This window comes from Manacus candei, unplaced genomic scaffold (assembly GCF_025592945.1).
Source record: "Manacus candei isolate 608988 ecotype Guabito, Panama unplaced genomic scaffold, ASM2559294v1 h1tg000018l, whole genome shotgun sequence".
Classification (NCBI taxonomy): domain Eukaryota; kingdom Metazoa; phylum Chordata; class Aves; order Passeriformes; family Pipridae; genus Manacus; species Manacus candei.
This window is the reverse complement of record NW_026138066.1, coordinates 22259447-22331535: the sequence shown is the minus strand read 5'-3', so window position 1 is coordinate 22331535 and position 72089 is coordinate 22259447. Positions and strand designations below refer to the sequence as shown.

The 72089-nt window shown below is 39.3% G+C and overlaps 1 protein-coding gene across 1 annotated transcript; it reads right to left on the bottom strand.

Moving 5' to 3' along the window:
- Positions 1–31936: 31936 nt before the first annotated feature.
- Positions 31937–65264, bottom strand: SLC15A5 (solute carrier family 15 member 5). Its single transcript, XM_051784470.1, has 9 exons — positions 64895–65264; positions 63016–63238; positions 58379–58548; positions 54326–54546; positions 51644–51833; positions 46721–46909; positions 42224–42355; positions 34183–34291; positions 31937–32420 (listed from the first exon to the last, which is right to left on the bottom strand). The coding sequence occupies exons 1-9, from the start codon at positions 65262–65264 to the stop codon at positions 32276–32278; spliced, it is 1749 nt and encodes a 582-aa protein (XP_051640430.1). The 3' UTR covers positions 31937–32275.
- Positions 65265–72089: the final 6825 nt, after the last annotated feature.

Below are 72089 nucleotides of genomic sequence, written 5' to 3'. Positions count from 1 at the left end.
ACTTGCACTGTTGTGATTTAAATCACAGTCCTGTAGGGTAAAATTTGGCTCATGATGCCCTGTACTAATTTAAGAGGAAAAGAGGGGCCTCACTCATGAGATATTTCAGGTATAATCAAGAAATTGTGGTTACAGATGCAATCCAGGAGCATTTTGGGTTGGTAACCAAGGCAACACTTCTTGCTTCAAGACACACTTTTCTGTTGATAATCTATTGTAATGCCAGTAATTGCAGCTGACAAGGCTCTGTTTGTTGTGAGAGATAATTAGCACTTGAAATAAAGTAACAGATTTAAATAAATTGGGGGGAACTGAGTGGTGTGACCTGATCGCTTTAGAAACAAACGAGAGCTTTGGGGGCCTGCACACTGTGTGATGTTAGTGGTAGCTCCATAGTGACTGAACAATACCAACATTTATTAGGAGTTGTTTAATTGGGAATTACAGTTGCTTTTGTGATGAAAACAATTTTTCTCTTTGTCATCCAGATTATATTTACATTATAATACATGTTTAAAAAAACCCACACACAAACCCCTCTGCCTACCTTACCAAACAAAACTGCTGATGTTTTCAAGTGCTTGTTATTTTGCCTAGAATTTTATTTTAAAGCCGATGTTTTAAAATAAGTAAGTGTTTTAGACAATTGCACAGTTCGAAGAACCCAGAGTGACTCTGCCCAAGGATGTGGAGGGAGTGCTTTTCATTCAGCATGTACCAGGTCTGTCCCTAGGGTCAGCTTCACTTTGCTGCCAGTTTATTCAAGCCCTGTATTCTTGGCTTGGATTGTTAACGTGGCCCCTTTGTTGATGTCTGTCTTCCTGTGTTGTATCTAGAGCAAACTAGGGCTGCTGCCTGATGTCACCAGGGATCCTGTGTCCTGCAGAGGATGTATGAAGTGAGGGTCAGAAGCCACAGCAAATCCCATGGACTCCACTACAAAAGCCAGATTAGATATTATTATTTTCATTCTGTAATTGTGATACACAACTACTTATGGATAGCAAGAAGAGGAATACAGCCCTAATAAACTTTTCTACCATGGGAATGGAAGTATTTTACATAAACTTGTAGCTGTTGAAGTGAGGATGCTTCTGGAATGGAGTGACACAACCACATGGCTTCATGCAGCCAACACTAACCTAAGTAGTGTGATCCCCTTTTCCACAGCACCTGAGCATCATTTCCACAGTTAAAGAGAAAATGAGATTTTCTAACAATATGAAATCAGCTTGTTTACAAAACAGGAATGAAGGCTCAGGTTACACAGCCTTGTCCAGGCTCACAGGCAGACGTGTGGCAGGTTTACTGTGAGGGTGGTGAGGTGCTAGCACAGGTTTGTCCAAAGAAGTTGTGGATGCCCCGTCCCTGGAAATGTTCAAGGCCAGGTTGGACAGGGCTTTGAGCAACCGGAGCAAATGAAATGTGTCCATGCCCATGGCAGAGGGGTTGAAGCTAGATAATCTTTAAGGTTCCTCCCAAACCAAGCCATTCTATGATTCTGTGATCAGTGAACTCTCACAAAGTCAACAGTAGCAGCTGAACCTGGAGGCCACACTTCTCTTCTGAAAGTCAGGCTGGTTTTGGGCTGGAATGGTTCATCGTCTTCACAGAATCTCACCAAATCTGTGAAACCTCCTGGCCAGGACATGATATCATATCTAGTGTCAAAACAGAGACTGTCATACAAATGCATTCATCTCAGGGCTGGCCAGAAGGCAAAATCAGTCCCTCTGGAGTTTTAGTCATTTAATGTTCTGAGGTATTAAATGCCTAACTCTGGCTAGTAATACCATTTCTTTCTTTAATACTTCATGAAAAAGACATCTCTGTTATCCTCAAGACAACAGCCACATTATTTCTTCAGCAAACATTAATCACAGTTCACATCAGAATCACACATCTATTGTGCATTACTATTCACAGCCCGTGTAAGACAGGATAGTAATATCCTCAGGAGTCCAAAATTGCAGTATTGCTTTATTTCTACAAGTGAGGTCAGTGGCTAAAGATACCTGAATTGAGTTGCCTGCTGTTTGCTAAACTCTGCTGAAGTTACAAAAGTGTCTAGCAGAGGAGACCAAACTGAGGCCCAAGGGACTTCATACTTTCAAAGCCAGTGGTCAGGCTGTCCCACACCTGCTGCCCCATGCCCTGTTTTCCATACAAGTTCTCCAGAAGTAATCAAAGGAAGTTGCTGCATTAAAACCACAGGCTCAGCCCATGGATTACAATCGCCTTCTTTTTTTTAGTAATCAGGAATTTAGTTCCACCAGGCAATGTTTCTGCCTTCTAAATGCTTCGAAACATGCAAAAGTGTTGCATTTATAAGTTATTTAAAAACCCACAATAAATAATGATCTGCAGTAGTTCCCCAGGAATTCAAAATTGTTTACAATTTGCAGTGCATGCAGGACGTTACCGCAAATCACGTCCCACCCCAGTTCTAAGCAGCTCATAAAAATGGCCTGTTTATTTTCTAAAACGATCTGCATAAAAAGATTAAACTTATTTATTGTAAAAATTAACGTCTTGCTGAAACAGTAATGACTATATCATCGAGGAATGTTCTTCCCCTGAATGCCTCCCTCGGCAGTGCTGTGTGAGGAGACCCGCATTTATAGTCTCCTAGAATAAAGTTAATGCTCATAAAACTCTGCTCTTGTACGCCTACAGCTAAATCATGGTATCTAGCAGATGGTGTATGTGTGTTTCCTAATGCAGTGCCTTGTATGTGTGTAGTTGTCATAATTAAATAATAACTCCCTACACCGCCTCATGTAACAGGAGAGCCACAGCCATGTTTCCCGCTGGAGTGAAGCTGTCAAACCCAGCTGGTGGGTAGATGAAGTAGGCTATGAGGAAACCAATACACAAAGCACCCCATCACCTCCTCTCAGGGATAAAACAAGTTCTGCTGCACGTGGCCAGCCCTTTTTAAAAGGTGAGTAAAAAAAAGCCTCTCCGTCCCAAAATTGGGAGATGATAGGGTCCCAACACACCTGATGTTAAGTAATCTATTATTTTGGGAGAGGAGTCTGACCTTATATATTTGGGATTTTCCCTGCTTATCACAGTCATCATCTTGGTGGAGGAATTATGGGCATCTGCAGGAGAAGTGCCTGTGATACCAGCCAATTTACAGCTATCGTCTTCTTAGGATAAATGCAACAGCTGCTTGTTATATTCCTTTATGGGTGGAAGACAGAATGATAGGTCTCTGCAGATATTCATTCTTTCCTTGGCTTAGGGAGAGAATTAAGTTGTTGATTACGCCCAGCAAGAAACATCACTGTTCAAACTGAGGACAAATGTAACTTATTTTAAGGGACACGAGTTTAACAATTCCAGTATTACCCTTCACTTTGCTGTAAAAAAATCCTTTTGCTAAGGATACTATAAATGACTTGAACAGATGAAAGGCATTTAGCCTTTATTTCATACTAAAAATTAGAATTTGAAATCCAGAAAAGCATCTTTCAAAGTTGAGTGCACAAGTTAAACAGGAGGTAGTAGGAGCTACTTACCTCTTTTGTGTGGGAAAAATACAAGGAAGCTTTGGCTCCGGTTTCCCGTGGCCAGGCAGAGCTCTGTCCCTCCTCCTCTTGCCCCAGCAGGTCACACCTACTATTAAACAGGCTATTTGTAGGGAGTGGAGGAGCCATTTGCAACACCTTCCTGCATCTTCCTCTTCTGTAAGAAAGCACAGCAATAGTTGATCATCTTTTCATCCCCCTCTCCTTCAGCTTCAGAGAACTGAAAGTTAAAACCAGGAGTCAGTTCTAAATTTTGCAAAGGGCCTCCATTTTTTAACAAATAAGTCACTCCTCCTCTACCTTCAGGGTGCTTTTTTATGGCTTGAAAAAGGGAAGGCATAATTGTCTAGAGCATAAGAATGACTAACTCAGTATTTTATTTCATACTATGATCATTTTGCTACACATGTGTGAGAAAAAAAGAAAAATTCCACCTTTAAATTTTGCATCATATCCTCTAGTTAAAAGTCAAGGTGAGCTCTTGCCACAGGAAGCACATAAATACAACTAACTCACTTTCTAAATTTTTTTTTCCCAAAGTTTAAATTATCATAAATATTCAAGCCATACTCACTTCACAGTGTAACTGCTAGAGAATACACTGTAATCTGTTTAAGAAGTACATGAATCAGACTGATAAAAATAATTGGTTGGATTTTTCTTTTAATTTTTTTTTAATGTTTTAAATAAAGCTGTCAAAGGTTCCCGTGGTAATGAAGAGCTTTGTTGTTATGACAACTGCTTATTCCTTTTCCTTTGAAGAAGTCTGCAATTTGATAGGCAAAAACACCAGGAATAATTAAAAAAAAAAAAAAAGGTAAGTGAAGAAAAACATCTGCTAGGAAAAATCCCCACCCGAAATCTTAACAATCATCTAATTAGTGAAGTGACAAACTTCAGGTGGAGTATCTTCACATCAGCAAGCACAGGGATGTTCAGCAGCTGCCGGGGGTTCAGGTAACCTTACGTCAGAAAGCTCATCTTTTTGTAAGGGGCACACATGTTATTCATGTGACTCCTCCTCTTCCTCTCCAAAGTCTACCATTATCAAAGAAGAGTCCTTTCAGAAATTAACTACTTATTCTAATAATTTATTCTGCTCATCCATTTCAAAAGTGGCCATCGTTTGAAACACGGCCCCCAAGCATTTGGCAAACTGTGCTGGTGTTTCCTGCAACAAGTCCCCCCTCTCCCTGTAGGACAGGGAATGGTGATTTCTGGGCAAACTGGTGTGAATTGACAGGTCTTTGGGCAGGGCTTCCCTTTGGAATTGAAGGTGGATGCGGGTAAAAGTCTTCTAGTGAAGATGGAGCAATGCTCAGAGCACTGGCTGGGACCATACTGAAGGTCTTCATGGCTTTGAGGTCCCCTCGTATGAGCAGCTGGGCATGTCCACAGTGGACAACACGAGCAGGCAGCTGTGGTGTTGACAGCCACACACACACAATGGACCTTGAGATGCATCAATCAGAAGTGTTTGTGCAGCCTGGGATTTCTGTTGGGCGCTGGGGGAAATCACACCATCGGCAACCACTGAAAATTTGGGAGAGTTTTTCCCAAAGTGATTTTCTTCCCTACATTCATATGTCATGGGCTGTCCTTCCCAGGAGACATGTGACTGTCAGATTTTAGTAATTTCTTATGTATGATAATTAGTCTGCTCCACTTTACAAGCTGTGAGGCTTAACCCCATAGCTGTAGTATGACAGAAGGGATACAAACACACACTCCTGGCTCTACAATGCTAATAAATCCAGTGATTTGCAATAAGTTATGATGATACATGCCTCTCCAAGACTGGAATTGGGAGTGCCAACATTCCTGCTGTGCATTTGACTTCATGAGAAATAGGGCACTTTGTAATAATTTCGGTTGCTTTACACGCCAGTTTGTATTGCCAGGCACACCATGGTCTCATTTTGCTGTTCTTTGTGGCACACTCTGCTTTCCATTTCTCCATCCTCTTGGAAATAATTCAGTACTCTTAAGCAGAAAAATTTTAACCACTGTTTTGCCTTGCCACCAGCATTGAAGAACCTGCATTTTTCATGAAGTCCCTTCTTAATACCTCTGAGCTCCTCATTCATTCAGCCAAGATACCCTTACTGAAAGTGAAAATTTCAACATCCCTATCAAGAAGGGTTCTTGCTTGCTGCTCTTTTCTGTGCAGAGAGATTTCAGACATCCAAGAGAAGACAATCACGCTAAGAAATGACAGGATTTGGAAATAAAAGCATTATTTCAGATGTTACAACCGTGGACTTTTAGGAAGGTACTGTTGGATTCTACATTAGCTTAAAAAAACCACCACCACCAAAAAACCCCAAACCTGACCTTTATTTTCCTCTTTTCCTGCAAATGGCTGCAATTCTGCTAATGACATCTGAATTGCAAGGCTGGACACTAGGTGGTGCTAGGACAGTGGTTTGTCGGGAAATTTAGTAGGAAAATTCTGGGTGGAAGAGCACTGTAGGTTATAAATGGTTACTTGCCGATAAAACATTTGCTCTGGTACAGCTAATCCATTACTATCTGTCTTTGTTAAACTAACCCACATGACTGGACACCATTAGCTGCCAGCAGGAACACCTAACGCTGCCTTTTGCCAACCTTGTTTCCCATACATTTGTAAGCTGTCAGAGGTATAGTGCTCCTTTCACCAATCTGTCACTCTTCCCCTCCCTCTCCCATCCCCTCATGGGAGAACAGCAGCCTGGCTGCCTCTGGATTGCAGAGATAAAGGTGGTCAAAAAGTTTTCTTGAGCTAGCCCTGATGCTTAGTTTGGAGGGAGGCAAGTGAGCTGGACTGTTATGGGACCAACTCTGCAGCTCCTGGCTTCTCCCATGCCCGTAAGAGCTGTTTGGGTGGTTGTGCAGCTGGCCAGGCCAGGGAGCTGATTTGATTTTAAAACAACTGTTTCCCACCATGTCCCAATGTTGGTTGTTTTTCAGCTGGACTGGGCACCCCCCAGTCCAGCATGGAGCCAGCTCTTGCTTGCTGCAACTGCAGCGCTGCTGCCACTGGCCAGGAACACGCAGCCAGAGTCACCTTGGCCATCTCTCCTGGTAGTGAAGGCACCAGAAACCACAGAATCATAGAATAATTTGGGTTGGAACAGATCTTTAAAAGTCATCTAGTCCAACCCTCCTGCCATGGGCACAGACAGCTTCAACTAGATCAGATTTCTCAGAGACACACCCAACCCGACCTCGAATGTTTCCAGGGATGAGGCAAACTCTGACAGAGAGCTGTCTGCTGGGAGTGGACAGGAGGGCTCAGCTCTGCTCCCTGCTGAGTGATCCCCCACTGCAGGGGAGCAAAGCTTAGTGGCCCCCGAGGTCCCCACTGCCCAAGGAGCCCTGGTTCCGTCACAGACGTGGCACACATCCCACTGCATCTGCCTGAGGGGGGTACGGTACCCCAAAGCTTACGGCAGCTGCCACACACCTCGGACCGTGACAACGTGCGAAGAAACCCGACGAAGCCACACTCAGGAGTGCTGTGCTACCAGAGGTGTGAGTGGATCTGGTGACAAGAGGAATAAATAGCGCTTAGAAACCAATTAGTGGGAAAGGCTTGCTTCCTCTGAGCTGGTTTTGACACCCGACTAAAGTGTTTCTCCTCACTTACGTGGTGCTACGCGGGTGAGAGACCCGTCATCACAACATCCCCTCTCCCCCAGCCTCCAGGCAAACTGCACCCCCATATTTATAGACAGCAAATCAGGTTAATTCCCGGGGGTCAGGTCAGTCAGGTGCAAACTGGATGTAGCTTGGCCTTTTAATAAATGTATTCAGAGAAAAAGAAGAGATTGAAAGAATAAATCGTGTAGTCTTATGATGTGCTATATATATACTTAATGGATTGGCAGAAACTAAAAAACTCAAGGGCCAATCTGTTTATCACATGTAAAATTACTTCCAAACTACAACAATTAGGCTGACCCTGCTTCAGCCTAAATCCTTTTACCCAAAACATTAGGAATAACAAAGTAAAGGGGCCCCAGAGATCCTGTACTTTGTGCTTTCTATTGTCAGAGAGCACTATTTGGAAAATCAGGACCAGTTCAAGACAAATTTAAAAAAAACCCTCTCACCACCAAACAAAGAAAGCAAACCTTAAAGGATAAAATACAATTTCAGAATAACTAACAGCACACAGCAAATAAACATTCCTACAAGAGGTGCATTAAACCTAGAGCTGATACCTGGCTTAACAATGTAAAAGGCCTGTTCCCAGAAATAAGAAATACATTACAGTACACAATACAAGGAGTTGGTTATTGTCTTCTTCTTTTTCTTTTTTTTTTTTTTAAAGACAAAGCACCACTTCATGGCAACCAGAAAGGTTTGGATAAGAATGCTCTAATTTCTATATTTATCTGAAATGAAATAACTAGTCTGGAGCAAGCAAGAAAAGATTTGAAACTGCATTTCTAGGTAAGTGTCCAAGGGGTGTAAACATAAGACTGCTCTGGACACACTTTTGAGTCAAAAGATTTTCCTCAAAACATTTTCTAAGCAGCCTACAGATGTCTTGGGACAGGGTGGAAAGAGATCTGAAACCTCAGGATTGCAGAATAATGCTCTCACCCGGGAAAGGCAAACAATAAATTTAGCATTTTGATCTTTCGGTGCTTGTGTTATGCACAACATGACACCAATCACATCCTCATCCATCAGGTACCTGCAGCAAGACAAACATCCTTCAGCAGATGGGAGAGGCACCGGGGCTTGTGTCCATCCTGTCGCGGTTAACCAGTAACTGAGTGTGTCTGGGGGCTTTGTAATGGCTCCCTCAGAGGCAGATACTGTTGGCATCTGGGCCTGCCCTCACCCAGCCAGCACTCTGTAAGCAGAAAGACCTGGATGGCCTGGAAGTGAAGCCTGGGAAGTTGTGAGGAACATCAGATGACTCAGCCGGCAAAAAAGGTCGACCCTCCTTGCAAAATCACGGCGTCCTCTGCACAGGTGCTTGTGTTGGGAAAGAGGTTCTTCCATTTCCTCATTTCCTAAATTAAACTAAATAGAAAAGTACTCTTAATAGCCAAGAAGACCATTTGCACAGGGGGAAATTCAAACTAGCTATTGTGACTTATATCTGTGTCTTGGTTGGTCAAATTGGCTTTTGTGGATAGGCAAGGCTGTGATGGAACCAGGGAAAGTATCAAATCAAATAGCTTTACAAAGTCATTAATTACTAAAGGTCACAACAATATTACATAAATCTTAAAGTATTCTTTAATGGAATACTTGTTACAGCCTATTACAGCCAGACTATGAGCAGCTTTCTATGGATTTCTTGCCTTTCCCTACTCCACTCTTGCTCTGTATTCAGGGATCTTTCAAGACAACAGTTAATACGCATTAAAAGCGAATTTAAAAAAAAACCACAACCATGACTTGGTGGCTATTATCTAAATGAGCAGTCCCTGATGACCATCTTGTTAATGCAAACTATAAAATATATTATCCCTGCTTGGTGGATGTAAAATTAACACAAAGATTTGTGGGTTCTGACAGTTCCTTCTTACTCAGCAATGCTCATGCATCTTGTCACAAATATAAAATGCAGAATTTTTTTGTATAAATATATAAATATTTCCAGCTTGGCAAAGTGATTAAAGACAGAGTATATCCATCTTCAACTATCCAACTGTATAAAAATGAAAAAGGGAAAATATTAACAATAATTCACAAGGGGATGGGTCAGAAGACCCAGACATGATTATGGTTTTTAGTCTTTGGAAAAAAAATGTGACTAGCCTGACAGGAACTGGTGACCTGGGGCTTCAGGAACATGTATTAAGGACCCTGTCCTCTTCTGGCAGTGAAGCCTTTTGCTCTAAGTGCACTCTCAGCTGAAGAACGTGAGGATGGCCATGTCCCATGGAGCAGCTGCCACCTCTCTGCTGCCCAGCCCTGTCCCACCAGCCAAGGAGCTCCATGCTGTGGTCCAGCAAACCAGTAGTCACGGGGCCACTGCTTGCTGCATAGAGACACAGATTCTGAGAGCTTGTGCAAAGACCAAAGTGCTGCAGAAGTACTGATGGCTACCCAGTGCCCTCCAGGATGCTGTGCTGCAGGACTTCCAAGCCAGCAGCTCCTGATGGAGAAGGATGAACAACCCTCATGTACTGGCAGGGAAACAGAACACACGCTCAGGAGCTGGCTGTTGTTTCAGGATGGATGAAAGTGCTGCTGTGAGGGGTACACCACTGTATAATCCCTCAAATTAGTCCAAGAGAGAGAACAAAGATAATTACACGAAGCATTAATAAGATTTGAAATCCTGTTGGTAATAACCAGTGAAATCAGTGCAACCACAGCTGATGAGCATTGACAGAGAGCTGCTGAGCAAAACTTCAGGGCATGAGGCATGGACCCTCTGGCCTAAAATGAGTCCCTGAAAGTGGACTCACTGATGATACCCAGCCTGCTCTGTGCATTTACTGCAAAGTGTGTGCTGGCAGCAGGTGACTCTGGCCTTAAAGTGAAAGGAAAATAGTGTCCCTGAACAACTCCTTGTAGAGCCTCTCCTAAATGCCTGCAATTCCTGCCTGTTCTATGGCTTCCCTTTCAGTGAAAGAGCATAACTGTGCTGTCATTATGTGCTCCCCGGGGATATTTATTAGACAACGGGCAGCAAATCACCTTCATTACTGCAGCCAAATGCAAAGCCTCCGATGATGCAAAGATCTTTCAAGTTTACTGGTGGCACTTTCAAAGAAAGAGAAAGTGAGTGTGAATTTAGTTTTGTTCTTTGCATCCTGTCATCCCCCAACATCCAAGAGCTTCAGGCTTGCTGCAGTCGGACTGTTGAGGACCCTCACGGATTAACATGAAACCAGGAGACGGTAAGAGATGATCAGACGGCAAACGCAGAAGCAGATGCTTAAAGGATCTTTTCATTTCACCAGGTGACAGACCCAATATGCTAATTGAAATAATGTCTGTGTTTGCTCGTGCCGTTTCAAACCACTAAAGCTCTGTTTTCAACACAGGCATGACAAAAATAAAGTCCTCTTCAAAAGAGTATCAGTGACCTCGTTCAGACACACTCGTTTTCATGAGAGGTAAATGTGGCAGACAAAGTTTGTGATGTTAGCAGTTTGTTCCTGGGAAGAGAGGAAGGGAGGGGGAAGAAAAACCATCACATAGTTTGTCTTTCCACTGGGCCGATTTCCTTTAGCAGCCTGAATAAGCAATTGGCCACTAGCCAGCTGTGGTGAATTTGTCCCATGTTTGCAAGATCAGTCAGTGAGCAAAGCTGTTTTCAGTTAATAAATATTTGATTTACAAGGTACAGTAAGTAATAAAAAGGGAAGGGAGTTTAGCTGCTGGGAGATTTGTTTAGCACTTTAGTGGGGATAACTAACAACCAGCTTTGGTTATTTTTCCTCCTTCGCATGGCCAGTGGGCAACCAACTTTATCAGTCTTGCTGCATTACACCTCGTAGTGAGCAGAACTAACACACTGAGCAAAACAGAGGTGGACTGGGACGTACACCGTGCCTTGACAGAAACACAGCTGAAGGGAACACTCTTAGATTCTCCTTTCTTCTTCTCTGCAAGTAACCTGTGATAAATATTGCATTTCTCAGTATCATTGGGAAAAATCAAAACTGTTTGATCCTTTCCATATGATATAGGTAGCTATATATGAGAGGGGGAAGGATATAAAGTAGCAGGTACAGAACAGCCAGCAGCATTGTATCAAAGGAGAAAAGACCCCAGAAGACACCAATCAGCCGACTACACAGTTCTGGGTATTTTGGATAGAGCTGGAAAACAAAGTGGGCATGCACACACAGAGAAAGAAAAGAAATAAATAAAAGGGATGTGCTTAAAAAAAAAAAAACACAACACAACAAAAAACCACAGGTATGATAGAAAAGGTAGATTTTTTTTTTTTTTTCCTTTTTACATTTTAATTTCTTCCTGGAGTACTGAGCCTCTAGGTGGGGATGTGGTAATGTGGGCGAGGCAGGGAACGGCGCACCGGGAGACCTGTAGTGCAGCGCCGAGCACAGGTGAGCGCGCTCCGCATGCCGAAGGAGCCGACACTTCTGTTCTCGGTCTCCGGCGCACAACAGACCTCCCGTGTGACGGCGGGCACATCTCCTAGTCTTTCAGATCTCCGGTTCCCCCGCTTGTAAAAACACTGACTATCCTACTCACTGCTCAGATACATCGGGATGTTTCATGCAGGCTCTGTAAAGGAGTTTTGAGTTGCGTAGCAGTAACGAGAAAAGTGCAGAATATTATTGTTGGAGCTGCGGCTGTTCTTTGTGGATCGAGGACTCCACCAGAAGAGTAATAGCCTCCTTCTAGAGGCTCAGAACAGCAGTAAGGATGTCCATACAGCCAGAGCTACTGATTTCTAGGATGCTGTCAGTAATTTCTTCCCAGTAACTACCAGTATTTTCTCTGTCAAGTACAAAATTCTTTTAACTCCTCAGTTAAAATTCTTTTAACTCCACAGTTCTATACTGCTTTGCATTTGACCCTGGAGTTATTCCAGGTGTTTGCCCAGTGAGATCACAAGGCCAGCCCTGGACAGCCTGCAGAAAAGGAGCAGATCGCAAGTGTTTCAAAGCAGACTCTGGAAAATTGCCCTCTTCCCCACTCCCTGCCCACCAAGAGGTCTCAGCGTCTGAAGGGGACAGCAAAAAGCATCCCTGGATAACAGCACGCTGTTGTGGAGGACACAGGAGCTCTGGCAGGAGCTGAACAGCCCAGCTGGGTGACCCAGGCCCCCTCACAGCCACAGAGGAAGGTCCGTGTTCACTTTTCTGCAAGCACAGAAAATCTGTCTTTAAATTCTGTTCCACGCTTCAGGAAAACTTCATGCCAGGAGTTTCATCAAAGCATATGCTTCTGCAAAAGAGCTTTAATGAATCAATGTTTCCTGACAAAAAATAGCTTTTGCCAGAAATCCTGTCCAGCTCCCCTATTCAGTTATCTATCTCTGAAGACCACAGTCCTCCATCTGCAAAACTAGGATAAGAATTTTACCTTCTTTTTATGAAGCCTGTTAGGATCTATGGGTGAGCAGCTCACAAAATAAAGAGCTATTAAAAGCTGGTGCTGCTTTCACAAACAAATCTGACAGCTGCCACACTAATATTGAACAATAGTATTCAAAGGGGCCAGACAAAGCAGCAATTTTGGCATGAACAAACCCACATTACATTATTTTAAGATATGCAGTCATTCTGCTGCAATTGGAGCCCAAGGGTGATGCCAAGTGCTTTGGGGAAAGCAGGGAGCAGGAGGAGGCTGTATTTCTTTCATATACTCTTTACTTTTTAATAGCTGTTGGGATACCTGTTAAACTAAACTGCAATAGCTGTTTATTGTAATAACAGCAATGTTGTAAAAGTGATCAGCCCCATCCTTCAGAAACAGGCTGTGCCTCTGTTTGTTTTTCTGTTGAGGAGGGACGTGTCCCAGAGGATCTCCCTTTGGGAACCCCTGTCTCGGCATGAAATGAGTAACACGATTTATGTAGACACTGCCAGCTTCTTTCCCTTCTCAGACAGAAAATGGCTTTATCTAGTCAGATAATGTCACAATAAAGTAGTACAGTAGAAATTTCATCACTGAATGGTCTAAAAGAGACAGATCACCCAATCTATATTTCCACAGGCTTTTTAAACAACGTGCTGCGCTCAACCTGCAGCAAGCAGCACAAAGGGGGGGGAGAGGGAACCAAACAACCACAATACCAAACTACTGATGCTAAACCACAGATTTTAAGCTAAATATTTTCATGAGGGACTGATGATAGCATTATCAAAGTGGGATAAAGAGGGACGAGGACGATGCAATGCACCGATCAGATTTAGAGAACCTATTAGACTTGCTTTTGGTGATTTTTTCAAAACAATTCTTGATTTATCATCTGTTTAACCATGTGGGATTTGAGTGCAGAGGATGGGCTCTGAGAGGTCTGACAATCCCCTGCCAACAGCATTCAGCATGATGTTAACACCTGCCCAGCACATCTGCACCCATCCTACCTTTCCTTTTAAATAAAGAGGGAAATGCAGCAGATTGAGTTTTTTCTTCTACAATATTTCAGCTTCTTGTTTTAATCACATTTTCCCTGAATCTTCTTCCTGAATCTAGCCTAGTGGTGGGTACAAAGCTCCCTGCCCAGGTAATGTGCAGCAGTGTCCCTAGTAATCATCACTTGCACGTAACTTGGCACAGCTCTCAGATTAAATAAAATATGTCATTGATGTTTCCTTGGTTTTGAATACCTGAATAAAAAGCTTTAAAAAAAACAACCAACAGCCACATTAAGTACATAATGCTACTGTCACATCAGTGTCTAGAAGCTCCACTCATGATTTCAGCATAACAACGTTTCTCAGTTTGTGAAAAGTCCCAGTGGGTGCAGTTTTAAAGAACAGAATGCCATGTATGATGCAGTTGGCTTGAGCCACTTTTGCTCTGTCAAGAAAAGACCAATTAGTGCCTCAGAAAAATAAGTTCCTTCCAAAAAACCCAGACTTGCAGCTCATATTGGTAACTCTGTACCACAGTGCCAAAGAGAGATTGGAATGCAGGATTGGTGATGGGATTTAGTAAGCAAAGGTAAAGGAGGTGTGTCACCACCTACTGAGATTTTTATTTACTTTCAAAGGTGTGAGTGTTTACAAGCTCCCTTCCCTCAAAAGTGAAAGCAGATCTAAAACAAAACTGTGTAAGTCACTACAGTCTCAACTGACTTAGACAGCTGTTGTTGCTGATGGTATTTTTGCTTCTCGACATTCATGAATAAATTCCTTCATCTTAAACCTTATAAACATATAAGTTCATGAAAGAACCCACATGGCTCCTTTTATTTTTAGGAGACTGAATAAAATATTTATATCCCTCTGTGTCCCAAATATCAATTACTTCCTTCACCGAAAAAGTACATATGCAATGTGATTAAAAATTTACCCTACTACAAAACAATATACAATTGACTCACACATTTCCAGCTTTCCTTGACAGACATGTACTGTGTGCATCCACATCCATCCCGTTTAAACCACATAACCCATCAATTCATCCTTTCAAATTTGACAGGTAAGTAAAAAATACAGCTATTATCAGACAATGCATCCACATGATCTCCTGACAGCTACAAACACACGCAGCAGTTACCACTGGAAGAAGTCAGCATCTCCTAATGTGTGTTGGATACCAGTTTGATTTTCCTAGATTATAAGATTCCTGAAGTACTTTAGCTTCAGAATTAATTTTTAGAGAAGTTTAGACAAATACAGAATCTGAAATTTTTAATTTTTTTTTTCAAGTTTGAAATTCCATGCAATCTATTTTCTTCTTTCTTACGGCAACTTCCGTCTTCCAAGAAAGAATATCCAGCAAAAACCCTAAAAACTTTATCCCAGTAAAGCTTTCTTTTTTCTTTTTCTTCTGGAATAGAGAACATGAAATTCAATAACAACATTTGCTTTCATCACTCCAGTTTACATGGGAGATACGAGGAAATTAAAATTTTACTTAGAATTAATAAATAGTAAATGCCTAGAGTAATACACCCTCTGCAAAAGTCTTGCAATAACATAGCCATGAAAATTAATGGTATTAAAAAAAATGCACGATAAAATAACTAGCTACAAAACCCCCAATCCAATCAACAAATCCAACCAGGAAACCAATGCTCACAAAGCCAAAGCAGCACTGCAGAGCTGTGTTGGATTTTTTTACACAACGCCATCTTCAAAATGTTTCCTTTTAGAAAGTATCCTGAATATCTGTAGAAATTAACTTTAGTGATATGTTAATATTCAGACCTCAGGAGCTGAGAAAGACTGAGAAAACGATACACGAAATATGTACTGAGATGCTGTTTGTGAAGAACAGATCCTGTAGCAAGATATGATGGCTAAAGAAAATTTGATTTCTGGCACAGAAAGCTAAGGGGTTATTTACTTATTTTTAAAATTAAATAGCTGTGATGCAATTAAACATCAACTGGTCACAGGCAAATCAGCATAAACTAATGTAGATTTTCTTCCAGGGAAAAACCCTCTATAGCAGAAGTTATTTTTGTACCTATGAGGAAAGGGATCCTGCTGCTTTCATGTAAGACATATTGAAAGAGGTAAACATTTCGTTTTCAAATAGTGCTCCGAGTTCATAAAAGTAAAGTTTGTTTGTTTGTTTATTTGTTTTTCAGGTACTTAGTGACTTCACCTCACCAAGCAGATCCTCCAGGAAAGCCCCCACACTGCTTCTGTTGCTTCTCCTGCCCCCTCAGGTATAATTTTCACAATTACTATGGGCTCAGATCAACCTTAGAGGAACCAAAGGGTTCTCAAGCAGAGGGAAGCAGAAAGAATGAGGCGAAAGGAGGAAAGAACTTTTGAGAAACAAACTCCCCAAATCTGTCTGTTTACCTGCATCCCTACAACCTCATTCACCAACACAGTGTTGTGGATTTAGTTTCTGAGTTTTCTTAGCTGTGGATCTGCTGTGGCCATCATTTCCAAGATGAGAGGAAGGCCTGACCTGTGTATATGCTCCCTTACAATAGAGAAAATAAACATTAAAATGTGTTGTGGCTCGGGGACGAGGCTCAGAGTAACATGACCCTACCCATATATCTGAGCTCCTGCTGAAGTCAGAAATAAGTAAAACTTAAGTGCTCATGGGTGTTTGATTACATTCCTCTTGTGTTCAGTTTTGGAAGATCTCAAGGCTGTCTCCACTTCCCTATTTTTGGCTTCCTACAGCCTCTGCTAAATAAAATAGAAGGACTTCCCATCTGGATGGGTCTTCTGACAAGCAATAACAACATACGACTCGATGATTTCCAGCAGGAGCACAGAAGAATGCACAGTGGAAAAATGTGTCTTCGGATTCATCATTTTGGAACTTATTTTCATTCTCATTCTATGAAAAATTCATTTGTGCTATTAAAAACTGTTATGGCGGAAACCCAAAAATCCAAGCCAATTTCATAATGGAAGGCAATTAAGTTGATTGCTGAATGATAAACACCACATCTTTTTTCAATGGGGATACTGTTTTTGAGTAAGCAAACTGCTTTTCTGCTCATGATTTTGAAAAAATGCATCATAAGTCTCTCCCTCTCAAAAGTTCAATGGAAAGCAAGCATTCATTAGAGTGCTCTTTAAAGTCTCAACCAATTAAAGAGCTTATATACCAACAATATGCCAACAATGGAGGCAGAATAAAAGCAAATTTACTCTTACGCAAAAATATTAGGATTAGAAAACATGCTTCTGTGAATCCTGACCTATATTTTTGCTTTCCAGGTGTTTATTCATTTTCAGAATGGCTTCTGCTGGAATCTGTAGGTTGATTTAAGACTGGAATAAGAGAGGTACTATGAAAGACACAGTTATTGCCTTGCACATAGTTAAATGGCAGTTTATTTCTCAAGCAGGACCACAAAAATGCAACAGCATTTTGTTGATTTATTCCCTTGGTCCAGACTAGGTGAACTATACAGGTTAAGTTCCTTTACTGTGAAAACTAAACCAACCCGGTCAAGAATTGACTATACCAACCTAGAAGTTCATACAGAACTTGGGTAGAGAAATTTAGTGCTGGGCAAACCCTGAGAAGAAAAATATAAAGTTAAATCTGCAGAAGAGATCAGTTTTGAAAGTAAAGTCAGGTAAGAGTCGGGGGCAATAATTTGCAGATTCCTAGACTTCAGGATTTTTCTTCAGCAGCAAAATCAATGACAAAATGCCACACCTTACCATGGTTTGATCACAAAAATCTGGATTTTGTTCTTATCTTCTCCAAACCATATACATTACAGACAAAATGTAGGAAATGTAAAAAAACCCAAACCCAATAACAACAATAAAAAACTCTTATAACAATTTTAGGCCTTTATGGTTGAAAAATCCCATAGGTCAGGCCACAAATTCAGATCCTCAAAAAAACCTTAATATCAAGCCAGGTAGCAGAATGAAACCAGATATTAAATCCTGAAAAAGAGCCCACTCGTGATTCTTATGATCTAGAACTGACAGTATTCACCAACAGCTGAGATGAAACTCAAATAACATGAAATGATGTTATCAAATGACATTAGCTGAAGAAAAATTTTAATTGCTTGGAATACCTGATATTTCTCTCTTGTTTCTCAGAATTCTGTTTTTATTGTTTCATAAGGCTCCGACAAGTTCCTGAGGTTAGAGACATTCCATCTGTTGTATTTGAACAATATATAGAGAAGCAAACCCTGAATGTAATCTGAATCTTTGGACACACACTAAGGAAAGTAACAATGACAATAAAAAAAAGTGAAAATTCTTAGCCAGCTACTCCTCCCTTCAACTCTCTTCTGTACAGATGAGGCTAAGATTTGGCTACAAATAATACAGTATTAAAAAAAGTGGCACTTTATATTTTCTTCTGGAAAACACAATGTTTTTGGTGCTTTGTATTGTCAAGAGACAGGAGAAGCTCTTTGAATTATGTCTTTAAAAGGAGATTAAATAAGAAATATTTTGTAAAGCCATAAATGTGGACAAAATGGGGAAAACAGTGAATAGTGCAAGCTACAGTAACCACTATCAGAACGGCTGTAATGTACAGAAATCCTGGATGATTAGACACAGCAGATTGCAAGGAAGGTATTCCAACTCAGGAGCCCAAAAGCCAACATGAGGATAGGATAAATTTTAATGCCAAACTATCTCAAAATGTTTTGTGGGAAATGCTGGCTTATAATATGCTGACAAATGGGATCTGGGTGCTCAAGATGATATTTCAGCGAAGCTCAATTTTCAAAGGGTGCTCATGGCCCTTGTAGATCACACCCCTTAAAGGGCAGCCAAAATGGGCATTTTAAATTGGAAGGCACTGCTGGAGCCATAGAAGTGACCCCAGACCTTTCCCCCTCTTTGCAGCAGTCAGCTGGCTGCAGGGCATTTGAGAACCTTCAGCAGTCCTGCTCAAGGTTCAAACTCAGCCTTTGAGATCTCTCTTTCAAGAGACATGCTTCAACTGCATTTATTTTAACCAGCTGCAATCCCCTGCAAGCTGCAGCTCCCTCATCAGGTTTCTGTTTGAGCAAAGACTAGCTGGTGAAGCTCTTAAAAGACATACACTGTCAGATAATAAAAAAAAAATAAAAATTAACATGGCAGCCTGGCATGACTCAGCAGTCAAATATTTTCATTCAGAGCTATTTAGCATGAAAATTCAAATAGACTCAGGTGCCATTAGTTATTTATGAGGGAAAGAATCTCAAGCAAGTATTCTTGATTTTTTCAGAATTTCAGTTACAATGAAGCTTTTGTTTCCTTTTAATTGCAAGGAAACAATATTATTAGTACTCAAGGCAGACGAAACAGCAGTGTTATCATTATTCATTTAACATTATTACTAAAAAGTACAAGAAAAAGCAACAGAAGCCCCCAACCTCAATCTCTTCCTCCACCCCTCAAGATATCCTTTCTAATCCTATAAAAGCATCTGTCTTTGATTTCAAGTGGAGTACCTGCTGTGCAGGATGCAATGCCAATCCAATTTGTGTGCAACAAAACCAAATGGGTTGAGATGAACTCTGCATTTTAAAGATGTTTTTGTTTAATCATTACCGTCACTCCTCTCTAATGAATACATTAATCAAGCGAAACTTCACGCAAAAATGGAAAGGCTCATCTCAAGAAATGAAAAAACAAACAGAGCACCCCCCCACCATCGTCGTGATATCCGCTACTACTGTCAAACACCGTTACACTTTTCCTTTGGCAGAACTTCAAATGCATATTACTGTAGGTTGTTTGGAGACATCAGGTAGAAGCAGCAGCTCCCTCCAGAAAGAAGAGGAGGAGGAAACAGGTGAGCTGCCACATTAGCCTCAGCTCTGCTGCTGAGCTGATTAATGGCCTGCTACGCAGGATGTGCAGCCCTGATCTTTCCTGAGCACCCCCTCAAACGTCCAAAAATTCCGTTTTGTTTTAAGGAAATAATAACCGTCACTGCTGCTTTGTCAGCAGCGTGAAAGAGCCATGTGCATAACATTTATTCAGACCTTTGAAATGCGTTTATTTCAAAACTCAGTATCAGTAGGAACGAATCACTACTCGGAAGATTTCCACCAAAGGGCACAGGGCTGGCCTAAAGAGAAAATTGTTTTAAAAATTAGGCTATGTAAATGCTCACTTCTATCATAAATTCAGTCACACCCATTAGTTAGCTTATGGTATTTATCCATATTTTTGAAGCGGAGATTGAAAATGAATTTGTACGGGAAAATAGCAGCAGAGAAGAACAGAAAGTGAGAGAACACAGCAGCTTTTCCAATCTCACATTCCCACCATCTCTATCACCCAGGCAAAATTAAGGAGTTGTTGAAATTTAACCATCTTGGTACACTGGAATAAGCCAGATATCATTTCACAAATAAAGTGGAGATAATTCAGTATAACTTTGTCAGATGACAAATGCATTTTAGTTAAGTGTTTCTCTATATAAGTGTTTTTCTTGTTGAAATTGTCATACTCTTTCATCAGGGTAATATTTAAAACCCATTACTTTTCTCTTATTTCGTTTGTATGCCATATTTTTTCCAGATGTTTAAAGCATTTTGGCTGGTCACTGCCACCACAGTACCACATGTAAACCCAGGGAAAAGAGTTGCTGTACCAAAGTTTGCAGTGTTTCTTTGAAAGGCTTTATTACAGAGCTAGATCTTTTCCAGGAGGAATTGTCCAATAGTACTCCATTAAAGGATCATAAAACTTTTTAAAGACATTTTATCATTAGGCCAGTGACCTTTACTAGAATTTCTCCCATGTCTTCCACAAATTTTATCTCAATGTGGAAACAGAAAACAGCAGAGGAACAATCATATTGTTTAAATTAATTTGTTATTTAACAACAAACAAAAAAAGGCAGTATTTCCAGTATCTGATGGACTAAGAGAAATATAATATTACATAAAATTATAAGAAACTAATTAAAAAAAGGAATTTAGACTTTTATGTGCTGTCTCAATCCCCAGAGGGTTCGTACTCTTTTTTAATATTTCTGAACTAAAATAGAGAGCAAAGTTGACTATGCTGATGCACAGCAGACAGACATTTTTACTGCTCTGATGCTACAAACCAGAAGATCAGCTTGTGCCATTTCTGGAGCTACTGGGTGGGCAGAGGACAGTTGGCTCCTCTGCACAATTATACAACAAGCAGCCTTTAAACAGGGCAGGGGAAGAAGCATATTCCATCCTCTGATGTAAAGGACTGGAATTCACTGTTGTGCTGTGTTATGACAACCACAGAACAAGCCTATTTTTATTTGTATACTTTGAAATCTATCCTGTTCAGAATAATTCCAGAAAAAAAACCATTCAGTCGGGAAAATGGGAGGCTCTTCTTCCGTGACAAGCAGAGACTGCCAGACTCAGGAAAGGGAAGGAGACGGCTCCTAAGCCTCATTACAGACTCCAGATGAACCAAGGCACGCATGAATTATGCATGAGGTAATTTGAAAAAGTGGTATGAAAAGTTTAAGTTGTGATTATTTGTCATCGCTTTCAAAACAAACAAACAAAAAAATAAAATTCCCCAGCACCACTAGCATTAACATTTATTTACCAGTTATTTCAGTGTTACGCATTCAAAAGAATAGCTCACATTTTCTTTACTCTTTCTTCCAAATCCTCAATTTGAAAAGCAATTAAAAGATATCCCCAGATATTTGTCTGTGAGAGACTCAACTTCCTGATTTCTGCTGTTGATAGATACGAAACAACATCACATAGGGGGGGAGAAAAAGAAAAAACACGAGAAAACAAGTCATCCCAACCTTCTGTCAGGCACTTTACAGCATAATGAGCTATGATGAAAAACAAGTCAAACACTGAGAAAACAAGAAAGCTTGGAAATTTGATCTCCCTGACGGGATCGGGAGTAATTAATTATAACCCATGTGACCACTGGATGTCCCCAGCGTTCCTCGAATGCAGCGCTGACACCGATTGCGTGGCAGATACAAAACCAGAGTATCTGACAAAGAGTAAGGAGTGTGCAAGGACACGGGTAGTGACGATTCCCACAGAAAAATTCCCAACGCACGCAGATGCACCTGTGGGAGCGAACCAGAGACCAGGGGAACAGCGGATCACACACCGAGAGAAAAACACTCTTTGAATACAGTTTCCACCAAGTTCACTTGGTGTCTACTCAATGCTTAATAATGCAACACTGAGTGAGGCTGGGTGACAGATCCTCGGAGGGAGCCAGGAAAGCAGAATTACTTCTGAGGAGATGTGAAGGAAACCTGGATTAGAGCCTGACGTGTCACAGGGCAGATAAAAAAGACCCTTGTGCCGTAACAGGTGAGAGGAAAGGTGAGCAGGAGCAGGGATGCCAGCACAAGGCCACTGAGAAGCTGCCAGTCAAAAGCAAGCGTAAGAGCTGACATAACAACAGAACATCTGTAACACCATGGGGTGCTCTTCAGATCAAAGCTCTGAGGGCACTGGTGGGATGAAAGCTGGAGAAGGCAAAGGAAAACAAAATCAAACCCAAAAATACACCAGGAAGACTACTTCTACACATCCCTCTTTGGGGTCAGGTCATCTGAGAGGTTGAAGTTCACGTGAAGGTGTAGGAAGCTGAGGCGTTAGCATCAACTCAGTTTTATTTATTTTCCCACGTGACAAAAAGCCAGGTCTGATTCTGCCATCAAGGAAGACCCGAGTGCCTTGCTTACTATGATAAAAAGGAAAGAGATCATCCTGTTTTTGATGGAAGGAATTTCTTATGAATAGATTCTAAAGCAAACTTCAAATCAACGGTGTGTCTATTTTGGGGACTTAGAAAGCTCATGCTCTGATAGCTTATGAGTTATTTTATTCTTGTAATGAGAGGTTACACCACAAAAAGCACCAGATCTGTCCCCATCTCCTTTCATTAGCACAGCTCCCTGATGTTAGATGTTGGACTACAAAGCTATGGGAAGGGCAGCAGTGGCTCATACAAAATAATATTTGAAGAGTGTGCACTCTGTGAAGGTGATACATGAGTTTATTCTCTCTTCTCCATCCGAAATCCCCTTCCTACTACTTGTAGAAGCCTGATCAGTGAAGTCTCTGGCCCACAGCTGACTTCACCTTGGACTTCAAAAGGCAAGGCATAAAAAAACCCAAGAGCAAAAGCACTGACAGAAAGATACTAAAAACAAATATAAACTGAAAACAAGTACCTGAATCTCACATTAAACTGAAACATGCCAAACTGTCAATTAGTATGATGTTTAGTTATTATTTGTATTCTCATTAGTTACAGAAGCTACTGGGACAAACAGGAACATAGAACTAAAGGTAACTCCTTCAGCCTGGAAAACTGGAAAGGTTTACTAGAAGGGTTTTGTTTTGTTCTTTATTTTTCTCCCTCAGACACCCATAGAAGGATGACTGGTCTGACACACTGTGGATATTCTTTTGTTCAGATTTCAGATGTTCACAAAACAGAGCTGCACTGAAAAGGCAGTGTTTTTTAGGAGGAGAGCCCTTGGGGAGGGAAATGCATGAATATATTTGAATAATAAACTAATTTGAGAATTTCATGGTTTGCAATTAAATTAATTAGGCACTCTGAATTACTGGACAGTGACTCTTCAAGCTTGTTCTACTCATTTTGAAGTGATGTATATACACGAATGTGCCAGAAAACCTAGATGGCTTTTGTTCCTTGCCCTTGATCTCATTTGTACTTTCAGATCAGCAGCTGACCATAACACATACATTTGGTATGAAGAATAAAATGGATAAACTGATTTGCTGAGATTCCACAATAATAAAAAAGAAAAATATTGCTACCTGCTAGGCTGACTTCTGGTAGTCACCACTTTCTTTTGCAGCATGTTGCCTGACAGACAGAATTCATTGTGTACACCTCAGCCTTCCAAAAAGTAGAGTTACTATCGTGGCTCTTCATCCAAAGATCTGAGATTGCTAAAAATGTCAGGGATGCTTTATGACAGCTGTTCAAATTCTGAGCAGTTTCTTTATAGCTTTTGGCTCTAAAAAGAGGATAAGTAACATATCTAATCCCGAGACCTGATTACTTTCTCAGGTTTGAAATGGAGACTGTGCACTCTTATTTTCAGCCTTGTTGTTGGAGAGCTTGTTCTCATTCTCAGAACATTACATCTGCACTTGACTCCAAGTTGAAGTCAAGTAAGAGGGCTCTGCACTCTCCAGTGCTCAGCTTTTTGCATCTTAATCAGGTGCTACAATTACATAGTCCTTATTATGACTAACTTGTGAATTTAGGAGAAAATAATAGAAAAAAATACCAAGAAACAATTAAAATGCCTTGAGCCAAACATTTTGGGACCCAAAATTTCAAGATTCCATTCAGCCTCTTGGCCCTACAGCCCAGAGAAGGAAGGGTTTAACCTACAGTGTTAGGCTGTGATAGTAAGATAGACCCTTCAGAATCAGCCAGGTTCCTCCAATTTTATTATTATCAGTGTTTGAAAATTATATGGCCTGCTGTGGAGTCATTTAAATTAATCCTTAGCTATTAAAGATACAACTAAGTCCCATTAGTGTTTACCAAGATTTATCAGACTTTAGGAATGATAGTTATGTAAACAGAACAAGAACTATTGAGCCATTGCTAAGGGTCCTTCCCAGCACCTCCACAGAAAAGGGTTTGCCAGTGCAAGCCAAAGATTATTGAATGGAGAAGTATTAAAAGGTGTCCACAGAAGAAAATAAAGACTTTGGCCAAGTTTGCTCACACCTTTCTTCTGTGTCATTTTTTCCTTATCAGTCGTTAATTTAAGAGAGAAAAAAAAATTGCCCAGAGTTTCTACATTTATCTCTGATTAAGTTTCAGCCAATCATGTGTAAAATGTAAAATCCATGTCTGAAATGGCTGTGTAGTTTGGCCTGAAACCCTCACACTGCCTCGACTGAGCCCTTTAAGGATGATAAACCAGAACAAGACTAAACAGTAAATCCCGTCTTGCACTAAGGGGTCTCACAAATTCAGTTTTAATTTTTATAAACAGATTGCTTCGTGAGTTGTTATTATTAGTGTGAGCTGGACAGCTTGAATTAGAGAATAATTTATTCCCTGTGCATTTCTAATTACAGAAAAGAGGTTCACTCACTGACACACTTGTCCGTCTTGTTCTTTCCTGTCTTTCAGGCATGGCTGATTGCAGTTAAATAGACAGACCAGCACAAACTGCATGAGAAACACAACTCTGTCAAAAAAGGACTGAAGTGTTACCATTAATTATTCTGGACCATGTGCTCATTTACAACAGATCTAACATGAGAAATATTCTCAGAGGTGTCAAACAGCCTCAGTTTCATAGGTGCATGGGGGTAGCACTGACTAAATGTTTGAGTGACTGGTAGGATGTGACCTGCCAGAGACCCTTGAAGCTTGGGGATTTCATGTGCAATTTGTGTTTCAGCATTCAATAGATAATTTAAATTGGGCCACTGTTTCTGAGCATTTCTGAAGGATCTACATGCCTAAGCCTGTGTCGGAACTGCACAAGTATCTAAAAAAAAAACCAAAACAACAAACCAACAAAACCCCAAAACCAAACAAACAGAAAAGAAACCCCACCCCAAAACATTCATGAAAACCTTGCAAGTGGTTATTTGGAACTCACTGTATCTTAAAAAGGCTTGAAGAAAGTGAAAATGCCATTTACTAAAGAATGTAGGAAGGTAGGCGCAACAGTCCTTGCATGCATAGGAAGAGAGCTTGAAAATGCTAACAGGGAGGAAGAACAAAACCAAAATCACCATGATTTAGTTAACCCTTGCTACAACAGAGGCTGCTGTTTCAAATAATTGGGCAGAGAATAGTCCATTTTAGCCATTAATCAGATGAACAAACAAGGCAAGAATCAACTGACTGGTAATTCAGATTGAAACTGAAAAGAGAAGCAGCACTGGATTTACTAAGTTATATCCTTCAGCTATTTAAGCCAGAACCAGAAGAGTCCCCTTTTCTACTAATTTCTTTTTAAATACAAGAAATAGGTACTTTAACTGTGCCTTCACTGCCACTGTATTTAGTCTTTTTAACATCTGTGCAATCTAACAGACAAGACTTACATCCACTCTCACATATTCTAAAAAACATTAATTTCCTTCCCCAAGCAAGGAAAGGCAATCAAAACTGCAAGGAATGAAGCCTACCATGATGAAGCAACACTATTTTCAAATAGCTCATAATCACCTCCCTCCCTCCCCTCCTTGTACAGTTGCTGCTCTCTGTTGTTGAAACTCTTTGCTTGTTTTGGCATGACCTGCATAATTTCCGTACTTGGATCTCTGCAGTGAAGTTTCTTCCTTAAAGTTCTAGACATTCCCTAGCTCCTTTTCACTGAATATGTAAGGCTGCATAATATTTCTGCTGCTTAAGGTTTAATGTAATATTCTCAGTATTAAAGTATAGTTTACAAACAGCTTAAGTTTGAAGAGCGTTTCCACTAAATGACAGCCCTTTATAAACAGTGACAAAGCTTGTTGAGGGGGTTATCACCTGATATTAAAACCTCTCAGGTTTTTCACCTGACTATTTTAAAAAGGAACAATTTCAAGACAACAGCAGAACTGTTTTGGCTGAAAAAGGCCAAGGTAAAGAAATTCAGAATTGCGTGTAATGCTGGATTCAGCTTCAAGCAGCATCTTCTCGCAACCTTTGCTTTACTATTCAACATTAGTTTTGAAATTATGTTTTGTATGAAAGACTGCTTCTTTCTGCCAGCTAAATAGACAGTATCTTCATATTATATTCATTGACCAAGCAAAAAAACTCCTGAGATAACTTGCTGTGCCTTTTACTAAGTGCTACTATAACTACTACCCCCAACCTCATCAGCAATCTTGCTTCTGAAGTTTGCATGACATGACAATGAAAGCTCTCGGGATCTGGTTTCAAAAGATGCTTTTTAGCAGGCTACAAAGCAGGTAGGACAAATGTCAACTGCTTTAAGGTTTGTTTTTCTGTTGGTGTACCCCCACCTCCTCAGTGATTGGGTTTTTCGGATTGTTTGTTGAGTGTTTCAGCTTTCAAAACATTTCTTCTGATCTGAAAGGAAAAAGAATATATATATATTTAAATAATGAAAGGAGAATCCAGAAAATATGCACACCTGCATTCAGCTCCATCCTGTCAGCACACTCTGCTGGGAATTCAAGACTCAGTTTCAAAACCTCTGTTCAAAGCTAAAGCTGTTCCAGATGTGATAGCACAACCACTTAAACAAGAATTTCCCAGATTAACAGGAAAGAAGCCTAACCCTCGAAAATATACAGCTAATATCTGCAATATTTTCTAGACTTGTGTATTTTCTCAGAAGTGAGTTAGAGAATAGCAACAAGAATATTTGGCTCTTCATAAAATCCTGATATTTGCAAAGATGGTGGACTACTCCCCAGTCAAATGCAGATGTACATACTCCAATTTCTTTACTTAATCTGGAGGGAAATAATGAAAAAAAAACCAAACAACTAACCCCCAAACAAAGTAAGCAAACAATTCCCCACCATCAAGCAAACAAAAAACCCCAAAGCTGGAAAAGATGCTGGTCTTACAGTATTTTAAAAAAAAGCTTCTGCTAATTTTATTTTTGAGAGCAGGTAACCCCCAACAAAATATGTAGACTGTATTTACAATTTGGCAGTCTTAGGGTGCAATATCCAGTACTCTGTAGAGATGAAATATCTTCAAAACACTGAAAAATCACTGTCAAAGCAGTTCCTTTCATTCTTTTTACCACTGAGTACTAGAACTGATTAACTAACTTTAAAGAGTCAGCACCAATACTAGTAGATTGCATGAGGTTCCGATGTCAACATTCTCTGAATCAAGGAAACCTATATTTAAAATTACAGACAAGACTGAAACTAGAATGATTTAAAGTACTAGACTAACAGTATATGACTTTGGTGAGACTCGCTAGGGACCAGGTAGAAAGGAAAAGGAAATTTTTATTGTATTCAGAACACGAGGAGACTTGTGAATTTTTTTATTTTTTTTTTTAATCAAGATGAAATAAAAGCAGACTTTTAAAACATCCTCTAGAAGGTAGCTGCATTTGCCCTTGCCAAGGCAGTACATGTTAGAGCAAACAGACACCAAGCTTAAGTCTGAAAGCTTTAGTTCTGTGCAACTCTGCTCTAGAGCCACAAGGAAGGTAGGTGTTCTCCTACCTCATCTTTATAGCTCAGAGTTTCCAGAGGAACTGAGTAAGATTGATTTTGATAACTAGTGGGTCATGGACCACTTCCTACCATCACTGTGAGAAAGCAGGTGTTTCTAGAAAATTTACAAGAACTTTCAAGGTGCAAGAGTAGCTTCAACCAAAAGAAGGGGAGGGAAATCCAGCACAGGCCTAGATAGTTTAATGCCCTAAAATTATCTCCAGAGTTTTTTAATCAGACAAACTCAGGGTTCTTTACTGAAAAAAAAAAAAAGAATTCTGAATGTTATTCTTCCTTTCATACCTAGGGAATCTGATTGAAACAAATTAAATAACTTGCACGAGGACACTCAAAGTCTATGTAATGTCTGATCTGGGTTCTACCTTCTGACTACTACTGCTGAATCTTAACAACTCCCTCTTTCCTCCACAAAGCTGCAGGCTTCAGCAAACAAAGCATTCCTTATAGCTAATTGGTATTACACAGAAACTCAACTGCTCTTATTTACAAAACTACAGATTTATGTCAGGCAAAGCCAATTATGCTTAATGTTTAAACTATTGCAGGTGCTCAGTGACATTGTTGCTAGGCAGTAGAAGTGAAATTGCTCTTTTAATGCATCTTGTTCCAACTGGGAGCATGTGTTTTATCATCAGTGCAAACTTAACAGATGGAGATCTTAATCCTCTCCAGTGAGTTTTCTTCCCTCTCCCGTACTCAAAATGGTGTCCCATCCATTTAGGCTTAACTGAGGTGCTCAGTGAACTGTCTGGGACAGAACTTGAATTTTTGTGTGTGTGTGTGTGTACATGAATACAGTATAAAAGACACATTTAACCACATTAAAAAGAAACCCCCAAACTGTACCAGCAGTAACCAGCAATACACCTGGCTATTCAAGGCTAGTGATGACCTCTGCAGAGCACAGCACCTACTCAAATAGTTATAAACCAGAGTTGCACAAAAGCAACTTCTTCCAAAGTCAAGGCTGAATCTAGAGTCCTTTATATTAATTTCACTCTGTGCTGAGAGATTTAGAAAATTTAGGCAGCATTCAAATAGAAAACTGAACTGGGATGTTTCTGGTTCCTAACCTCACTCAGGAGGCCACTTTTTCCACAATACATTTCAAAATTAATCTTTTATGTTGGGAATTAAAACATTCATATCTTGGATTTGCTTGGTGCAAAGCCATACAGAACATCAACAGGTGACTTCAAATACAAGCAATCAGACCTGAGTGTTTTGTTATCTCCCTTGAAAACTGCCAAATATCTGAAATGCTGAACAACAGAAGGCTATCCTAACATTTTCCACCTGCTTATTATATCATTTCATATGTGCACACATCTCCTTATTTTTTTCTGTCCTCTAATTTTTTCTACTGTATTAAACCACGTGAAAAGCAGCTTCTTCCAAAGTCAAGACCAAACCTATAGAGTCCTTTATACTGATTTCACTGTGTGCCGGTGCAAGATTTATAAAATTTCGGCAGTGCTCTGAACGTACAAAGGATTCCACCAGCTTTGTATTGGAGTCCCAGATGCTGCACTTTGAGAAGCATCCCTGTCTGTTGGTTTTAACTGCTAAATTGCCCTGTCATAACAGCAAGCATGATTGATAGACTTTTGCATGTAGCTTCCTCTGCACCAGCAACCGAAATAAGTCAAAATCCAGCGATCAGTGCCTCCTTTTCTTTTTACCATCCATCTAGAAGGCCAAATTCTTTATTAAATCTGATAGAAAAAGCATCCCTCTAGTCTCTGTGAAGAAGGCAGAGAGCTGTATTTATCCCAAAGCCCATTCTGATCCCTACCTTCCAGAGTACCTCTTTATGAAGGCTGCCCAACTGCTTCCTTCATTGCTGAAAGCCTTTCTTGCATGATTGCATGCCAGACAAGTCCTATCCAGGGAGTTAACTAATCCTCTTTTTCTTGCAGAATGATCTTCATCAAACAATTCAACTGCAGTAGCTGCATTCTATTATCTGCTTTCATCTATTCTTGCATTTTGATTTCTGAGTTAAAAAAAAAAAAAAAAAGAAAAACTGATCTTAGGAAGTTTGAGGTCGTTTGGCCTGAGAATGCATCAGGGGGTACACTATCTTGAAATAAGGTTAGATTTCTCGTTCTCCTGTTCTCAATGTGAATGGTTCCACACTGCTGTTATTTTTGCTGTTAAAAAAAATAAAATTATCATTAGGTGTTAAAAGCATTTCCAGCCCAATTATATCCACTGGCCCAAATCTTAGATTTTACTCTTTCATTACATAGTTCTTCTCCTCTTGTGTATAACTCTCGAATGCATTGGCAGCAACCACATACCTCCTGTCAGTAGACTCCAGACAGTATTTTTGTAACTCTTCTGTGCCAACACAAAGGTCAAGTCAAGTATTCAAGAATTTCTCATGGAAGACACTATGAATTTTCATGGCTTAAATAATTATTGCAATGCAAATACATTTTAGAAAATAATACCTTACAAGCAAACAACTCTCAAGCGTGGCCGGTAAATTTACTCAAATATGTGGAAATTAGTCTGTCCCCCACTTTGTGGTGCCCTCAGAGAATAGATCCTTCAGCCTCTCCTCTCACAGCCCCAGCTCCAGCCCAGCTTGTGCAGCCACTTCTGGAGGAAGAGTCTGTCCCTTGCTGGCAAGAGCCAGGGCAAGGCAAGCAGGCAGCCTTGTTTCCCCCACCCCACTTCTTACAGGGCAAACAGGGAGTTGTACACTCAGCTCTGCCATCAGGGCACGACATCCCCCACTCAGTCAGAAAGCAGATCTTTGACAGGCATGATCATTTCAGATAAAACTCGTAGAAAGATATACTTACTTCTTCCATCTCCACCGGCGCTTCCCAGGATTCTTTTTTTTTTTTTTTACCACAAAGATATTAAACAAGTTCCACAAAAATCTCACTTCCAGATGGGTACTTCTTTCTACAGTATCTGTTGCCAGCTGGGCTTTAATGGGTCCCTCAGCCACCTCGTAGCTCTCCTGCTGACCCTGATCTCCATCTTCACAAGTTATTTCCCATGGGACATATGTCAAATGCTTTACTGAAATCAATGTACATCATCTCTACTATGTTTTGTTTAGAAAATGAGCTCTCATTACACGGACATTAAGGTAATCTGTCAAATCTACCTTTGATACATCTGCATTGCATTTGAACCATTTTTTTTTAAATCTCATGACTAGAAATATATTTTTTTAAATAATTAAATACTAGTGAGATCAAACTAAGAGTTCCTTGCTGCCTTCCTTCCTACTTCTTAGGTGTATTTACTACATCTTGCTCCCACTTCCACAATGGCCAACCCAAAGTTACAGCATAAAATATGGTCAATGGTGGAGAAGTGATTTCTTTTACCAGCTCTTTTATAGTTTCAGCTCACAAACTGCCCTGTATCACTTAATTACATTCTTTTAATGTAGTTTCTCTTGTGATAGAGCATTCCTCATATCTAGCAAGCATTAGACTTAACTACCAGTTCCATTATGTACATCTTGATATCAAAGTGCTCCTTTAGTTTATGAGTTTGATATGTTTCCTTATGACCTAAATACTCCACTTCAATTCTCACTCTTTTTAGTAATATGACTTTTAAAAAGAAATGTTAAGTGCTAGATTAGCATCTCTCACAATAACATAATCAGCCAATCAACAAAGATTTTTTTGTAGATCTTTAAACTAGAATGCATTTTACTAATAATTTTTTCACCCCATTTCCAACTGCATCTACCCTTTCCCAATCTTTTTTCCTAATTAAATTCAACTCCTGAAACTGGGCTACAATTCATAATTTTGATGTAAATAAATTCTAGTCTCCAGTTCTCCTCCTATCATTTTTCTTTATGTCATCCTTCATGGATGGCAAATCTCACAGTGCTTCTGCCAGATAAGACTGGATGCCTCAGCATTAATTTTTCATGGCACAGTTTATGGACTGATGCCTGGTATACAGTATCTAGTACATTTTTGGTAGATCTCCAGGCAATTTGCAAGGAAGATTGCAAAGTGTGGCCGTGTCCATTTTAGTGACATGCAAACTAAAGCAACTGGCAGAAGGCTGAGTAGCAGATCAGCAGCAGATCCAAGAGCAGCACACGAGTCTCCCACCTTTGCAAGTATCAACCAGCCAATACCAGACTCCAAAATCACTTGTAAATGTAAATACTGTCGCAAAGTAATTTGCTAAACAAATGAATGCATGTTTATTAATTTTGAACCATTCCTAAGTACAAATATATGTGGATACCTATCTCCATATAGACATTAAAAAGCCTCTCCCCATTAACCATGCCAAGCAGTGAGCTCTCCTTCTCCTCAGTGTGAATTATGACAGTTCAGCCTCCTACAAGGCAAAATCTCGTGACAAATGCTATTTTGTAAACTTATAAATAACATTGTTATTCATCAGATAATTCACAAATACATAGGTGGTTCCGCTTAAGTATGCTAGGTAATTTATCATCAGAAAGTTAGTGGATAACACAATCAAAATTTAGTCAAACAAGGGTGAAATTTTATCAGATTTTTTTCATAGGAGAAAAAATGGGAGAACTTTCCAGGACAGAATCATAATGCTTGACAGCTTTTCCATGCTTCAAAAGTTTTTCTCCAGAAAGACTTCCTCTGAATTCACTGGTGTAATCCTCATGCAGTTTGTTGTATCTGGGGGAGATGATAGGGAAGGAAAATACCAAAATAATCATCCTTTCAGGTATTAGCTTCACCCATTGTTTATTAGGCATTATTTTTCAAGGTACAGTGCCTTCTGAGTCCTGGAGTTCTAGGCAGTCAAAAAAACAGGACAGTGATATGCATCTTCCTAGAACCTTTCAGATCTGCAGGATGAGATGTGCCAAACTGGATACAGATGTTAATAATACCTGTACTGTGCCTTTTTAATGAATTTAAAAAATAAACATGTCTTTTTCCTCAGAGAAATTTTAGTATATTTTTCTAATTCAGAGTTTTAAAGCCTGATTTCTCCCACACGTAATCAGCGTTTGTCTGAATGGTTCTCACCCTTTTTTTCCTCTCCTCTGGGAGAATTCTTATTCAGCACAAAATGAAACAATTACATTTGACCTCAAAAACCTTATTTTTTTTATGTTTTGGTTTTCTTATTAAGAAATGAAGTGCCTTGGTTCTGAAGTGAAAAACTGATTTGAAATGATTTTTTTAAAAATTTTTTTTCTTACTCTTAGGAAGACACATTTCCTCAAAAACATGTTAAGTTGTGGAAAATTTTTTTATTGAGTTGAATCCAATTTTATGTCAACTTTTTGACTACCAAAACCTTTTATTTTCAGCAGTAAATGTCACAAATGAAAATTTCATTTTACGGAAGAATAAAATCGCATTTCATAAGAGGAATACAAAGTACATGCAGGAGAAACTTTTTTAGTTGTGGCTCAGGTCACATTTAAAATAAGAGAATCGCATTGAAAGAATTGACAAGATGCTACAGTAAACTTTGGTGCTGCAAAGTTGGTGCTAAATGTAATGGAAAAAGCAATACTTTTGTCAAGAGCTCTAGAACTGCACTACCCTTGTAAGTTTTCCATTACTGTCATCACCAAATCCCTACTTCACAAAGGTTTCTGAAGGATTTCCATAGAACTGCCTCCCAGTGTCTAAGAGTGAATGCCATTTGCACGTGACCCTTCCCACTCCCGGTGACACAGGTTGCTTCCCTCCCTCTTCTTGACTTCAAATATTACTTATAATGCTGACAACAGAGCTAACTGTGATGAATGTTTTGGAATATGGAAGGCAGGCTGACTTTCAAACCACCCTGGACGTAAGAGGGGACGGCAGCTGCGAGTTCCTTGCAGTTTACAGGTGACATACAGGGATTAAACCTACGCTCTATAGGGAGCTTCAAATTGCTTCCTGAGTGGGGGCTGAGAAATTCTGTTCTCTCCAGCAGAAAGTTGTTTTCATCCCATGCCCAGTAGAGTGTCAGAAAACCTTGCAGTGAGCTGTTGAAACCACTGCATACAGCATGAACCTGTAGTGGTCTGGTGCTTTCTTACCACCCCTCTGACTACTGTCCTGGACTAAAGGCTTGTTGAGATGACTGTATTGTTTTCTATAAATTGGTACAAAGCCAAGTGCAGTGGAAGTCAGTTCCATGGCCAAGATATCTTTGTGCTCCTATCTAAACTCCATGCCAAAATATTTACACCTTTCTATAAAGAATATGACCCTCTTCTTTAAGACATTTTTAAATTAATAAGACCCCTTAAGTATTTAAGGCTAATGACACCAGTCTTTTCTGTTTAACCTTACCACATTTTTGTTGTGAAATCTCTGTTCACATATCTATCACTACCAATACTTAATTACACACTGGTTTACAGGTTCTACAAGAATTTCTACCCACACTTACAGATGAAATGTCAAGCTTTCCTTTTCTTACACATACCTGTGTGCAATGGTCCAGAACCCCAGGGTGTTCACCATCATTAAGGAAGCCAAGAAGAAGAAGAATCTCTCCAATTTACCTTCATGCAGCAAGTGTGGAAACCAGTTGCCTGGTAAAGTAGACATTTGAAGCAGAATTAGTTTGCCTTGCAGCAAGAGACATGGCTCATATGGAAGACACAAAGATAACTTTGTGTAAGACACAACCCCAGCAGGTGCTCTGAACCCCCCTGTAGATGTTTATACAGACTTCATTCTCACAGCACCTACGTGGGGGTTTTTTTGAGTCTACAGTGTATGTTTGCTCTTGCTTTGGAGATGGGCAACAGAGACCTAAAGAAACTAAAGAACCTTCCTAATGAATCTGAAGTGTACTGGAAAACCTAATTCTGCACAGCTACTCCTGCAATGTTTGGGCCACCTTCCCTCTGTATTATCCTGTGCACACAGCTAAATGAATGTTAAATGTGAAAGTTTTAGAAATAAGGTGGCCAGTAGAAATCCTTATTCATATCTTTCATACTTTTAATAGATTCTCCTTAACAAAAAAAAATTTAAAAAACCCCAAAACATGAGAAGCATTTGCTTGGTGCCTCCATTACCAAGATGCCATCTGACACTTTACCTTTCTTTATAGCTGCCTTTAGCAACACATTCTTCTCTTGCATGCAGTGTTTATTTGCATGAATCAGATCCTTTTGTACCAAAGCTTTTGGCAATAGTGTCTGGGACATTTTGGCAGCCTCCATTCAGCAGAGGACAGAACCATCTGGGTGCACGAAGAGGCTTCCCTGCCTCGCAGGTATACCTGTGTGCTTCAGTTTGCAGGTGCATTGCTTTCAGTGTTCATTGCAACAGGTCTGCAAACAAGCTCAGATGGTAAATAACTATGGAAATCAAAAAGCTTAAAAAAGAAAGCCAGCCCCAGTCAGTCTGCAACTGAACACAGTAAGCACCTGAAGTACCATAACCAACTACAGTAAAAACATAAAACCAAACTGAAAAGGAAGACAGAAACTGAAATTACAGAATATCAGAGACCTATACAGTGCTGTAATGACCACTTCCATAATTTGGAAATATAGAATATTTATTGCCTTTGAAGAAGGCAGATAGACTGTCTTCATTAGCAATTAATGAAGAAATACAGAATGTGAAGCAGGTGGTGCTGAAAATGCAATGTCCACACAATCCACAGCTCAGGGGGGTTCACATCAGACCAGTTCCCACTAACAGCTGGAACATATCAGATATGAGCATTCCTTTAGCTCCATCCAAAAGGAATGCACTTGTTTTTATGCTCCAAGATCATTCTACAATGCAAATCAGAGATGATCAGGAGATTCAGATTAAAAGCACACTCCTGATCTGCACTAAAATACCACCATTAATATGCCCAAAGTCACCTTTCTTTGCTACATCCAAGTCTGGTATCAAATCCTGCCGATCTAAATAGTGTGGCTATTCAGCTCTTGAATGACCTAAAGAGGAGAGGAGGAAAGCCAACTTTCTTGCCACAGCTGTGCTGCACAAACCTGTTAGCCTTAACCAATCTTCTGACCACTAATGCCATCTTTAGCCATCAAATGCCAACCTTAACTTGTCATTATTTTTCTAATTAGAGAAAAAGAGCAGTTCCACAACACAGGAGAGACCGAAGCCAAAGAATTACAACCCCCTCCCCAGCACGCCTTCGTGTATTTACATTTTTCGTCTTCCCTCCACATCTTAGAGTTGTAAACATGTTTCTTTTCAAAGCCTTTGCCTTTAGCTTAACAGAGAACAACTGCCATCCGTGCAGCAGTTTTCCCAAATCCCTCTGCAGTTCTCCCCATGCCACTTTACCTTCCTGCCTGTCTCAGAGCAGCACCACCTCACCTCTGCCTGCGCCGCTCCCTTTGTAGCGCCTTCTCAGAGCGAGTTTTAAAACGTGTCATTTAACACCGTAAGTCGACCGAGCTCCTAGGTGCTGTAACTCCATTTTAGCAGCTTATAAACTTTTACTGTCATAATTCACAATCAGGTAGTTTTTCGTTTCCCAGCCCCCAGTGGCCAATAGAAGTCGGGGAGGGAGAGCGCGTGGAGCTGATGGAAGAGGGAGCGCGCACGGGGTTCGGTGCTACGGCTTGTCAAAGCAGAGTTCACACTGCCTGCTAGGTTATTCACATTGGCCAGGCTGACTTTATGAGCAGCAGGAGCTCTTTAATGGGATGGCATTTAAAATGGAACCTGAACAGAAAGCGTGTACTTGAAAACTAGCACCGAGCGATAAAAACAAACAAATAAGTAAATATAATTTAGCAGCTTCTAAGAGAATGGGGTGAAACGGACCTTTGAAACTGTCTTACCACTAGTGAAGGCACCAGATGGAAGCACAGAAAGGGGGAAGTGTTGGAGGGGTAGGAGGGCAGCCTGGCAAGCAGGAGATCTGGGTTCTGCTCCCACTTCACCACCAGTCTCCTCTGTGGCCTCAGTCAAAGATCATTGCTTTGTCTCTTCCTTCCTTCTTCTACTTATAGCTAGTGTGTAAACAGCAAGGCCAGGATAATGACACAGAGCTTTTGGAAAACCCTCTAGTATAAATGAGCAACAGCATAGGTAGGGACAAAATTGGATTGGGCAGGGTAAGGTTCCAGCTGCCATAGCACACACGTTTTCCCTCTCGTTTCCTGCTCTCTCCAAAGCAAGAGCACTTTTCCTTTCAGAGAAGGGCAATAAGGTTTGTCAGGGGTGTTCTTTTCTACAGAGGAACAAGGATGGCAGCAGTCATCCTTGTAATCCTACTGCCAATATGCATTTTCATCAGTGGATGCAGCAAAGATTAATGTAACTATTTCCTATTTTCTGCTGAAAATATTTTCTTCTCACTCTTTTTTCTTCCATTTTCCCTTTTAAATAAAAGTTTTTCCATGAAAGAGGGGATTAACCTGAACTACATTTACTTCTACTTACACTCACTTTACAGAGAATCCTCTCCTCTGCTGGCAGGAAGCCTTGGGAGAACAGTCATCAGTGCTAAAATATCACCCATGTGTTTCAGTCACCAAAACTCCCTTTAGATGCTTTCACCCCTTACCCCACTAACACCTTCCAAAAGCTGCCTGCAGACTCCAGTACCCTCCACTGACCAGGTCTGGGGTTCATACCTTCAGGATCTTACTCTCAGCCATGAACACCAGGCACTTAATGGATCAGCTTGTTTGTTTTTGTTGGAGTGAAGCACCCTGGGCACTGCTGTCTTTCAATAGTCCAGCACTTTCTCGTCCTTGAATCAGCATGTGATATGCTAACAACTCACTTTCCCCCAAAAGGGACTGCCTTTGGGTTCTGTCAGTCCTTTACTTTTCTATGGAGATTGCCAACAGAAGTGCCAATTACAAGGTTGGTTTGTCACATGGATAATTGCTCACTGGGAATTAATTTTCTACAACAAGCTTTTGATTTCCATTTTTATTCCAACAATGGAAATACTTTGTAGCATGAATCACCACAAAGAATCAGAAGTTTCCTTTAGTTCGCATATATTTTAAAGAGACTTTTCTTACTGGTTAGAGGTGAACTGGGTTCGTATTTTACAGCAAATTTAGAACAAATTAGAAGTTAAGTCTTAGCACTGTCAGTTCCTCAAGCCTGCTCTACCATCATAGGAATGAAGTACTAGGTGAACTTTCACTGACATTTTGCAGTCCTATCAATTTTGTATTCAAATTGCTCAGTTAGTACAAGAAAAAGAAATATAACACCAAAACACGTGATCCTACCAAAAACAGGCAGAGGTGTAGGTGAAGCAGAGATTAGGACATGGACAAAAACTTTCCTGGGCTGCTTCTGGTGGATGACTGACAGCAACAAGCTACTGGCACTATTAGCCACCAAAGAAGATGCAGAAAAGGCTGTAAGCCAAACTTAACAAATACTAGTGCACACAGTGTATCTCTTACTAGGATGGCACCCTTGGAGAGCTCAAGGGAAGGCCCAAAGTTGCACAGGAAGGCATTCAGTTGTTTTTACTGAATGACACCATAGTATTTTATTGTAGAGAAAACACTGGAAACAAAGCAAAACAGTCTCATGCCAGAAGTCAGTCTATTCAGTACCATTCCTGCATTTTTCCATCTATCCAGCAACCTAGACTATGATTACAGAAAAAAATTATTTCATATCTTAGAAAAGGTTTGTATTGCCTTCAATCATTTCATCAACTTAGTGGGCATGTATTTAGTGTTTAATCATATCCAAATTAAAGTCTCAATCTGCCTCTAATCCTTATTAGCTAAGTAGGCATCAGTGGACACCACCATCTGGACTGTAAGAAATACCCTTTAGCTTTATCATCTTTGGTATTTAGAATCACACAAGGCTCCAAATGAAAAAAAAAAAAAGCCACAAAACAAAACACAAAAAGCCCACAAAAAAACACAACCAAAAAAAGCCAACAAACCCAAACCACAGAAAAAAAACCCCAACGATTCTCTAAATACTGTGTCTGGGGCAATTTCCTTCCTCTGACCTTCTTTATTTTTGTTTCTTTCTTACATATTTATATTATTATTTTTAGAGAAATGTATTCTGAAATGATTGGCATAGGAGGACAGGTTTTGTCTTGCATCTTCTTCCGTTAAAATGTTAGGAGAGGTAAGAGATCCAAAAGAAAGCAGTTTCCCAGCTTGTACTGAAAATATCACTGTCACCCATCATCTGTTTGCACTCGTCAGATTTTTAAAAAAAGTCTTATTTTATCATATTCACGCCATCCTCCATAGATGCGTTAAAAATGATTAATGCAGCTTTGACTGACTGATATCTGATCAACTTTGCCAATAAAAAAACCCAAATAAAATTCTAAACCAGTGACACGAGATAGGATATAAAAAAGTTTAAATTTTGTCAACACCCTCTGTGCTTCAACACTTCGAAATACACATTGGAGGATCTACTTTGCTGCAGAAACATGGCAAACGTGGTCTCATTGCTTAGAGATGGGAGAACCAGAAATAGCCTTGGCTCAGGTTTTAGTTGGGACAAGACAAAAAGCATTCATAGCCCAGGAGTCACACACTAAACCTTGTTAAATCTTGCAAAACCGTTGCATGAACACTATCTTCTCTTTCAGAAAATGAGAAAGAACTTTCAATATAAATAAACTAGTTGGGTTTTTTAGGAAGAAACAAAATAAAAAGCTGAAAAGAACCTGACCAGATGTCAGTAATGAGAGCTTAATTTGTGTAACTGGACTGTAATTTAACCCAAGAGAGGACACAGTTTTATTCCCTAAATCACTATCATCCTTAGAAGGTTCAATAGGTAACCATTAGACTTTATAAATTTTAAAATTATTATTTTTCTGATCTTTAGTTTTTCCTCACAAGCACCAAAGAACACTGTAAGAAGCCCAGTGGAAGAGCTGGAAAAAATACAGATGGAACAGAAGAATTTTGTTCATAACAGTTCCTACCAAACCAGGAGAACAACAAAACCAAGCCTAAAATGTTTCTTTGGTTTTCTCACAGTCTGTACCCAGCTACAGAAGTCTGACCCCAAACCTACTTTGATTGAAGAGTCAGCTGGACAAAAGTCTATCTGGGATGAGTAGAGGAATATACTGTCTTCAGTCTGAAGCATTGTAACACAAATGAGGATGCAGGAATATCTCCATCTTTTACAGACTGTGAATTGCACGAATTATGGTAATTTGGAATAATTAATCTTATTCAAGCAAGGAACACTGGGAAAGAGATAACTTGTGAGATTCCACTTATTTTTAAGAGTAAAAAGTGAGAGCCTAATAACATGTTGTTTACATACTAATAAGGAAAGCATCCTCTAACACTCTTGTAACTGGAGCAGCAGGGCAAACACTGAACATTTTTCACTTAGTTTTTTCTAAAGCCTTTCGAGTTTTCAGAGGACATTTCTTATTTAGGGGTTTATTCAGTCCCATTAGGGCACCTTAATCTGAATATAGACTGTCACTGAATCCCTGGGAAATTTAAGAGTGACTTTTGCTCAGGTTAATGGTGGGGTCAGTTCCACCCACAGGAACAGCAGGTCTGACAAAGTTAAACAAAGACATATTTATAGTGCCTTTTTTTTTTTTTTTTCTCAAATCTAAGTAGAGGAGTCTGCTATATGTAAGAGTGATCAGGATTTTAGCCAGAACACTTCTCAGTTTGCTCAAGAATCTTGAGTGAAAGGGGTTAGAACATGGCAACTGCATCCTGTGGAGAATTTGGAGAGTTCAGCCTTCTCGATCCCAGACAGGATAAGAATTTGAAATCTCTGTTAAAACAACATTTCTGGCAAGGAATGAGCATTTTCTTTTTTGAAACAATTGAATGATTTCACACAGAATTACAGCAAAAGAAAAAGTCACCTTGATAGAAAGCTAGACAAAAATGTCCTGAATTGAAAACCAAATGCAAAAATTGTTTTCCTTTATCGCTTTGTATAAAAATACTCACTAATAAATTAATTACATAATAGTGACACAACATAGGCAAAATATTTTGGTGCTGACATTATGCCTAATTATTTTATAGTTATTTATTTAATTATACCCAAAGTAAAACTGCAGTGAAATATGTCAGTTTTACTGAATATTTCAACTTTATAGAAATTGATAATTTCCATACTTCAGGGGGAGGAGAGTAAAAAAAGACAGCAACATAGTCTTTCTTAAACTGTTTGTTTCATTGAACCTGTATTATACTGAACCCATAGTACACAATGAAAAACAATCTGTTCCACTGTGGGACATTCAAGGAGCTCACTTCTCCACACTGGATGCCTTGGTACTTAATAGCTCTTTGCCTGATTCACTTCTGTAAACATTCCTGTTTTTTACCCATCTCTAGGTGACGTTTTTATACCTCATAATAAAATTTTAATTGAATTTTTAACTTAAAACGAGCACTGCATGTCAAAGCATTATTTGTTTGTTCAGATCTTGCAAGTAGGAATAAAAATTTCCTGTCATCCTTGCAAAATACCCACTTTCCCCTGTTTTTAAAATACATGATTCTTTACGTAGGAAAGAGAAGAACCCAAAACTTAACCCTGAGCAGTTGCAAAATTCTGCAGCCGTAGTAATTGCAGTGGTGTCATGCACTGGGGCCAGGAGCTGTGCTCTCTCAGAGAACAGTTCTCTGTAACACAGTACCAAAAGAGCTTATCAGTGGAAAGCATCTTCAGAAGTACTGCCTCAGCAAGTGGAACTATTTCAGACGTGAACAAAGGGATCCTTGTCCCTCGGTTCAAGTGCTCAAGTGCTTTACTTTTTGAATTTACTTATGAAACAAGTCTTTTCTGTATTGAACAAAGATTCATCAGCAAAGGAAAAATGACTAAGAAATTCTTGGCTTATCTTGAAAGTCAGCAACCCAGAAAAAACTCCAGTTCAGGGCTTACACTAAATTCACCTCAACAGGCTGAATCTGAAATAACTCCTTTTGAAAGGAAGTTCTCTGGGAATTGCAGTATTCACCTGCAAAAGGGTGAGATCATATTTTCACTGAATCTGGTTCTTCCAATAGCTAGGCAAGGGAAATAATGTAAAGAAAGCAAGAGAGAAGTAGTGGGTCCAGGAGAACCAGTTCCCTAGACAGCCTTGAAACACTCAATCCACTTCTTTTCCCTGTGATTCTGTGGAACAGTCAGGAATGCATGTTCTCCATCCTTTAAAGCACAGATCTTCCTCTCATGGCCAGAGGCTTCCACATGAGTGTGAATAACGTGAACTTATGAACATAAAAAGGTGCTTCCTAGCCAATTTATTTTCTTGTCTCCCAGAACAGAAGTACAGAGATTGGATGTGAGGACTTCCTGCGAGATGCCATCCTCTAATTATTCCAACTATCAAAACTAAGATGACTCATTAAAATTGGATGAATACAGTTGGAAGGCTATTTCCTATCTTAATTCCATCTTAATTGTGAGAGCAAATCAATGAAAGTTTGGCATCTCCTTTAATTCTGCTGCCTAATTCTCCAAATCAATAATATGAGAAAACTGCTCCGCAACACCAATCATGAGCATCCTCTTACCTTGAGTGCCTGCGTGGGCTGTCTGAACAAAGAAAGCTCCCATAAAGCAGCCAGCTCCATTAAAGAGAGCTAAGAAGTGCATGGAAATCCCTCTGATTCTTTCAGGCACGAGCCGGAATGAAAGTAAGGCACCTTGGAAAGGAAACAGATACAGTTACAGGTTAAAAAAAGCAAAAAAAAAAAAAAAAGAAAGAAAGAAAGAAGTAAATTATGTCAGAAGGTAGATAAGACAGAAAAATATCTCGAAGCATCTGAAATAGAGAATTTCCATATTTTACACAGAGAATGTACTTGCTGCAGAAGAGCAATCAGATGAGTTAGCATGTACCCTATTAACAAAGCATTATCTAAACTGCTTAAGTGAATCTCTAATAAACTACAGCTTGTACAACTATCAGTGTTCCACAAGTACACAAGGATTTTTCACCCCTATAGCTGCTTTCACCTTTTAAAACCTCAGGCATAAGCAAGACCAGAGAAACACCACCATGGTCAGTAAGCATGAAGACAAGGGGTGTGATATTTAACTGCAGAAGACCAGGAACTCCTAGGCCAGAGCCAATGCAGTGCTGCCCCTACTAAATACTTCAGAAATCTAGAGCTCTCTGTTAACTTGGACAGCTACCTTGCTCTTTACCTTAAAGCTGGACAGTGCTCTTCCCCAGAAGAGCAGTTCCCCAGACTCACAGGATAATTTTTAAGACATCCTTCTTCGTTTTTTTTTTTTTGCCAGAAGGTTAAACCAGAAGAAGCAACAGCTTTGGTACTGAGGAGAAGCTGTAGCATGCTGTTGTAGCATAGATGACTACAAATAATCCCCCCAGCTGCAATTTGGCTAAAGTAGGTTACAGTAACAGCAAGACTTTATAATAGCTGGTTTTTTCAAGTATTTTCCCCTGATTATCAGTAACCTCTCTTTCCTAATTTCATACCTTAAGCCCTCATCCACACTTGCTTGCCAAGCCCCAGTGCCTCCCAACCTGCTTTATTAGTTGAATTTGCATGACCTCTAGCTTGAAAAACATGCTGTAGAGGATCCTCTTTGGATGTTGAGTAGCCTGAAACATCTCTGAATACAAATGAAACTTAGCAATCACCACCTTTCACCCTTTGTAACTTGAATGTCCAAATAAGAGCTTTGGAAACATACTAAAGAAAAAAACACCATGGAGAGTGTTTTCTTCCTTATTCACAAGAAGAACCAAAAGCTTGAGGGCAAGTGAAAGCAACTGAGCCTGGGACATCATCTATAGATGCAACAACACAGTCTGAAACATCACACAATCAGTGTCCTGGCTAATCTGAATCACTAAGACTAAAAAGTTTTTGGTTATACCTCTCTTCTAAAAACAAGGGTGTAAAACATGCATCTTGGCCAAATTCAGCCTGGGCAATTGCATCCTCCTTATCTAAATTACCCCTACTCTTTCAATTGCATACTGCAGTAAAACTATTAAAGAGCTGCTGCATGTCACCCTGGAGACTATTGCATTTCATTGGTGGGCAAAGCAATCCCAAATATAGCCTCTAACAGAGCTGTTTGCTACAAGGCTTCCCGTTTCTAAGTGTTTTGAGACACATTGATGACGATACTCTTTCAGCACTTCAGCAAGCACTGATTTCTTTTAAATCATTGAACCTTAAAAAAGACTGGTTTCCTAGTTAAAACTGAGGGTTACAAATTCAGCCTGGCAAAGGACTGTGAGATCTTACATTCTAACACTGTGGAGGAGAGCAATATCATTATTTTGTTTTTAAATACTACCTTAGTGGTAGGGGAACATTAAATGATGATATTATTCTAAGAGATGTTCATGTCACCTGAAGCAGATGATTTTACAAAACTCCTGTCAACAGGATAATGAAATATGTTGTATAAACATAATTCTAAGTATCAGGGACCAAATCATAGATTGGCTTGAGTTGGAAGGGACCTTAAAGATCATCTAGTTCCAACACCTCTGCCATGGGCAAGGACATTTCCCTCTAGACCAGGTTGCTCAGAGCCCCATCCAACACTGCCAGGGATGGAGCATCCACAACTTCTCTGGGCATACTATCCCAGGCCTCACGTCCCTTACAGTAAAGAATATTTTACTAACATCTTATCTAAACCTACTCTCAGTTTGAAGCTGTTCCCCCTTGTCCTGTCACTACCTGCCCTTGTAAATGGTCTCTCTCCATCTTTCTTGTAGGTTCCCTTGAAATACCGGAATGACACAATCAGGTCAACCTGAAGCCTTCTCTTTTCCAGTCTGAACAGTCCTAATAAAAGAGGTGCTAATGAAGATAAAGAGTTTAATATGCCAAATCTAACTTCTCTAACCAAGCACTTCAGAAATGAGATAACTCCTTTCTTCCCTCTGATTACAAGTGTGAACATTTCTGTCTTCAACTCGGATCATGTACTTTCAGGTCTAGTAAATTATTATGATAATTGAATTTGACCTTCTGCATAGGAAAGGCAGTAAAATGTCAGGAAAGCTGGAACAACTATTTAAGTGTCTAGGCTGTCACTAACATCCACAGAGATCCACTGAATGGTTCCTGAAAGGCAATTCAGTTCACACTGAAGTAGAAACCTGGAGCTCAGTTCAGAAGCCTGAACACAGATGCTTAGTGCTGCCAGATGTGCTTCAGTGAACCTCAGCCATCTGCTTGGGGGTGTGATCAGACATGGTGCAAGACTTGTGGGAAAAACCATGTTCTTCTCCAGCAGCACCTGGGGTAACAGAGACTGTGAAGATCCTGCTTGTCCAGCGTGCATGGCCGAGATACTCCATGACAAACGGGGCCAGACATCTGTGTGGGCAAGGGAATGGAGACCAGCATCCCCATCAGCTACAGCAATAATCTGCTTTAGGCATCTACCTTTAGTTTTCTGTATGCAAGTCTCAAGTTTAGACTTAGTCCCATTTACCTGGGTTCTTAAATCACGCCTCTAACTGCAGCTCTTAGCAAGATGCTTAATCTTTACTTAAATGGGTAAAGATGGTTTTTCTTCTTAAGAAATTCGAACCACAATCCTTTAAAAAGATCTCTAAAAAAGAAAAAAAAAAACCTAGGATGGAGTTTTATTTCTTTTCTAAAGGCTAATGTCATCTTCCAGTCACTGGACTTCAGCTGTGTCTCGGTGTGCTGGATTAAAAAGCTTTATTCTAACAGCAGTATTCTTCTCATGCTTTTGCATGAGAAGACTGTAAGCAAGTCACCTTCTAACCTTTTTTTTTTTGTTAAGCTAAACAGAGAAGGTCACAGTTTTCAGTTACACTTAGCCTGTAACCTAGAAACCAAATTACCTGCCTAGAAACTTGTCTCAGTTAAGTACTTGAGAGCTATCAGATGAAGAGGCATTATGAAAGTGCTAAGTATTTAAAACTAGGGAAAATTACCTTTTTAGTGACAGACTGCGACCCACAGCTTTCAGTAGTCTTAGAGTATAAGAACGAAGCTGAGACACTGAAGTTATTTCCTGCTCTTAAATAAAAAGCTGAACATTTCTGGGGTTGTACTGGAACAAGAGACACTCAATCCATCGAATTAAATGCCTGCAGAGATCAGCCAGTCAATTACTTTACCTGTGTCTCTAAGTGAATGTTGCTTACATTATTTTTATAATACTAACTTTTTTTTTGAAGCTCTGCAAGGTAAAACACTGGTAAACACTCTTCATGCTCCTCAGAAGAAAATAAGCCTCAGAAATGTCAGTGTAGACATGGAAAAGTAAATAATGGAAGGTAAAAAAGGTTCAGACTCACAATCAAGAGTATGACTACATAATGTATGGATGGCAGACAAGCTGAGCTCTGCCTGTGCTCTGAAGAACAGGAGTGTTTATCTCTGGCTGCATGTCACAAGTTAAGGTGTGATGATCTGTGGAGGCATGTTCTGATGACTCCTGATTGGACCACTAACAAAAATCTTGCATCTGCCTACAACATTCTCTAGGTGAGTCAGTTGAATTGTGTTACCTGCCCACATGTTCTCTGTGTTGGTGAAAAACACGTAATAATTCTATTTGCTGGGTCCACAAATGGAAAGTGTTGAGCTAAATTGCTTCACCTCGCTTTGACTGTGACCTTTAAGGTGGTCACAGACCATAACCAGAGTTTAGCTGTCCTGTGTATTTTTGTTCTGTCTCAATAAAATCATCACAGAAGAGTTCAGGTCAGAAGGGACCTCAGGAGCTCATCCAGTCCAGCCCCTGCCTGTAGCAGGTTCAGCTTCAAGGCCAAACAGTGGATTGCACACCCCAGGGACCTGACTGGACTGTGCTATCTTCCAGTTAATCTGGAACAATATCATTGCTCATTCTGAGTTACAGCCAGCAAAGACAAATTGTGCTTCTCCGAAGCAGGTAAAGCACAGATCTGCTCATTAAGCCCATGGAAGAGAGCCAGAGATAAAATATCAAACAACTGTAACTATATTTAGGCAGCTGATATAATTCTCCACGAGGCAGGACACTCTTGCTTTAGCCTACTAGGTTTTACTTACAGGAGGGAGTTACCAAGGCTTCAGCCACTCCAAGGAGGATGTACTGAGGAGCTAAGTGGAAGCAAGGCATGGAGGAGACCAGGAGAACCTCCTCAGAAAGCGTCTGCTCCACCTGAGGGAAATGCTTTCGGTGTATTTCAGAGAAGCCAGCGACCATCACGGAGAGTGCAGCGGATAAGTGACCTACAACTGAGCAAAGAGCACAGAGAGCATTCGCCAAGGCTGCAGTACAGGATCTTCATGTGTTTATAACGAAGCAAACTCCTAAGAAATGCAAAAATAAATTCCTTCCCCCGCCCCAAAACATTCTTTCTGAACACCTAAACATGAATGTGGCAAAGGAACACCAGGTCAGCACGGAAAGAACTTAAGGATGTGGAATAATTGAGGGAGAGGAAAAACTTTTCTGAAGACCAAAGTCACAAAGAACAGCTTTTTACTTTTTTTTTTTGAAGGTTGAAGGAGGTAAGAAAGGAGGAGAGAAAGAAAAGGCAAATGTCCTTCCAGATATCACAAGAGACTGGGTAGGAAAGACTATCAAACAGCAGGAAATTCTCCTACTTAAGCAGCAGTAAGATTCTGAAATACACATTAACGCTGTAAATTTTAACCATTTGTTTTCTATTTAAAAAGAAGCAGTGCAGGCACTCTAAATACTGGATTTCTAAGGCTGAAGGGCCATGGCAGATAGGAGAGGAAAAGATTAGTTGTGCATATCACACCTCAGGAGATCAAGGACTCCTACCTTTTCTCCTTTTCGTCCACTTTAGAGTTCCCTTGAACTACTCTAGAAAGTTTGTTTATAGTGCATTTGCTGGACTTTTAAACATTTCAGGATGAGATCTGCTTTAGTGGGAGAGTTCATCTCCAGCTTTCTAAGAGTTTACACATAAGCTGTGAGACCACAGTTGCCTCCTGCCTTTCTCAGCTGTCTTGAAGCAGTATTGCCACATGATCTGTAACACACTGGATCCCCAAAACATTTCAATATACCACTGCACATCCAACTCATGGAGTCTTACACCTGCCTCAGTGGTAAGGCAAAAGTGCAAGCACTGCACAAGCACACAGGACCAGAAAAACCCCCAGCCCTATGTGTTCAGCCTCATAATGCATGATAAAAGGTTCTAAAACTCAGATGCACACTTCGCCCATTGCACAGAGGATGCAATTTAAATGTGTTTTTTTATATTTCTTGATCTTGACAGTATGAAATGGCTGCAGCCTCTCAGAAAAGAGACACACAAAGTAAGCACAGTTTTCAAGTAAGCCTCTGAACCTGAAACATGTATATTTCTTATGGTTTGAGCTCCCACTTATTTTAATCACATTTCTGATTTGTCAGCATTTCTAAGACGTAATATGAGGAGAATTTGGTTTCTTTTGACAGTTTTGGCTCAAATATTTGGACTATGTTTTTCTTTCAAAGCCTCCTCTGACTTCATGACTGATAATTGTTACGCTTATTAGATTTGACGTCAACAGTAAAAAGCTTTTGTTTCATATTATGTTTATAACAATATAAACTTTTTCTTTTTGGGTGTCAGAAGAGGTAGAAAACTCATATAGCTAATTGGCCTTAACCTTGTTGTGTTTTTGCAGGCCTCTGTGTTTCTTCTCTCAGCACCAAACTCACACCCTTCCACCAGCACAGTTTTCCTGCATTTCCACAGCTTTAAATATCCTTCCCAATGCCTAACCTGAGCCTTGGAAGCTGTTTTGCTGTTAAGGCTCCTCTAGTGCTTAATGAGAACATCAGTGAATTATTGCTTGAAAATTGATGACAGGAGGGAATTCAACAGCATTTTCTAACCAATGCAGCTTGTCAAAACCAGGTATAAAGCCCTCAAGGAGTTTCTTGTAACCTTCCAAAGCAAGAGCTCTCCTAGTGAAAAATTATGTTGGTACTAAAGAAACCTGAAGCAGTTCAGTATTACTACACAGTTCTATACTTGAAGCATTTTCCCTACAAAAAGCCAATTCATTTCAGAAAAAGTAAACTGTGAATGCCCAACAATTTTAATTTTAATCTTTTAAGGTTTTATGTGGCAGAGGAAGAAACCAAGAGACTTGGAGATCTGGCTTTCCTAACTCTTCTCCCTTCAGTTCTGTTTGAAACAAGCAGCTAGAATGACCACTTGAGGCTTTGGCTTTCCAGTTTTAGTAATATTTGGGGGTGATTCTAGGACAAGGTTCTTTATGTTATCTGGGGACTAAGGTTGTTTTGGACCTTTGTGAGTGCCGATCTCACATCCTGAATTGTACAGGTTAAAAAGCTTTCCTAGAATTAATACTTGTTCAAACTAGAATGTCTTTAGGGATAAATGGTCATCATGAACTTCCAAATCACCTCAAAGAGACATTGGACTGGAGGCTTGCTTTTGTGTCCTGTATGGAGAGCTGTTCTCCATACCACTCATGGATGGAGTAAATCCAAGACTAAGACAACATTTCAGTATAGTCAGTCATTAAGAATATTACAGAAAGAACTTCTATGGTTCAGATGTTTTATCTAGAACCTCCTGCCTGTAGCTGATGCACACACCAGACACACAGTTTCAGTTCTCTACTGAATCTTCTGCATTATTGACCAAATCAAGCAGCATCAAATATAAAACAAAAAAAAAAAAACCACCAAACAAACCCATCTCAACAATCAAAAAACCCACAGACAACTAAGAAACTGGAAAAATCCCAAGTCTACCAGCTATTAGTGTTTTCTGTAAAGAGGTCCAGATATCCAACATATTTGGGACACAATCTAAATTCATGTTAAGATTTTAATGTTTTTTCAGTCGTACCTAATTTACAAATAAACCAACAACTAGAGAGAAACTAACAGATTACAGTTTTCATATAGACCCTTAATACAGAACAATCAGATATTTCAGTTCAACATTGTCTGTATGGTTCATCCTTGAAAACTGTTATTCTTAACATACTGAGAAATTACAGAAAACTACTGAAATTCCTTCCTCTTACAAGAGTTGAATTAAAATATAGTTATAGGCTGGCTTAACACCAACTGCCTATTTATACTTCCAATTTTGTTCCTGAAAATAATTGTGAACTTAATTAACTGTTGGCAAAAATATTGGCACTTAGAGGTCCACCATATTTGCAGGTGCAGTCATATACTTGGATATGTGAAGCCATTGCCTGTACTCACAGGTATTTTTATGCCTCAGGTAATTTATCACCTCTAACAGGAGGCTATTTTAATAAATGAAGCTATTAAGAATAAACCACTGCATATATTCTACTGCTGTTCAACATAAGAGGATAGAACATTAATACTAACTTGGAAATTTCCATAGTTTAAAAGAAAATGATTATCTGAACGTGCTTTTTGTGTTTTAATGCAGATGTTATTTTTAAAACTAGGGTAATTGCAACCTGCTGTGTTATATGCTTCTGGTTTGTATAAAACTTAATAACACTCTTAATTAGGCTAATTTAGTCAGATTAATACCTCTGTGTGTGTCAGTACTCACTGTGCTGCCTGCCATGGGGCATTGAATTAATAGCAGCACACTGAGAAAATAGTGGTTTATAAATATTTTCATCTGAGATTTGTGGTGCAGACTGGAAGATAAAAAATGTAGGAAGTTTAATGAGGGTGTCTATGAAAGGGAATAGTTTTAAGTGAATAAAGAATGGAAGCTGAATTTCTGGTGGTACTACGTGTAGCTGGCATCAAAAAAGGGTCACAGAGGATCCCTCCAAATCACTTATGTTCTGTAGAACATAAGAGGTTTGGGGATAATTAAAAGCCAAATAAATAAAAATAAATAAAAAAACCCACACCAGTGTCTACAGAAGGAGGCCCAACCCCTACTAAAGTGACCATTGCTTCTAGACCATGAATTGCTCTGAAATGAGTGCCAAACTCCAACCCTGAGGTTACAACAGTTACAGCTGGAAGCACTGGGACAAACAACAGGGAAGACTTCTTTTTAGCACTGTGAGAAAGAGAGATAACACTTCACCTTTGGAGATCCCTTTTTGTTTTAGGCATGTTTCAGTTAAGGATTTTAATAATCATATTGCTAAACACCTGAACAATTATCCCATACCAGGTATTTTAACGAAAATTCTAGTACTGGAGAGGAAAGCTGTGCCTCTCCAAGTAACCTTCCACCTGTGAAATGTTCAGCCTTTCCAGTGGGAACAGCAGCCTAGTGATACACACCCATTTGTCTTGCATGGTTGTCTGCATATTTTCTTTTGCTCATCAGTTCTAAAAACACCCATTGCAGATACACACTTAGACTAGATACTTTTGTTTCTCTTGTGATACAACTGCAGAATCTGGAAGAAACTGTGCTAGTGATAATACAATTTCCCTCTTATGAGCTGCAGTCCTAACAACAATGCAGTTGTAGTGTAAAAAATAGCAGAAAAACAAAGCCTCAGTTCATAACCTACTTATTTAAATCCGAACTCACCATTTTGAGCAACACACATTTATCCAGTATCAGAGAGCAATTAACTAAAGGACTTTTTCTTTTCCAAAAGAGACTTTCAACGTAAATTAACTTCCCAAAAATGGATAAACAAACATACAGAAGATAACCAAGTCAGAGTAATTCTCAAGACAAAATAGTTAATATCACTTCTCTCCAATACTAGGATGACTTGTAGTTATTTTTTGTGTGCCTCAAAATTTTTTATTTGTCAGAAGTATCTCCCTCTGTCCTACACAAAAGCTATGCATTTTTTTTCTTGATTTCTAGTATGTGTTTCCAGGACTTTCAATAATTCCTTTGAAACATATTTACCTCTGAGCATCATCCCAAAACAAGTCCATCTTAATATCTATAGCCAGAAATAGTTGTATAGGATCATCCATCATACTGAAATTTCTCTTTCAGAAGCAGAAAACAAAGTAAAACTGTATAAACACGTGGATTTTATACATACCAATGTAAATTGTCGGAGAATGTCCAGTGTCCTTGGAACTAAAGAGACATGAGGAGTTAATGCATTCCAACACAGGAACAAGAATCAGTAGGGGCACAATGCTTATCACATTCATTGCTGCAATTGGGAAGACAAATCCGCTGAAGTGCAAGTTGGAATTCATGGTTTGGAGATAATATCCTGAAGGAATCTGTATTGAAGGATAGAACCCCACTCCATTAGTATACCAGGTCTCTTTTGTGGTTGAGATTTTTACTATATTTGGAAATTTCTCAGACATTTTTCCATCTGAAGAAGTCACATTAAATCAAATACCTGCTGGCCAAAAGGAATGACCATTCATGAAGGAAGCCTTTCAGATAGTGACAATATCATTCTCTGCCAGAATGTAACATTGTCCCTCTATAACATTTTCTCCTGAGTTTAACAGTTCAAAGCAACAGTTGGAGAATTTATTTGACCACCCCTAGTTAGAGCTATTAGCCAATACACCAAATGGCCTAATAATTTAGTCTCTTTGCCCAGACAGTGTTTAACAGAACAGAATCTTAGAATAGCAAGATGCAGAGGATTTAATCCTAGAATAGCCAAATTTTGAACTTCTGATTGTGTGCTCAAGGTGAGAGTTTTCCTCAAGACACTCTTGCCAGCACATGGCTTTAAAAGCTATGAGGAATGAAAATTTTGCCACAGCCTTACAACCAGCTTAATGCAACTCAGAGCCATAGCAGTTATACAGAGGACTTCCTTTTGCTCCTGGGAACTGAAAACTGAACCCAAAAAGAGGTAGATGAGGAGCCCACCAATGGCAGTCACCAGGGTATGCAGTTAAGTAGATTTGTAAGACTCTTTCACTACAAAAGCAGATAATTTCTCCTGCTTGTGTGAGGCTCTACAGAAGATCTGTTGAGTTTATTAAAAAAAAGAATAAAATCAAAACCCTGATGGCTTCTACCAACAGATTTTTCAGTTCTGGTGGGGGTTTGCTTGTTTGTTTGTTTTTTAAGGAAGCTTGATTAACTAATTTAATGTGCAGCAGGGAGCCATAATCCACTGCCTTTTTCTGAAGGCAAACTCCAATTTGAGCAATTCACAGAGTACTGTCATGACAGAGCTTGATGTAGAACTGGTTTCTTTACTCTGTTTCAGTTTTTAGTCAGTTCAGGATTCCTGCAGCATCCTGCACAGCTTTTCAGTATAACTGTTAACTTCAAACCCAGGTAGAATATTACTGCTTTGTAGCAGTCTGAAAATTAATGTATGGTTAGTAACTGAGCTCATGGAGGGTTTCTTATCAATGGTTATAGTTGACCCTGCTCACTGGGAGTCTGTTCAGTGCTAAGGAATTACTTAAATAATAGATCTTAATAAAAATATGAAAAAAACCTACATTCCACCTCCAAAAGAATATATAAATTGAAAAGGGAGAATAAATAGCAACAGAACTATGCAAGTTTAGAACTGAGCCAAATTTTGTTGGTTCCTTTTTTTTCCAATGCCTACTGCAAATAAGAATTGACTTCTTAATAGGAATTAAAATATCATCAACATGAAGCACAGGCACTGAAAGCTGTTAAAAATATGAAGAAAACGCTCTTAATCTTCAAAAAAAGATACTGATCTATCATTTAGTCTGAGAAAGAGTCTTAAACTTATATAGGAAATCCTGCTAAAGGAGTAAGTAGATTCTTTCAGCAGTGGAAATACTTCTATATTTTCTAGATTGTTATAAATTTCATCAATGATATTTGCTTAATTTTCATCTAGTCACTAAAGCATAACCTTGGTCAAATATATGTGTTTGCTGGTTTGGTAGGGTTTTTTTTTTGTTCGCTGGGGATTTTTCGTGCCTTTGGGGAGGGGGGGGGTGTTGAGGAGGGAAGAGGAGATAAAATAAGGCAGATGGATGGGAACGTGGGATGATGGCAAGAGGAAGTGTCAGTGAAGCAGTATATGCCACATATTTGTACGAATTTCCTTAAGCAGCATTTTAACAGCAATAGGTAAAAATGAATTTCCGAGCCAGCTCATAAACCTGTTATTCCAGTTGCCAAAGGGTAAGCTACCTCGAACTCCTGCTTAGCCAGGATCATCCAGACAGAAAGGAATCCAAAGGAATCATGTCAGCTTAAGTGGCTTCTTGACACATTTACATTTATATAACATACACACACACTCAAAAGCGAAAAGAACCAGATAGCCTGACAGAGGGGCTGTGAAAGGACTGCTTCTTTCCACAAATGGAAAGCCACCCACTTCCACTGTAGCTACAACAGCCACATAAGCCTGTCAAAACAGTAGGAGAAATATGCAACCAAAACAGCAAATAAAATTTTCTGCCACTCTCCAAAAGCAAGTGAACATTTAATAAGCAGGAAAATTACATTTTTCAAGAAGAATACCGAGCCTGAGTCTGTGTTGATAACTGCAACACAGCAGCATGTGGAGCACAGGACTCCAGTACAAGATGTTTCAACCAGTAAAGGTTCAGACAAAGGAGTCACACAAGCTCCTTAATGAGTCTTGACCAAGTCAATTTTCATTATTTGATGAGACTAGAGGTTACAGTAAGGAATATTCTTGGGTAATTAAAACCACTAGAACAAACATGCCTAGAGATATAGCAGCAAACACGTGTCACAGCCCATTTCAGCTTTCCTGTTTAAAAGTCGTGTGACCCACCTGCATAACGCACGTTCTGTACAGGATCTGGAAAGTAAACAACGGGAAGAGTCTGGTGAGGGACTTGGTGCTTTCCACCTGAATCTCACTGTACTGGCCACCGTGGTTTTCCTTGGCATGATCCAGCCAGTTTGTCACGCCCGCGCTGAGGTAGCGGTGCCGCACGCAGCGTGTTCTCAGGGCACTGCCAATCACCCCAAAAGTCGTCAGCAGGGAACTCTCTGCAAGCAGCCAGAGACAGCAGACATTGGTATGGTTTTATTCGCTGCCAAAAGAAATGAGAGGAGACAAAACGCTTTGGAAGGGAAGATGTAACCTGATATATTCACCTTTGTGTCTTTTTTTTGGGTGGGAGAAAGGTAATAACAATCTGGATTTGTTTCAAAACATTCTTTTTTGGACTCGGTTCACAACCTAATTGTTGCAGAAGCAATCCTGTCAAACATCCACAGAGAAGATTGCCCTTTGCTACCAGTTATTTAACTCACCACAATTTGTTGCTGAGATTGAGCAAGTAAAGCATTAATTTCCTTTGCTTTTTCTTTCCATTTATTGCATGTTGTTTGTTTTCATTTCAAGACAGTACTGTAATATTGCATATCAGCTGAAGTCCAGCAGCACTGGGAGGGCAGTAGTGAAGTGAGAAGGAAAAGGATTTTAAGAAACAGTTGATGAGATGAGAGAATCCTCATGGATGAATTTCAAAGCCAGAAATATTATCTTAGGATTTCCAAGTAGCATGCTGGGACAGAAAAGTTTCCAATTCAGTACTTGGCATATTAAAACTTGCTCACTAGGTTCAGGAATTGCTAACTTGGTTCTCAAAGTCAGAGGAAATAGAAGTAAAATAAGGACAAAACTGTTAGCATCAGGCTTGGGAATGCAGACTAATTTACCTTTGGTAAATTGCCATCCATGCAAATAAGGGTTATGGCACTTCTCTACTTTTCTGAGTTCTGAAGCACTACAGTAAGTTGAGTATCTATAACTAAATTCTTTCCAAATATTAAGTGAAGGAAGATTGCAGAGGGAAAATATCTCCCTACTATCTCTGATATGGAAATTATTTTCTAGAAATATCCATTAACATTTACTGGAAGCACTTGTTCTAGAGTACTAAGTAAGGGCATCTTATTAGATAAACTAAAATTTAAAACTCTCTGGCTCTTTAGTATCAATTTGAGGACTGTTGGCACTATGGAATAAAGTCTGAAATAGCTTATTAAAGCCTGCAAACACAGAGAGTGGGTACAGTTTTTATTGTTCTGTATGACTGTACTAGGCAATTATTCTTACCACTCATTGTAAGTGATGTTTAAGATCTTAGATTATTTTAAGACCTAATCTGAAGACTAAAAGTAAAAAAATCTGCAGACTTCCAGAGTGACTTGACTAAGAAGCTAACCAGAAAACAAATGGGACTTAGGGCTCTTCTCAAAGCAGAGGCAATTTCAGAAGTAAATAAGAGATAACAGAAAACTTGGTTTCAGCTCAATTCATTGGCAGAGTTTGTAATTAAATATTTCAGATCAGAAAAATGATGATTTTTTTTTTTTGCCCTACCCTAGAGGTTGGATATTCAAAAAACTAAATAAGAAGCAGTTATGTGGTATTACTACTCTGCCAGGGTTTGAGCCCACTCAGATTTGATGACGCACAGTGTAACCCATGACAAGACCAGCAGACAGTTCAACAAAGCAACAACATGGCTGTGTCCTGGTTCATGTGACTCAGTCCTGAAGATGGTCATGGCCATCTCCTTTCTTTTGAAATGTGAGGTGTTAGGCAGGCTCTTCTTTCTCACTTTCACTGGGAAAAAAAGACTAAAATAAACAGCAAAACCTGATAATTCCCTGTCTTTCCTAATGGATCAACTGAGGCTCTCCTTTACCTAATTTCAGTCAACTACCTTGGAAACGTTATTTTGCATGAGACAAAACAGACAAGTACATTATTTAGCTGTGTTTTTCTTCATAGAATTCCAGCAGATTATAAGAGCTAGTAAACTAGGAAGATAAAGCTGCTTAAATTTGTAGTGCAGAAAGCAACTTCAATGATACATAAACCTAATTATTATCAAGAGGATTTTGCCAATGATATAGTCAGAATAAGTACGTCATCCCTTCTTTAAAAGAAAATAAGTAAGCCCCACAGAAATCCATAGTGCTGAATTCTTTAGATTACAAATCTGATCAGCTAGTAGGAAACATGTTTAAAAGCACAAATATTTATATCAGTGCACATTACGTAGCTAAACATCATACACTCCATATTTTTATTTCTAAAGTTTCCAGCCTGTATAGATATTAAGTTGCAAGAAAATTATTTACTTTTTCCTTTATACTTTGCTTTCATATTTTTTTCTTTCACTCTAAACTAATTATAAATATCTGTGCTATTTAATTGCAATAAAAAGCCTATGTTGCACCCTAAATGGTAGACATTTTTGTCTTCATCTCTGTTCACCTACCAGTCCTTAAAATTATAGCAGTGAGAAGAAATGCAAACAAAGTCCATGCTTGATAGCTAAACAGAACTGAATGCAACATCCATTTGAAGAATTACCTTAAGATAAAAAAGGCAGTAAATATAAAAATCATTTAAGGTCACCTATAGATTTGAATTACAGTTCTGAAGAATTTCTAATTTCATCACCTCGCTGGATGATACAAAGTATATTATCTTTTATTTTCACTAAGGAAATAAAAAACTTTGCAGATATTAGTGTAGAGATTGTCATTCTGCAAAGACTTGGAAAATATGTGATCATTCTAGCAACAGCCATAGGGAAAAACACTTGATACAAAGAAAAAAAATGTTCTACTAGTTTGATTGCCGGTCAAGATAGATATAATCTACAAATTTCTGTTATTCCACTTAGTAGGATTAAACTAGTTAAAGGATAAATTACAGAATTAGTCCATATTTAAATGTCCAGCTCAGGACTATACTAAATGTTTTTACCTTCTCAGGTTGTAAAACTGTAGTGAGCCCCAGCCTCCCCACAACAAGGTAGTTAATTTGATGGTAGTCACTGCTTACTTCAGTTGCATATTATTATGAGGTTTTGGGGGCACTGTGGTGGGGATGCATTTCTTTGGCTCTATTTATTTAGAATAAACCTCTCTAGTGATGTCCTTGCTACAATATTATCAAACACTTAATTTATGCATTCATTCACTCACTGCTAATATATTTTTTCTTTGATTATATTTAACAAAAATACTGAAGTAATAACTTGCTTTCAGTCCCTGGGTTCTACTGAAAAAAAAGAACATGAAGGTTTGGCCATTTATGGCCCTTTTCAAGCCACCTTGGTTCCTCTTACATTTCTGTGCTTGGTCCATTGAGGGGGACCAATCTATCAAAGGATTTTGTAGAGCTCAGGTACCAACTGGTGAGGCCTCAGAAGCCTAAGAACTTCTTCTGTATGAAAATATCTGCACAGTCTGCACAGGAACTATTTAAAGCTATTCAATATTTCTAGTTACTTTCAAATGAGTAAAACCACTTGAGGCTGTGTAAGCAAGCATGTTGAAATAACAGTAAGTACCAGATGTTCTGCAAGATAAAGGCATTTTAAAATTACTTTGCCACTAGTGCATAACCCTGTTTAGCTGACTAACCACTGTGCTTGACTGCCCAGCTGTGAGTTCAGGAGAAGCAACAGAGCACACTTAGCACAGGCACAAACTCTGCTTCAACTGACCAAAACACAGGTTGAACCAAACGTGACAAAATCAGTTCCACCAGCAGTGTGGATATTGTACTTCTTCCTGCACAGGCAAATTCTTTGATGACTGCCTTGACATGTCAGAAAACATGCATAAGTTTACCACAGACCACTTCCCACTTTTACAGCCTATCCAGAATCTCCAGGTCTATTTTTACAGAGAATGGATGTTCTCTCTTTTACAAAAAGGTATTGTAAAGCTAAAACCCGAGGATCTCCAACCAAACAGAGCAGTGTTATGCAAAAACTCTTTTTAGATATGCAAGTTGATTTCTTCTGTGAAAATAATCTCTAGAGTTACTTCCTAAGTTGCCTCTTACCTGCTTTGGGTTTGTAAATCATTTCACCCCTCATCATGTGAATCGTGATGATAGCCATAATCCCAGACACAAATGGGATAAGAAAACCAAGGTTCCTGGCCACAGACTGCTGGATGTAAGAAATGCTGACAAAGACAACTGCTGAATTTAAGTTAACCAGCCAATAAAACCTAGTACACAGAGACAAGAGAGAGAAGAGAGGCTGAATAATATAAGGCTTCTACAGAAGATTAAAACATCAAATTAAAGGCATGGTTAAGTATGGACAGCATCAGTACCATGAACACATTGACACACCAATTAAAATAGAATTTCTCTTGAATGTCTCAGCTCCAAGAGGTGTAAGATTAAAGTAAGTGTACTAAGGCAGTAGAGCTGAACAAATTATCAAGTCTAGTACTGCAAATATTCTTGTGGGTGATGCTAATTAAATACATCAACATTTAACACTTACACATTTAATATCTGGCAGCATAAGTTTTGTGTATCATCAAATCATATGCTTCAAGCTTAAGAGAGAAATGACTTAATGCCACCACCCTTTGGTTAAAAAATATTACATGTTAGGAAATTTAAGAAATATTATAATTTGATTTATCAGTGCTTAGTTGCAAGGCTCAACTTGAACTTTTGTTGTCTTCTGAAAATATCTTAATAAGGAGGTTCCCCATCACATTTTTCTCTGACACTGTCTTTGGCAGTAGAGGTGCTTCCCAAGTAAGTGTTGGGGCCCTTCCTAATCACAGAATATATTCAAAGGAAAATCACACACTCTGGGAAGCAGATGGCATACCACTAGTGATAGCCCTACTGCAGTTTGGAACCCTCGAAAATAGCACAATAAATATTCTTTAAGGAGTTAGGAGGACAGCAGAAGATAATTCAGCAATTTTTACTTCAAATTTGATTTCGGCTTGAAGACTTAACCTTTGAAATTTTAAGTTAAGAATATAAATTTTGACTAAACTTTCAAGTTCCAGGTCAGCTCTCAAGATGTGTATCGGTCTTGTGTGGCAAGAAGGTGCAAGAGGAGATTTCTTTACCTTTGCTGGAACCTTAGCAAAATGGTTTCATTTAAAGGTGAAATATAGACTGACACATAATTAGACAGCTTAATACATACTGCTTGAGGAAACAAAGCTTTTTTTTCTTGTTCATTGGCACTTCTGCCTCATGTATGCTATTTGAACTTGAGTATTTATGTCTCCTAATTAATCTAGAATTATCTTCTCAATCATAAAACAAAAGGCACTTTGGAATTATGTTACTCCATGATGATGTAGTAGGACACATTTTGTACATACCCATGTTGACTGCTGTTCAACTAAAGCTTTAAAAAAAAATACAGTTACACACAAGTTCAGTTAGAACTTGTGTGGACTTCTTGAATGAATTCCTGATATTTTTTAAAGTTAGAAGTTTCAGTGGCTCTTTTCCAAATGCTCTAAAGAAGTGTGCTGGAGCTACCTGAAGTCCTGGCACTCTTCTTGGCTCTAAGACTGTGTGCCTGGAAGCAGGAGGCATCCAAAGAAAACCCTTCAGTACAGGAGAGCACTTTTGTTCTCCACCACTGTACCGTGAGACCAAAACCTAAAGTTCCTGTCCTCTCACAAAAATGAGAAGGGAAAAAACCCCAATGGGTTTAGCAAACAAGAGGGATAAACTACCCTCAATACACAGATCAGAATTTAGGGACATGCTCATATCACACAGACAGCAGCAGATCACAACATAGACAAACAGACAACACACCTGGCCAGTTCTCATATCACAGCTACCTGATGCTGCAATATTTGGGCTGACATTACATAAAGTGTCTCAGAGATCCCACCAGGACATAGTGGGTTTAGTTAGATACACCAAACTGAATATCATGCACAGCTTTGCAGGGAACAGCTCCTTCCTGGAGCTTCAGCACTCTGAGGTCTCCTCACAATGAGAGCCAAATGCCAACTTGAGAGGCTCATTTCAAGAATGCAGTCCAGACACAAACCTAAATGCTACTGTGACAAGCCACACAGACCCAATAATCTTCTTATAACACTTTACAGAACTGCATTCATTTTGATAATTTTAAAGAAGTAGCAACTCGTATTGAAAAGTATTATGTTTATGAAGAATTCAAAAAGTTTTTACTTATTGTAACAGTTGAGATGAAATTGCTGAATGAAACAACCTGAGATCAAGTGAAATACATGAAAACAGACCTTCTCAATTAATTTTGAAGATGCAGAAAATTTCTCGTCACCTGAAATATTATTTGCTTTTATCTCGTAAGCCTGCCTAGCTCTCATAAATTTAAGTTTTGATTTATCCAAATTCAGGCCCAGATATTCCATGCATAGACTAGAATCCAATCTATATACTTTTCTGTACTAGAGCTTTGTAGGAGGATGTCAATTTTTTCATTATCACTACAGAATTCTCTGCAGAAACAAGGTGGAGGAAAAAAATCCCAGAGAAATAGAAAAACATTTTAAAAAGTCAAAGTAAAGTGTGTTCAGGATAATGGCAGAAATTGATTTGTAATATATGGAAAGAAAAAGAATGAGGCAGGGTGGAAAATATTACTGGTTCCATGTTCTGTCTTTTTTTTTTTTTACAGCAAATCTGTAAGACAAGATACAACTCTGCTAACTCTCACCCCTAGTCTAGATTGCACTCTTTGCTCTCATTCCCTGCTCCCATGGAGAGAATGTATATCTCCTGAGGCAAAAACAGCACTTAGAAATGCAGAAGGTCTCAGGGAAATTTAGTCCAGCAGAATCCAAGCCCTTCTTGGGGCTTAACCCTTCTTCACTTAGCATTGGTATATTCTGTTTGTTTAGAAGGTCAGAGCCATAGTACATATTAGGGGTTAGAACAAGGCCCTGGATGTGCAAAGCAATTTTTTTGAAGGATTGAATTAGAAAACAGGCAATTACAAGGTCTTTTAACCCAATCTTTAATTCAATAATTCTGACTATTTAAAAAGAACTTGGCTAAGAACGTAGATTGAAACTTAGCAAGAGCATGCAAGCATCTCATTGCATATAATTTTAAAATTTAATCCAAAGACAAGAAACTACCAAGAGAAACCAGCTTACCAAGGAAAAGTGATTATATTCTGAGACATTTAATGAGATTAAGAGTGAACCCTCCATTTTTTAGAACTTGAGATTGCACTCCAAGAGCACCTCCTTGGGTGTCACTGCAAAAATTATTAAATTTTTTTTTTTAATTGCACATGTGCCTTTCTTGATATTTCCAGAGTTCCAAGAACTGACCCATTTGGATTCCCCCAAGGAACTTTTTATTCGCATTATATCTCCTTTGTAATCAACACTGAGAAATGTCACTTTGATTAAACACAATTCTGAATGGCTAAGACCACAGTACAATAAATTCTCCAGAGCTATCTTTCAGAACAACTGATTGCTCTCCAGTTTTAATCCCCCAGAGCCTTATTTAATCAAAATGATGTTGCTAATTAAGGATTAAAACTCAGAATAGAGTAAAAAGGAAGGACTTTTTTTCCTCTTCTCTCCTATGGGCAGGTCAAGGAGGCAGAATCTGCTCTCAGGAACTAAACAGTCTCATCCACCTTTGGTAAAGCTACCTTATTCACTGAAGTTTGGATTTAATTCAAAACTCTTTGATATTAACATAATTGGAGGAAAAAAGAATAGCCAAGAAAGCCATCCCCAAAGGAGGAGAGATCTGATTCACTAAGATCTTCACTGATTCTTCAGCACTGCATTGTTAATATGCAAATGTGCTCAGTTTTTATTTTAATAACCATGCATGTAAAGGAGAGAAAAGAGGGCAATTCAGGGCTTTTTTTTTTTTTTTTTAAACTCTGCCTTGAAGCAGGGATTTGGAGGTTCTCACTGCAACTTCCTCACTGGGCAGTTTAACTAGAAAATATAGCACTGTGTATAGGGCTACAGAAATGGTAAGGAAAGGCAAACAAATCACTACAAATTATCTCCCTGATGCATTGAGAAAGAAATAATTAATATTAAAAAAAACTAAAAAACCACCACCCTGAATTTTAAGGACCATCTTAAGATCAATTTTTCTTAAAGAATTTAAAAAAAAAACACCACACCAAACCAAAACACAAATGTCAAGAGGTTTATCTGATGCCAGAACTTCCCAGCAACAGAGTTGAAACAAGGTGGCAGCTCCCTACCACTGAGCTTAGCAGTCACAGACTACAAGCAACCCCTACTTCCAGCAAACCAGCAGACTCTACTGCTGCCTCTCATGGCTAAAAATATATCATTGAATTTTGTCACTGTTAGTTAGGGAGTAATGGGAAAATATAAAGGGGTATCCATACTAAAGGCAGAAAACCAAGTGGAATATGTTGTTCCAACAGCAACTGGATGGTCAAATCTTTGAGCATTTGGGCATATTGTTGGATCCTCAATACTCTGACAGCATATTTCTGTGAGAGGCTAAAATAGACTGTCACCTACTAGCAAAAGGAAAAAGTTAGGAGAAGTTTTAACTAAAACTCTTGGAAACTCCTCCAAAATCTACAAGTTTTGTGGTTAAAAACAAAGCATGAAACCCACCACCCACAGAATCTACATTTCAAGGCAATGCTCTATCATTCCCAACAGATACTTAGCCAACATTAAATTACCAACCAGTTGAAAAATGAAAGAAGTTCCTTTGGTCCACAGTCCTCAAGGTTGTATGCACTTAGTGGGCAAACTATAGCTCTTATGCCTCCTATTCCCAGGCTGGCTGTGAGTAGTGCAAAGTAGAACACTATTTTCTGCTCCCTTTTGGGTAGTGTATGAAGAACATGTCGCCTGTCGATGTAAATGTCTTCAAAGGGGAATGACACGACAGGTAATAGAGCTGTGCCTGGAACAGAAAGAAAATTGTTGTTTGGAATTAATTAGAATCAGACAAATCAGAGACATATTTTTTTAAAGCAGATGGAAAAAAATCAGAGATGCACAACAGAAAAGTGCAAAGAGGGACAGTCATAATCCTGTAGAGAGGCAGAACCTTTCTGGATTTTGCTATAAAAAGTAAGGCAAAACCGCTATGGGCCTCCAAGAAACTAAACTTTCTCTGAAATGCTTGTAAGGATTCAGGTTCTTCTGTCAGTTGAACCACCAATTAACCAAAAAAAGCCCCAGACACCCCACTGTGGAGTGCAGTCTTTTTTACTATAAACCCCAGAATTGTAATAGGAATCAAAATTTAACAAATAAATTCTCAAAAATTTTGTGGAAATTTCTTTTTTTTTTTTTTTCTGTTGCACCTTCATGGAAAACACATCATTTTCAGAAACTTTACCCATAGAAGCACTGCCATAAATTGCATTTGCCACCTCTAGTCTGTAAAGCAAGTCTTTCCAACTTAATCAGCTACAGATTTTTCAAGTTGTAATTGGACTCTAAACTTACAATATATTAATGCCTCAACAACACAAACATTAGCCACTACTAAGAGTGTGACTGCTCATCAGACTCTAATGCATCAGGAATATTTAATTATCTATCTCCAACAAAAAAATGTTCTGTCTAAAATAATATCTAAATACCTCAAATTCTATTTGTGTCATTGGTCTTCTACTTTAAGATATGCACTGCAAAGACAAGTGGTAGAAGGACATTTAAACCAGAATCCCATTGGAGAAACAGTGGGACACAAAACAATCGTTTTTGCAGACTGCTTACATAATGGGTTTGTAATCAGCTCAAGAACATTTCAGGAGTGGCTCTGATTTTTTACTTGCTTTGTTGCAGGTCTAAATTACAACGTGGATGGCTGTTGTAGAAATCAGACTTGCTTATGCTCAGTAACTGGTTCAAGTAAGAAGTATTTCTATCAACTTGGTTTAAGTTGACAGAGTAACCACCCTCTGTGAGAGACACTAATTGCTACAGAACAGTCACACTTAATTTGAACAGCGCTTTTATATAAAAGATCTCAAAAATGAGACACAGGGAAGGTTCAGAATGTGCTAACAGAAAGCAGGCCCTGGGTGCAGGTATTTGGATACACTCTCTGTACTTGAGGCAAAGTTTGTTTATGCTGGTATGTGCTTAAATACTTTTCCTCTTGTCCAAACACAACAATCACATACAATCTTACTACCAACAGCTGGGAAACAGTTTCCAAACTCTCTCTCTCTGACTAAAGCCTTGGATTGGTGTCAAACAGTGCAAACCAATAAAAACTTCAGATGTTTGTCAAAGGGACCAATTTTAAGAGTTGAGCATCCATGTTCTGAATAGCTAACCCACCTTAGAGGAGTCAGGTTTGTGCACCAACTACACACAAGATACACACACAAATGTCCCTTAGTCTTGCTCAAAGCACTGCCTCACAAAACCACAAAGGTAAAAATACTGCAGTGCATTTTGCAGAGGAGGAACTAAGTAATTATCTGTTAGAGAAGGTGGCCACAAGGCTGGAGGAAATGGTTAGATTTCAAACACAACGCTCGGGAACGCATTTCCGCAAGAGAACTGGTAAAACACGGAATATTCCCGGGGCGTCACCTACCTAGGAAGTGTAGAAACATGCAGATGCACACAAGCTTGATCCTGCCCACGAGGCACTCTGCAATCCAGCCCACCAGCACCGGTGTGAGCATGGAGGTGCCCACGAAGCACATGTTGGCCATGGCTGCCTGGTAGTTGCGGTAGCCGAGTTTGACGGTGCAGAAGTGGATCATGTTGCACACGATGCCAAAGAACGTGAACCTCTCACACAGCTCCACCAGCAGCACACAAATTGCCTCTCGGAGCTTCTTCTCAGGCTGAGGCAGTTTTCCATCGTGGTTGCTTCTCCCAGCTAGGGGACTTTGCTCCTGGTCAGCCATGTGGTTCAAAAATCCCTTCCCCTGCACATCTCTTCTGTCTGCATCGGGCATGCTTGTCTTTTTTTTTTTTTTTTGAGTATGACTGAGCAGAGCAGCTTAAGTTGCAGGTACACTTCTGTGCTCCTCCACTGCAATTAGCAAACTGGTAAGACTCTTGCTTTGAATTCCACACTTCTCTACTACAATTTCTTAGGGCACCTGTCACTTTTGAGATATTACATATGGGATCAAAGAGTATAAAAAAAAACCAAAGCAAATACAAAATAATCAAAGAACTATATGAACATTTCAGCTTCTGAATTTAGAAACACTCAGGAAATTAATTAGTTTATTTAATTAGTCCATTTGGGGGTGAACAAGATTTTTTCCCCAGAATTATATTACCTATTAAATTATGTGAATCCAATACTGCATGTGCAACTCTATCTGTATGTTAAAGATAAAGGTTTAAATACACATGAAAGCTAACAATTTCAGCAGAATACAGACAACAGATCAAGAAAATAATTTGGTTAAAATAATTCAATACTTCAGCTAGGCAACTAGTGAAAAACTGCAAGTAGATAAAGAGAGGGATTTTTTTTTTTTAAGGTAAACACTATCCAATCATTATGATACTTCTTGTTAGTTTTGGTTGAAATTCAGATAAAGTTAATTATAAAAATAAGTAATGCTTCTACATTTAAGTTAGAAAAGCAAATTTTTAAAGAAAGTAAGTTGAATTTATTAGCAAAAGAAAAAAGCAATCTAGAAGCAACCTAAATCACAACTGTGTCTCTAGGCAGATATAGCACTGTGGTTACAATGCATCAAAAGGGGCAGGGGCACAGGTGATGTGTTCTCTCATATCAAACAAAAGCAATTACAACCTTGAGAGGAAATTAGGAAGAGCCAAACTTACAGTGCTTTGCAATGCTCCTGTTACTTTATCCACAGAGAAGTTTTCTGATTTCCCAGATCAGTTTCTTCATTTTGTGGAACTCATTAAGATCACTAACAACTGTTCAAAAAATACTTCTAATTACACATGAGAAGCATTCCTCATTTATTTGGTACAAATGTAAATGCATACACATGTTGCAAGGCAGTGGTAAATCAGGTCAGCTTCCCTAAACAGAGCTCTCAATGTCTCTGATAGCATTTTTTTGGCTCTGCTGTTTGTTTCCATCTGTCCTTATAACTGCTCAAATTTTACCTCTTTAGATCTATTTAGAGTGTGAGAACTACTCCATCACAAAACAGAAGCACAATAGTACATAACCAGTATGGGTAAAGATAGATTTCAAAATCACCTGAAATAAAAAAAGGCAACTGTGATTCAAACACACAACCTAGAAACACTGAAGCTGAAATCTAAGTAGTAGTAATAGACTGTTCCCTAAAACAATTCTGAAAAAAATATTTTTTTAATGTAGTACAATTCTAAAGCAAGAACTCAGGTAGTAAAGAACTTATAGTTTTCAGAGATGTACAGCTGGGGATGAAAACAGCTGTGATTTGTAGCATGCCAAGAACTATTTCTGTCTTCTAATCCATGACAGCTCAAATGATCCTCATTTGGACAAACCAACCTGAGGAATCCAAAGTAGAAATCACTTATAACTCAGCTCAGTTTCTCAATCAAAGCCTAAAGAAGCCAATCTCAAGTCAAAACAGGACAGACAAAAGTAATTTAACTCAGAGGTGCATATACCTCCTGTTGCATGAAGCTACTCTTATCTAACTGTTCAGGAAGAATTTTTTTTTTAAGGACATACAACTGAATTTTAGCATCAGTTAGAAAGTATAATGATAAATACACTCCTGCTCCCATAGAAATTTCAATGTAAAATAATTGGCCTTCCTTTAGAGTGCAAAGTTTACCTGTTCTCATAGGTGATAGCAAGTCACAGTGAACTATATCATGGTAACTACTACAGAGAGCAGGGCTACTAGCTGGGATGGCTGTTTCTTAGTCCTCATGTGGCTTCATTTACCCTAATTTTGGGTTACAAGGTGGGGAAAAGCAGTAATTGGCTGAGCCTTATAAATGCCACAGAGAGGAGGAGGTGGGTGATTCTCATTGTTACCTTGAATTGCCTTTTCATGTGACTAATACAGGTGTGGTGGTGATGATAGCCACAGATCAGTACCTGAATCACCGTGCTCAGAAAATACACAACTTCATACAACAAGGTGATATTTATGGATTTATTTTTTGAATCACTTTTGCAGCAGTTATAGGTGGCAAATCTATTTACTTGACGTGATTTTAGGTGAATTCTGGTTGAATCAGCTGGCATTCACTTGGCTTATTCTTACACAGAGTAATAGGACTGCATAATGCCTGATGAAAAAGTCTATTATTTACATCGACATACGTAGAGCTTTATACATACTGAAGCTCCTAGAAACCAGATGCACAAAATAACTGCTATTTCAAAATCCAGCCCTTCTGGCAGTACCTCTGTCTGCCAGTAAGGACTTTGTACATTTTTTTAAAACAAATCTTCTTCAGAGGATGGCTCTGCAAATGTGACAGTCAAATCTTGGAGAGAGGTTTATAAAAGTACTTTTTCCCGTGTGACAGTGTCAGCTCATTAGAGGTCTGGCCATTAATAAAAGACTTGGTGCCCTACCACCCAAGGCAAAAGATTACTTCTTGTCATGCTAGAACCTATAAGTTAGCACTGGGTTAATTTTTTGAGTTGGACAGGTTAGAACTGAAATTTTTTTACTAATTTCCTCTGACAAGAAGAAAGGGTTTTTATTGTATGGGTAGTTTATTGAAATTGAGGGGCAGAACTTCAGTGCCCAGCATTGTTTATGTTCTAGAAGGGTCAGTCCCTCAAATGTTTTAGGAAGTTTAATTCAGCTTTACTCTGCTCTCTAAAGAACATGTGAGAAGTGTTACCCTTCATAGCAGCAGCTGTGGCTCCTGCTAAATATCTGGGTTGGAGACATAATTGACATGGACAAGACTGACGATGCAACACAAGGATTTTGACACCGTAAATAAAAAATTACATGGGTCAAATCTTCCTAGTTAGCTCCCATTAACTTGCAAGGGTTGCCAAGCTGGCTCAACGACCACTGACCTGAGGACTGCTATTTGGAAGGCTGAAGAAGTGCAGAGCAAAAGCTCTGGGTGAGAGCACAGCCAAACAGGGGCAAACATGCCTGGGGTTTGCTGCCTGCTGGTGTAAACACAGGTCAGCCACATTAAAGAAACACAGCTCAAAGTGGGGTGTCAGAAAGAGGAAAATGCTGCAAAGACAAGTTCAGGGGACTGCTTCTGGCACCAAGTGTCTTGCTCCAGATAGAGGTGACTAACTAGAAGAGTTAGAGGGTTAGTGACAGAAAAAGCAGACGTGGTAACAGCACGGGCTAACACCAGACTTCATGCTTTTCAAAATCAGCACTTTATTTACTTCTCTTATGTGTATGAGAAATGCTCAGTGTAACACAGTGTTCCCAGGCCATCAGATTACCATCCTGATCCCTGCAGGATGTCCCTCGGTGAGGGCAGCCAACCACCCTTCCCTGCAGAACTGCTGGGGCTGCTTTTGTCCAGCACAGTGTGTGGCCTCAGGGAAAGGGTTGGGCACTCTGGTGTAAGGCATATCCTTCTCTCTTTTTTTTTTTCCTTCACGTGGTTATATCTCTAGTAAGGAAAAAAAAACAACAAAGGCAAATTACAAGTCTTTTCAGGCGTAAAAAGTAAGTACTAGAAGCCGAGGTCTTGCACACGTTGGAGAAGATCTGCCACCTATGTTTCCCAGCACTTCAAAATATCTGTAAGGATAGAGTTGAATTGCAGAAGGGGTAAAGAAAAGGTTCACAGTTGAAAAAAAAAAAAAAAAAAAAGAAAAAATTTGCTTCTAGTATGAATTTTATCTTTTTCTGTTAACTTTTTTTTCTTTTTTTGTCCCCTTTTTTTCATCTTTAGGTGTCACTTTGGACAACATGATATTTTTTATGCCCTACATCCTATTTCACAGGTGAATAATGAAACTTCCTCTATTTAAAATGTTACCTCAGACAACCATTCCAGTGATTTCTGCACTGCCTGTCATTGTAGTCTCAGAGTACTCTGGCTTGAAACAGAACTGGGACAGAATATGACAGTGCTTCTTTTGGAGTCCACAGTATTTCAAACCCATTGCTGAAGCTTCTGAAAAACTTCATCAGCATCAGTAAAAATGCTGGCTAATACTTTTCTGATAACACAGCAGAAGAATAAATACATGCAAAACCCAAGTGCTTTGTGAATCACGTAAAAGGTGAATTAAGAAACTGAAATGTAGTCACTGTGAGTTTGAAAGGGCTAATTTTTGAAATCTGTTATGTTACCAAATCTACTAAAATAAAATTGTTTTATATTTCAAAGAGCTGTATTAAATGTTTTAAAAGGACACTTTGAAGGCTGAGAAATAGCAGGTATGAAATAACCAGTTATTAAAATTACTGATTATATGAGAAATTCTCTAAAAAATTCTGGGAGTATGGTACCACATCGTCTTTGAATACTTTTATTCTCCCTTTGGTAAGTATTCTTCAAAAACTTTCAGGACTTTAGCAAGATGTAACTGGGAACTTTACCCAATTCTGCATTGCTGCAGGATGGATATAATACCCATCTTATTCCATGGCAACTTTTGCCTGTGAAAGTACAAGACCATGGTGAGACACTGAATTCAGGGAAAAGCTGTATTTTAAGAAGTATATTTGCTTTTTCCTTGTGCAGTCATAATTAAAAATAACGTGGGAAAGCCTTTTTGTCAGGGAAGGTTTAGGTTAGATGCTGGAAAAAGGTTCTTCACCCAGAGAGTGGCTGGACACTGAACAGGCTCCCCGGGGAAGTGGTCACAGCACCAAGGCTGACAGAGTTCAAGAAGTGTTTGGACAGTGCTCTCAGGCACATGGTGTGACCCTTGGGGATGGTTCTGTGGAGGGCTAAGAGTTGGACTTGATGATCCTTGTGGGTCCCTTCCAACTCAGCACAGTCTGTGATTCTGTGATTCTTCATTCTACTGAAAGGTTACATCCCAAGAGAGGGAATCAAACCCCTCTCTCAAGAATGCCCCAGAGGTAGATAGAGAGTGCAGATAGGACCTCTTCTGCTAAAAGCTTTCTTTTCTCTGCATGAAGGACTGTCTTCTCCCTGAGTTGTCCTTTTTCTCCACTTTAGATTTTTTTTTTCTTCTCTGTTTCTCTTATTTAAGCAAGGAGTGTAGCAGGAAGCAAAAATTCCATAGCTTTTTCCACAGTACCTAAGCCAGTACAAGAAAGTACAAGACATGAACATATTGGAGTGAGTCCAATGAAGGGTCATGAAGATGATGAGGGGACCAGGGGCTGAGAGAGCTGGGACTGGAGAAGAGAAGGCTCAGGGGGTTGTATTACTATATAAAAATACTTGAAGGGAGTGTGGAAAGAGGACAGAGCCAGGTTCTCTTCAGTGGTGCCCAGGGACATGACGAGAGGCCATGGGCACAAAATGAAAGACAGGGAGCACAATCTAAGAATAAGTAAAAACTTCTGAGGTTGTCAAACACTGAAAGTGGTTGCCCAGAGAGGATGGAGTGGAGTCTTCAGTCTTGGAGATATTAAAAACCTGACTGGACAAGTGCTTAGCCACCTGCTGGTGACTGCTTTGAGTAGGCGGAGTAAACTAGACAGTTGTCAGAGGTGCCTTCCAACCTCAACCACTCTGTGATTCTGAGAAGCTCAGGAAATACTTTGGCAAAGCAGAATCTAGGCAAGATGATAAAGGAAAAGAAAGCAGTTTCTTGCCCAGTTGCTAGGCATGCCCTCTATGAGTGAAGAATTTGCTTTACATTCTATGAGTGCTAATTTACTTTGATAATTTTTTTCCAGGGAGATGGTTTTAAAATTGCTGATCCTCAAACCTGTAACTATAGACGAGAATTATTTTGGCATGATTACTCTATTCCTTCAAACTGCTCATGCTTTATTTTGGGGATTTGGTTCAAACATATATAATTATCTATGCTAAGCAGTTTATCATATGTTCTAAGGCTTTTGTCTTTATTGCACCTAGCTGACGGTTTTGTAATTCAGGAGTAATTGAATCGCAATTATTTTTCATGATGCATATTACGGTTTTATATCATGTTGTTGGCAGATATTCCTTATGATGTCGTTTGGTCTAATGGGAAAATTAGAAGTAGCTCTATCATATGGAAAGATGGCTTTTTTGTGTCATGTTATAGTTTGTAGATGGCACTCGGGATATTTTCTTTTGACGTATAGATTTTTAGGTAGAGGCTGAAATGAGGTTCTAAAGCAGGGTTCACAGTTGAGACAATATTATCTGTACATCCAAGATGATTTCAACTATTCTCCAATAGTGACAGTCCATTTATATTCAAGTCCATTTAGTAGACTGTGGTTAGTATTCTAAAATACATATATAAGTACTATGTGGTGGCAGAGTTTCTGCTCTAAATTCATCCCTGATCCAACATAACTGGTTTCAGAGAAGCAAGGGAAAGATGTCAGCATCTTTTTTAGAAGCAAATATTCATCAGAGCAGGAGACTGACAGCAGATCTCCCACCTTGCTGAAGAGCTCTTCAACCACTGCAGTGCCCAGACAGTCTCTTAATCTCTCCTGCTGGAGCTGTAACACATTTTGTGTAAAGTTTTGTGAAGCTGACTTCGTAACCTGGAGATTAGGGCTGCTCTCCTGGAATTTGGGAAGAGGCAAATTCAAGGCTATATGTCAATGAATACTTAGTTAATTTTGTCTGCAGAAGAGGTGTTAAACAGGTAGGATACTATCTGAGAAAAGCACAGTTTGGCCCACTGGATGTAGGAGAGTGGTGGAAAATGAGAGCTGAATGCTGGAGCCAGCAGAGCATCCTTTTACAAA

What these genes read in the sequence shown, in the direction of transcription:
- SLC15A5 (XM_051784470.1), bottom strand. Translation starts at nt 65,264, where the DNA reads ATGCCCGATGCAGACAGAAGAGATGTGCAGGGGAAGGGATTTTTGAAC. An exon ending in GATTTACAAACCCAAAGCAG is followed by an intron (nt 54,547 to 58,378) that starts GTAAGAGGCAAC and finishes GGCTGCTTGCAG; the next exon opens with AGAGTTCCCTGCTGACGACT. An exon ending in AGCCTTGGTAACTCCCTCCT is followed by an intron (nt 42,356 to 46,720) that starts GTAAGTAAAACC and finishes TTCCTTTCCAAG; the next exon opens with GTGCCTTACTTTCATTCCGG.